At 44.1% G+C, this 71,915-nt stretch overlaps 2 protein-coding genes across 4 annotated transcripts; one reads left to right on the forward strand and one right to left on the reverse strand.

Moving 5' to 3' along the window:
* Positions 1–3,622: 3,622 nt before the first annotated feature.
* LOC112547082 (uncharacterized) lies at positions 3,623–17,915 on the reverse strand. 3 transcript variants are annotated; one of them, XR_016349131.1, is made up of 4 exons: positions 17,780–17,915; positions 12,873–12,960; positions 6,597–6,804; positions 3,623–4,146 (listed from the first exon to the last, which is right to left on the reverse strand). XR_016349131.1 is itself a non-coding variant. In XM_089777063.1 (2 exons), exons 1-2 carry the CDS (start codon positions 5,759–5,761, stop codon positions 3,644–3,646), a joined length of 1,110 nt encoding a protein of 369 aa, XP_089633189.1. In that variant the 5' UTR covers positions 5,762–6,529; the 3' UTR covers positions 3,623–3,643. The 3 variants fall into 3 exon arrangements, 1 of the variants encoding a protein (XP_089633189.1); XR_012902543.2 differs by lacking the exon at positions 6,597–6,804 and having other exon boundaries at positions 17,780–17,913; XM_089777063.1 differs by lacking the exons at positions 6,597–6,804; positions 12,873–12,960; positions 17,780–17,915 and adding an exon at positions 5,155–6,529.
* On the forward strand, positions 17,806–24,284 carry TMEM18 (transmembrane protein 18). Its single transcript, XM_006130962.4, has 5 exons — positions 17,806–17,935; positions 18,763–18,883; positions 20,933–20,987; positions 23,509–23,602; positions 23,691–24,284. The coding sequence occupies exons 1-5, from the start codon at positions 17,888–17,890 to the stop codon at positions 23,778–23,780; spliced, it is 408 nt and encodes a 135-aa protein (XP_006131024.1). The 5' UTR covers positions 17,806–17,887; the 3' UTR covers positions 23,781–24,284.
* Positions 24,285–71,915: the final 47,631 nt, after the last annotated feature.

Raw genomic sequence — 71,915 nt, forward strand, 5'->3', positions numbered from 1 at the left:
GTTGTGAAACACAAATTCAGAATGGTAAAGTTAGCCTCAGTTATTCCAGTGCTACAGCTAGGAGACTGGTACGCAACTCTCGATCTCAAGGACACGTACTTCCACGTAGCAATAAGACCCAGCCACAGGAGGTTTCTCAGGTTCACTGTTGCCCAGCACCATTTTCAGTTTACGGTGCTCCCCTTTGGCCTATCAATGGCATCCAGGGTTTTCACCAAGTGCATGGCAGTCGTTGCTGCGTTCCTCCGCAAGCAAGGGGTGCACATGTTTTCGTACCTCGACGACTGGCTAATCCATGGTCGCTCCTACGAGCAGGTAGAGGCTCATGTGTGATTCACAAGAGCCCTCTTTGTGAAGCTTGGTCTCATGCTGAACGAGGAAAAGTCATCCCTGACTCCCTCACAGCATCTTGAATTTGTGGGTGCCCTCCTGGACGCCAGGGTAGCAAGAGCTTTCCTCCCCAGAAGCAGGTTCCTCTCCATAGTGGAGTTGATTTCCGGGTTAACCCGATCCCCGATCACGACTCCTCGGGTTTGCTCGAGGCTCCTGGGTCACATGGTGGCGTGTACATACACAGTGCGCCACGCCCAAATAAGGATGAGGCCTCTACAGGCCTGGTTGGCGAAGGCCTTCAATCAGTCCCGGGGTCTTTGGGACTCAATCCTCACAGTGCCCCCAGATGTCCTAGCCTCCATACAGTGGTGGACCCAGGAGGCGGTGGTGTGCAGCGGGATCCCGTTCAACGCCCCTCCTCCCTCGCTTACACTGGTCACAGATGCCTCCGACCTGGGCTGGGGGGTACACCTGGGACAACACAGGACTCAGGGACTATGGTCCTCTGCAGAGTGGACCCTTCATATAAACGTCCGGCAACTGTGAGCGGTGAGAAGAGCCTGTGAAACCTTCCTGTCAAAGCTCTCTCACCACTCGGTCCTGGTTCGTTTAGACAACACAGCGGCTGTTTTCTACCTCAACAAGCAGGGGGGAGCCCCTTCACCTCCCCTCTGCTGAGAGGCCCTGCTCCTGTGGCACCTGTGTGTGGAACATGATATTACCCTGCAGGCGGAGTACCTGCCGGGGTGCAAGAATCTGCTGGCAGACACTCTCAGCAGATCCTTTGGAGCCCACGAGTGGTCACTCAAGGACTCAGTCCTTTGTCAGGTTTTCCGCAGGTGGGTTATCCCCTTCTAGATCTGTTTGCCTCGGCACACAATACCAAGTGTCAGAGCTACTGTTCCCTGCTGGGGCTGGGGAAACACTCCTGGGAGGATGCCATGACGGCCATGTGGCTGGAGGGCATCCTTTATGCCTTTCCCCCCTTTCCACTAATTTCCAGGGTTCTGACCAGGGCAAGGACCTTCCGATCCGCGGTCATCCTGATAGCCCCCAGGTGGCCCAGACAGTTCTGGTTCCCCATTCTGGTAGACATGCTCACCGAGGAGCCTATAACGCTCCCGCCAGTCCAAGACCTTTTGACCCAACTGTGGGACGGGGGGACCATGGTTCACCCGAATCTCAGGTCTCTTCACCTAACGGCCTGGTTTATCCATGGCTGAACCAACCGGAAAGGGAATGTTCCCAGGAGGTTCAGATGGTGCTCCTCAGTAGTAGGAAACCCTCTACCAGACAGTCGTACCCTGCCAAGTGGCAGCGCTTCTTGTCTTGGGCGTCTGAAGGGGAGTGCGCCTGTCCTGTGCCCCGGTCCCAGCCATTTTGGACTATCTTTTCGACCTTCGGTCTAATGGCCTTTCTATCTCTTCTATTAAAGTCCATGTGGCGTCTCTCTCCGCCTTCCATGTGGGTACGGCAGGAGTTTCTCTCTTCTCGGACACAGTGGTTAAAAGGTTCCTTATGGGTCTGGAGAAACTGTACTCTTCGGTTAGGCCCCCGCTTCCTGCCTGGGACTTCAACCTGGTGTTACGCAAACTTATGTCACCCCTCTTTGAGCCGTTGGCTATGTGTTCCCTGAAGCAGCTCTCCTGGAACATTGCTTTCATTGTGGCCATTACGTCGGCTGGTAGGGTTTCCGAACCAAGGGCGTTGACTATAAACCCGCCCTACCTGCTGTTTTCAGATAATAATGTGAGGCTCCGCCCTCACCCGGCCTTTCTCCCCAAGGTGGTGTCACCGTTCCACTTGTCTCAGGAAATTTACCTCCTGATTTTCTTTCCAAAACCCCATGCCTCCCCCAAGGAGCAGGTGCTCTATTCCCTGGATGCTAGATGAGCGCTAGCGTTCTACATCGATAGGACCAAGCCCTTTCACAGATCCCAACAGCTGTTCATTGCTTTCGGAGACAGGGTAAAATGGTTACCTATTTCGACCCAGAGGCTGTCAAACTGGGTCGTGGAGTGTATCAGGGAGTGTTATGTACTGGCCGGCAAGACACTGCCCCGGGTTACAGCGCACTCTACCAGGGCGCAGGTGTCCTCAGTAGTGTTTGGGGCTCAGATACCAATTACTGAGATTTGCAGGGCGGCCACATGGTCGTCCCCTCCATACCTTTATGGCGCACTATGCGCTAGCACAACAGGCCAGGGAGGACGCAGGGGTGGGCTCTGAAGTCCTCCATTCTGTGGTGTAAATATGTTTGGATATCACTGTCTCTTTGCACTTGCCTTTTCTGTGTTTATCTGGTCGAATAAATTTGTTGGGTTTATTCAACATTTGCATGAGTTTTTGTTGTCTGACTGCTCCAACCCTTCCTCCTTGATGTGGGGTTGGCTTGGAAGTCATCTACTTCGAATGGACATGAACAACCACTCGAAGAATAAAAGAACAGTTACTTACCTGTAACTGTTGTTCTTCGAGATGTGTTGCTCATGTCCATTCGACTGCCACCCTACTTCCCCTTCATCAGAGTGTCCGGCAAGAAGGAACTGAGGAGGGGCAGCGCCGGCAGGGGTACTTATGCCCTGCCATCGTGGCACCACTCCAGGGGGCACCCTGCCGGCGCTACGGGTACCACTAGGGAAAATGCTCCGGAAGATGCGGTGCACGCGGTGCACACACCTACTTCGAATGGACATGAGCAACACATCTCGAAGAACAACAGTTACAGGTAAGTAACCGTTCTTTTCTTCCCCCATCGGGAATTTACTGTTGGGGACGTGCCAATGCCCACGTGTGTTGTGGGGGACGCGGCCTACCCCAGCTAATGCGGCCCTACACGGGGCAGATGGACCACAACCGGGCACGGTTCAACGACCGCCTCAACCGGGCCCGCAACCAAGTCGAGTGTGCCTTCTGGCGTCTGAAAGCCCGGTTCCGCTGTTTGCTCACCCGTCTGGAGGTAGTGGCCGCATGCTGCGTGCTCCACAATCTCGTGGAGCGAAAGGGAGAGGCCTTCCTCCCGGCATGGATAGCAGGTAAGGGCCAGGCCTTCGAACAGCCCCTCAAAGCTGCCATCCGCCAGGTGCACAGCGATGGGGTGCGCATGCGGGAGGCCCTGATGGAGAAGTTCTCCCAGGCTCCATAGTAGGGTCGCCTCTGTCTCCCTTGATATCTCCCTCCCATCCCCAACCTCTCCCTCCTCCCCTCACCTTACCTCCCAATAAACAACCAACATAAGTTTTTTTGGAACACAACATTTCGAACTTTATATTTACAATGGATGGGGGGAATGTAGAGTGGGAGGGGGAAACTACTGCTGGGAGGGGTGGCCCCTGCGACTGCCTCTGCAGGGGCGGACCTGGACAAGGGGATCAGGCCACGTTGGGGCAAGTAGCACGGAGAGGTGGGCAGGAGAAGGAGGGGGCATTGCGGGAGCAGGAGGAGCAGGGGGCATTGCGGGAGCAGGAGGGGCAGGAGGAGGAGGAGGGGACACGGGCATTGCTATGGGAGGGATGGCGGGTGGATGGGGCACTGCCATGCTGTAGTGCACGGCATGCCCAATGTGAGAGGTGAGAGCAGTGATTGCATCTGCCACTCGCTCACATTGGGCCTGGAAGTGGCCCCAGGCCTGCTGGCACCACTCAACGTCCGCCTCCACCCGCCGGGTGATGGCCACCTCAATGCACTCGATGGTCTGCACATGCCGCTGAAGCAGTTGGTCCCACTGCCGGACTCGCCGGCTTGGGGCTTGGGTGGTTGAGGGTGCTGCCGCTGCCGCAGGACTAGAGGGTCCCCCGCTCCTGCTCGGTCCCGCTGCAGGGAACAGAGGAAAGGATGGGTCAGTCAAGTCAGGCAGCCCGGCCACGGTCCCCGCATCCTATGCCCTCCGCCCCTGAGGCCAGGTGACACTACGGGACTGTGGCTTAGGCCCACTCTCTCTCCCCCCCCCGTCCTACTCGCCCCCCTCCCCCGTGTTGCATGTTTGCATACAGCACTGCCCCCGAGAAGGGCGCTCCTCCATGTATTGTAACCACCGGTCTGGGTCCTGGCTCCTTGGGGGGTGGGAGGGTGCTTGTGTTGTGTTAACCTGTGGTACTCCCTGCCAGAGGAGGCTGTGAGGCTTTGGGCTAATCAATGGTGTTTGACAGGGAGCAAGATGAATCCCCACACAGTACCTGGGAGCACATCTGGCAGACGTGGTCTGGGCTCTCAGATCCCCATCACGTGGATGTCCCTGGACAGAACCAGGGGTGACTGGGGAGTGTACCATCCTTGGAGCAAAACTCAAGTGGCCCTAGGGCCAGCCCGAGCACTTCCCCACCTGCTAGCGCTCACACACGTAGCCCAGGGACGTGTGTGGTCGCAGTGGGGACTTCCCTTGGGGGGCCAGCCAAGGCACCGGGAGCAGATGAGGGGCTCAGTGGGGGCCACACTCACAAGGCAGTGACGCTGTGGTTTTCCCAGCAGCAGCTGGCTGTGCCTCACCGCCAGGCATGGGACAGTGTGCCGTTCTGCGTGCTGCAGCCTTGAGGAGCTGTGGGCTGTGGCCTGAGCCCCTGGGGCCCTGGCCGGATCCAGCCGGCATCCACCCTTCCCCCCTGGTCCAGACGTGAGTGAGCAGCACGGTCCCAGACATGACCTGGAGCTGCCTGCCGCGGCCACGTGCCGCTCGGTCACCAGGCTGCACGTGGCTGTACATGCTGCATATTGCTAATGCTACACAGCGTACAGCTCACACTGCCTAAGTAATGCTTCCTCCTCCTCCCCACCCTGGATGCCTGGCTTCCACCCGCCCTTGTGAGTGCAAAATGCAACACTCACCAGTGGATCCTTCCCCAGACTCTGAGAATGCACAGGAGACATCAGGGCTGCCAGAGAGGGCCTCCACCTGGAGGATCCCACTGCTCCCCTGGTCCTCCTCGTCCTCCGACCCACTGGGCAGCTGTTCTTCCTCCCCTGCCTCACTGGACCTGGTGACGGGGGGAGGGGGGAGGTGGCGCCTGCTGGTGTCCACAGGAACCGAGGGTCCCTGGGATGGTGCCTGGCCCAGGATGCCGTGGAGCCGCTGGTAGTGCGGGCAGGTGTCGGCTCCTGCCCCCTGGCCCTCGCTGGCCCAGACGTAGCCCAGGCACAGCTCTTTCACCTTAGCCCGGACCTGCTCGAGGGTCCAGGCTGGATGACCCTGGTCAGAGAGCACCTGGGCCATGCGGCGGGAAATGTCCACGTTGCGCTGACGAGAGCGGATGTCGTGGAGAGCTTCCTCATCAGCCCACAGGTCCAGGAGGGCCTCTATCTCCCCTGAGAACCAGGACGGGGCACGCCGCTTTGTGCCCCTTGGGGCCTCCTGCGCTGGGGGTACGAGTTGTTCCCCCCCGGAGCGGCCATCCTGGTGGTCTGGTGGCTGATGGGGAAGGCAGCAGAGCCACATGGCAGAGCTATGGGCAAAGGCGGCAGAAGGGCTTCTGCCTCGTGGCCTCTGCAGGCTGCGTCTGCCTTTAAGGGGGGTCGGGTTACCAGGAAGTCCGGGAGCTGCCTGCAGGTACAGAGCGGTCAAATGGCCACTAAGGCTTATTTCCGTTGAGGCTGCTTTTGCGCAAAATGTCTTGGCTGCCTGTCTACACTGGCCTCTTGCGCAAGAAGCACTGATTTCTTACATTAGAAAGTCGGTGTTCTTGCACAAGAACTCACGGCCAATGTAGACAGACAGCAAGTTTTTGCGGAAAACCATCTGCTTTTGCACAAAATCTTACTAATGTAGACACAGTCTGTATGTTCCATCATTACTAGATAGCACTAAGCTACAGTTCTATGAATATGTATGAAAGATATACATGTAGGCTGTGTCTAGATTGGCCAGTTTTTTCAGAAAATCAGCCGCTTTTCCGGAAAAACTTGCCAGCTAGCTGTCTACACTGGCCGCTTGAATTTCCGCAAAAGCACTGACGATCTCATGTAAGATTGTCAGTGTTCTTGCAGAAATACTATGATGCTCCCGTTCAGGCAAAAGTCCTTTTGCGCAAAACTTTTGCGCAAAAGGGCCAGTGTAGACAGCTCAGATTTGTATTCCACAAAAAAGCCCCAATCGCGAAAATGGTGATCGGGGCTTTTTTGCGGAAAAGCGTACATGCCAATCTAGACGCTCTGTTCCGAAAATGCTTTTAACGGAAAACTTTTCAGTTAAAAGCATTTCCAGAAAATCATGCCAGTCTAGACATAGCCGTAAGATATACATGTATCATGTAAAATAAGAAGAGGTTACTCACGTTGTGTAGTAACAATGGTTCTTCGAGATGTGTCCCCGTGGGTGCTCCACTCAAGGTGTTGGGTCCCGACCCGGCGCTGCTAGTCGGAGATTTCCAGAGCCGTAGCCGGGCTGGACCGTGCATGCCTGAGAGCAGCGCGTGGCATTCGCGCCTTTGCAATGTCTCGCGGTCCGGCCCCCCCTCGTCAGTTCCTCTCACCACTCGGTCTCTGAAAGATAAAGCAGAAAGACCCGGAGCGGGAAGGAGGGTGGGTCGTGGAGCACCAACGGGGACACATCTCGAAGAACCATCATTACTACACAACGTGAGTAACCTCTTCTTCTTCGAGTGGTCCCCGTGGGTGCTCCATTCAAGGTGACTACAAAGCAGTAACCCAGAATGCGCTCCGGGTCAGTTATTTTCTACTGTGGATAGAACCGCAGAGGCCACCACGGCATCTGAAGCCTACCTCCTAGTTATGGCATAATGATGTGCAAAAGTTACACTAGAGACCCAGGTAGCCGCGCGGAACATATCCGCAAGGGGAACTCCCCTTGCAAAAGCTGTGGAGGTTGCTACTGATCGCGTAGAGTGAGCCCAAGGTAAAGAAGGAAGAGGTTTGTTCCAAATCAAATGGCAACTTGTAATACAAAGAGTAATTAGTTTTGCAATGCGCTGAGTGGAAAATGCCTTGCCCTTGGATTTCTGTGCCGTAGATACGAACAGCCTGTCCATGCGCCCCCATTGGCGGGGTCTGTCTATATAGAAAGAAAGCGCACGTTGGACATCGAGGGTGTGGAAAACAGCGTCCATACTTGAGGAGTGAGGCTTGGGGTAAAAAGCTGAGAGGACAATAGGCGTGTTAATGTGAAAGGAAGAGCAGACTTTGGGAATAAAGTCCGGCTATAATCGTAGCATTACCGTGTCTTTGGAAAAAACCGTAAAAAGAGAGCTTGCCATCAACGCCCCCAGTTCACTCACCCTTCTCGCTGATGTAATTGCAAGTAGAAAGACCGTTTTCATGGTTAGCATATGTAAAGAAACCGACGCTAGAGGCTCAAAGGGAGGGTACATAAAATGGTATCCAACACTAAATCAAGATTCCAAGAAGGGGGAGGCGCCCTTCGTGGTGGGTATAAATTCATGAGCCCCTTTAAGAACCTCTTTGTAATTAGATGAGAGAAGAGCGAGGAACCCTCTGCTGGATGGTGGAAGGCACTAATAGCTACTAAGTGCACCTTTAAAGATGATAGTGCAAGTCCCGAATTTCGTAGATGAAGGATGTAATCAAAAACGTGATGCAGAGGAGATGAGAGAGGCTGTATGTTATTTTGAAGGCACCACTTAGAAAATCTCTGCCACTTCGCAAGGTAAGTGTTCCACGTAGACTCTTTCCTGCTATATAGAAGTATGGCTTTGACCTGTTCAGAGCACAGGTTTTCATCTCCTTTTAACCATTCAGGAGCCACACCGTCAGATGTAATGCCTGAAGTCTGGGGTGTAACAGAGAGACTTGTTCCTGAGAAAGAAGATCTTGGTGGAGAGGAAGGAGGTATGGTGGCTGAATCAACATTTTGTGTAAAAATGGATACCAAGCTTGCCTGGGCCAGGCTGGTGCTAGCAAAATGACAGTCGCCGCTTCTGCTCTGATTTTCTCCAGTGTTCTGGAGATGAGGGCCATAGGGGGAAAAGCATACAGAAGTGCCTTCTTCCATCTGACCAGAAGCGCATTGCCGAGGGAGCCCTTGCCAAGCCCTACTCTGGAGCAATATAGGCGACACTTCTTGTTGTTGGACGTTGCGAAGAGATCTACGAGGGGCATACTCCATCTGCAAAATATCGCACGAACTACATCTGCCCTTATTTCCCACTCGTGGTCCATGGGAAAACGTCTGCTGAGGGAATCTGCAATTACATTGGGGGTGCCAGGTAAGTACGATGCTATTATGGTTACGTTGTTCTGTATGCACCAATTCCAACACCGCACTGCTTCGGCGCATAGGGAGCGTGATCATGCTCCTCCCTGCCTGTTCACATAATACATCGCTGCTACACTGTCTGTCAGTATCCTTACTGAAAGACCTTCGATATGCGGGAGAAAATGTTTGCATGGATAGAAAATTGCCCGGAGCTCCAATTGATTGATGTGAAGACGCCTCTCACTGAGAGACCATTTGCCTTGGGTTCGTTCATTGCCCGTGTGGGCACCCCAGCCGATGAGTGAGGCATCTGACGTTCTCTGTACTGATGGTTGTTGTCGGTGGAATGGAACTCCCAGCAGAAGATTTTGCACCTTCGTCCACCAACGCAGAGATCTTTGAACATGTGAAGGTAGCCATACTACTTTGTGAATGTCGTGCCTCACGGGAACATAAACCGTGGACAGCCAGTGTTGGAGGTTCCTCAGGTGAAGCCGCACATGAGGAACTACAATGGTGGCAGCCACCATGTGACCCAGGAGACGAAGGCAATTGTGAACCGAGACACTCACATTCCTGTTGAGTACGGTAACGAGGTCTTTGATCGCTTGAAATCTTTCCTGAGGTAAGTATGCCCTCGCCGTGCGCAAATCGAGGTTTGCCCCTATAAACTTTATGGATTGCGTCGGAGTAAGTGTTGATTTCTGCTTGTTCAGGAGGAGACCGAGGGATTCGAATGTTTGTTCGACCGTCGCCACCATCTGCGACGCCTCTTGCTCCATGGAACCTTTTATTAAGCAATCGTCCAGGTACGGGTATATTATCACCTATAGCCGACGCAGATGAGCTGCTACGACAGCCAGGGTTATTGAGAAAGCTCTGGGTGCTGAAGCAAGACCGAATGGCAGAACCTGATACTGAAAATTATCGTGGCTTATCACAAATCACAGAAACTGTCTGTGAGTGGGATGAATTGCGATGTGAAAGTACGCATCTTGTAAATCGAGGGCAGCGAACCAATCGTTGTAATCGAGGGATGGGATTATGGAACTCAGGGTCACCATTTTGAAGCGCTGCCTGCGGAGATAACAATTTAGACGGCGTAGATCGAGAATGGGTCTCCAGCCCCCCATTTTCTTTTCTGTTAGGAAGTATCTCGAATAAAACCCTCTTCACTTGAACTGATCTGGGACCCTCTCTATCGCTCCGATGGCAAGGAGACGATGAGCTTCCTGTCACAGGAGGTTTTCGTGAGATGTGTCCCTGAAAAGGGACGGGGAAGGTGGGATGGTGGGGGGAATGGAAGTGAAGGGAATGGTAAAACCGATCTTTATGACTTCTAGTACCCATTTGTCCGATGTTATTTTGACCCATTGGTGATAGTAGGGTCGTAAGCGATGGTGGAAAATGGGACTTGTGTGCTCAACAACGATTGGTAGCATTCACTTGCCCTCAATAAAAGTGTCAAACTTGCTGTTTAGAGGTGGATGTACCCGACACTCTAGGTGGTGGTGGGCACCTTCGCTGAGGCCGCTGTCTAGGTCTGGACTGGTCGAACGGGCGATTTTGCTGTCTCCAAGGCTGGTAATCGTACCGTCTTTGATACGGGAAATAACGACGACGGCGGAACGGTGGTACATACATTCCCAGCGTACGAAGTGTTGTTCTTGAATCTTTGCCAGTATGAAGTACCTCGTCTGTCTTCTCTGCAAATAATTTTACCCTGTCAAAAGGAAGGTCCTCAACCTTGGAGTGTAGCTCCTTGGGTACCGCTGCTGTGGCGAGCCAGGACAAGCGTCTCATAGACACTGCTGTTGCTACTCCTCGAGCCGCTGTGTCCGCCACATCCATAGCTATCTGGAGATTAGCTTTTGAACACGCATAGCCTTCCTTGAGGATCGTCCGTAACAGCTCTTTATTGGCATCCGATGATCTTTGGGCCAGCTCTGTAAGCTGCGTGATATTATCGAAACTATGGTTCGCCAATAGGGCTGCATAATTCGCTATGCAAAGAAGCCAACGTGGCCAATGAGTATACTTTGCGGACAAATATATCCAATTTTTTTGCCTCCTTATCTGCCCCTACATTTTTCAGCTGTGGGTTCTTAGCCCTTTGGAGAGCTGCATCGATGACCAAGGAGTTTGGCTGAGGGTGGGTAAAGAGGAATTCTGAGTCTTTAGATGACACAAAATAACGTTTTTCCGCCGGTTTCGAAGTTGGAGCTGTCGAAGGCGGGGTATGCCAAATTTCTTCTGCTAACTGTAGGATTGCCTCATCAATAGGGAGAGCGACCTTAGATTGTTGTTTAGGATGTAAATTTCTCCAGAGTTTGAATTGTTTCGTCAGGACATCTGATAGCTGGACGTCCTGAGACTGGGTCACTCTTCTAAAAAGATCCTGAAATTCCTTTGTGTCATCAGGAGGAGAAGAATCTCCTGCAAACACAGCATCGTCTGGGGATGACGAAATATCTTCTGGAGATACAGTATGCAGGCGATGGTCTGTATCCGAAATTTGTCCTTCCTCGGGCTCCGACAGGTGAGCTGGGGCCGAGGGGGTCTCTGGCAGAGGTCTCGCACTCCGACATTCCTGGATTGGAGGTGATTGTTGTGATGAACAAGGGGCTTGACAGCAGCACAGACGGGAACGGGACTGAGATCTACCGTGTTCATAGGATGAATGGTGGCTCCTGTAATTAATGTGCTCCGGGGACGATCGTCGCGAGGAGTATCTGCTAGCATACCTCCTATGATAAGATCTTGGAGGAGAGTAGCTAGGTGAGCGAGACCGATATGATCCCCGATGATAATAGGGATACCGGTAGCAATGGCCAGAGTGACGAGACCTTGATCTCCATCGCGGAAAACACATTGCCTGACCGTGAGACGTTGAGTAATCTCTGACCCCCGCTGAATGACACGGTGAAAGCAAAGGTTCAGGTGAAAAGTTTGGTGATGGTGAAATGGAGTGTCTTGGCATTGACTTTCTAGCAGACTTCGTAGGGACCTTAGATGCAGGGGCATCTTCCCTCCCTTGTAATAGTAAAGAATGGGGGGAGAGGGGAGGGGATTGACCCTCCGTCCTGTGAACTGTGGTATCATGCCGCTGAGCCAGGCTCGCACGCGGGGCCGTGGGCAGCTCCCTGTCTGCCAAGGCTGTTGAGCGCAAACGATTTCCCGGTGCCGACTCGGTGCGCTATGGGACGCCCTGCTGTTGGGCCCGCTCATGCTCCTCCTCGGGCCCGTCACTCATTGCCGACTCCGGCGCTGGCTGCAGTGCCGGTTTGTTATGAGCCATCAGCGCTGCTTGCGGTGCCGCTGTAGATTGCGGCTGCACAGTCGGTCCCCGTTCAAGCACCTCCGGCGGTGCTGATTGCTCTCGGTAAGCCAAACGCTTAAAGGCGTTCAGAGCCGGTTCCAATGACGATCGGCTCAGAGGTGCAGGCATTGCCGACAGTGCCCAGTGTGGCGTTTCTTGGTGCCCCATCACTCCAGACGTACCCGGCTTTTGTCCCTGACTGATCCGGGACAATGAAGTGGCTGGAAGAGAGCGTGACGGAGACACTCTCTTTCTCTTTGACCCCATCACCGCGGGCGATCGCGATCTCCTTTCTGCCCTGCGGAAGGTTCTGACACCTGGTCATTAGAAGGCTGTAAGGCCTTATCGCACAGCAGGAGTTTCATTCTCATGTCTCTCTCCCTGCATGCTCTGGGTGTCAATTTCGCGCAATGGGTGCATTTCTGTGGTACGTGCGATTCTCCTAGGCATCTGATACAGGTCGCATGCCCGTCAGACGCCGGCATCGCTTCCTTACATTACGCACACCGTTTAAACCCGGGTGAGCCGGGCATGATGTTAACAACTTAACTCTATACAAGTAAACTAATAGTTTTCTTTAAAAAAAAAAGTTTAACAATTGAACTACTAACTAACTAACTAACTAACTAACTAACTAACTATAGGTACTAGAATTTAAACTGTCTATAATAAATTCCTTTTTTTTTTTTTAAGAACGGCTTTTCTCTGAGGAGATAAACGGCGCTCCGCCAGCAACCACAGGCGGTTGAGAGGAAGTGACGAGGGGGGGCCGGACTGTGAGACGTTGCAAAGGCGCGAACGCCACGCTCTGCTCTCAGGCATGTGTGGTCCGGCCCGGCTACGGCTCTGGAAATCTCTGACTAGCGGTGCCGGGTCAGGACCTGACACCTTGAGTGGAGCACCCACGGGGACCACTCGAAGAAGAACTATATTTAGTTTAAACAAAAAACTTCACCAAAGAATCAATGCCCACAAAACAGATATTAGACAGGATCACAAAGAAAAAACACTTTCTTGCCATTTCATCCAGAAAGGACATTGTCTCAATGACTTGATTACCTGCATCCTGCTTCAAAGACCTTTTCAGACCACACTTGAAAGAGAATCCTCTGAACTGTCATTCATACTTAAATTCGACACTTTACGCCTAAGTTTAAACAAAGACATTAATTATCTTACCCATTACAAAGATAGCTTCTCCAATTATCACCTCTAATATCATTAGCTCACAGACATTTACGTCGTCCCCCCCCCATTCTCCTTCTGTTCTGAAATTTGATTTGTCCTTTTCATATGTGTTCATTTTTTTTAATTGTATCCTTTGGTATAAATGGTTGTGACAATTTTCTTCCACTATTTTATCTGAGGAAGTGGGTCTGGCCCACGAAAGTTCATCACCTAATAAACCATCTTGTTAATCTTTAAAGTGCTACATAGTCCTGTTTTTTGTTTCAGCTACACCAGACTAACACGGCTACATTTCTATCACTATATTTAGTTTATGTCTCTTAATCCACTTTTGCTGTATTATTGTGCTCTTTCCAGTTGCATTGTTATACTGTCTGACATACATGCATTGGGTGTCCCATGTATATGGAAAAGGGATCAGAACATGCCAATATTATGACATACAACAAGGCTGTGTATTTCTGTATTACTTTTTGTCGTATTCTATTATACTATACTATAATTGCTCTTCTTTTTAAGAAACATAAATTCTGGTTTTGAAGAATAACTGTTTATCCTCTGTGTTCTCAAATTAGGGATTAGCAGGATTAGGCTGCTCCGGAGAGTCCTCCATGGGTCAGAGATAAACCACCTGGCGATACTCTGGAAATTCCAACAGGGTGGGCTATCCCCTTATGCACATTTGGGCCAACTAACAAAAGTGCCTTGGATCCAGAATTGTTGGGTTAACAATACTAGTAAAACCACCAGCAATGTTATGCTCTAAATATAAGATGTCTCAAATATTTAAGCTTTCCCAAAAAGAGAAAGATCTCTTCAATAGCAGAGCACAAGACTTTAGTAATATAAATTATACGTATGAAGACGTGGCCAGGCATACATGCTGCTATGGAGCAGACATGCATGAATGTTATATTATAGTAATGATTACTTCTTTTACTTTTATTTTCTTAAATATATAAGTTTAAGGTATTCATATTTATCATGCAAAAATTAGAATTTTCATCAATCTGACATAAGGGTAGCCTAAAAAAATATTACTGAAAGTTTTAAGTCTTACACTATTGAACAGAGGGAACACAGAACTGTGACATTGTGAGGCTGAAAGCAAAATTTTGGAGCTTGAGGTTCTTGCATACTGAAAGCAGTTTTCTTTACTAATTTTCTCCTCTGACACACGGTCCAAAAGGTCACTGCTGAATGAGTGATTTATTTCTTCAATTTCTTTTTACCTTTCTACTGTGCATGCTTATTGGATAACTAGAAACAACATTTCTTCAGTTTGTTCTGTGCATTAGTAGTAGCATGTGCCGTTGCTGGGTTTGGGGATAGATTTCACTCACTCCTCTCTAACAATTTCTTGTACTCTCATTAGCAGGAGGCTAAAATGATTTCTCACTCTCCCCTGTATCAGTTCCTGTCTCTTCAATCACTCAGAAAAGCTCTACCAACATCAACTGCCTGACATAGAGAGTGTGTTTACGCATCAATTTAGGTCGAGGTCTGAACTCAGGGTCAAGCAAAAATGTGCTAACCTTGCACTCAAACCCAGGATCCTGTAAGTCTGAACCTGTGTGGCAACCAGCTTGTTATGGGAGATTTTGTAAGACCAGCAAAAGTCCTATCCCGCTGTCAGTAACATGGACTATTGATTATCATGTTCATTGCCCAAAGAAGCTCTAGGCCCTTTGTAGCAACCTTAGCATAACTAAGTAAGCCAGAGGGGAGGAGGTTGAATGGCTACAAGTGAACATGACTCTTCTGCCATCCTGTTTGTTTTTAAAATTGTTGAAGCATGTGGCTTAGAAAAACAGGAAAGCCTATAGTCTACCTATGCTTGATGGCTGATATAAAGAAGTACAGCTGTACAAAAAATGACTTGAAGTTGATTTCTTAATTTTCTGATTTTTTTGACAATTTTAGATTGATATTTTGTTGTAACATTTATAGGCATAAAATGAGTAAAAGATAGTGGGGACAGGAGAAGGAACAAAGGACAAAAGTTAAGTGGACTCTTTAGTGAATCCATCAAAATATCCCCAGTGACAGACAGGGGGCTGGCCACTAGAAACCTGTGTCTGACCCAGAGACCACTCCAAACTTTGTGTTAGCTACCAATTTCCTGACATCTTCAAAAGAGAACTGTCAGGCAGTTGTCTGTAGATTCCATAGCATAACAAGCATGGACCTAACTGCTGTGGCAAACATTGCAAATATCTCACGCATTATACTACAATTTTTCCAAAGCTTAGACAGGATGCAGGAACTCTCTGAAAGGAGCAATGGGCATAAGTTGGCAGCGGTTGGGTCTGTTGACAGAGTGGAACACTGATTTTGGTCCCAGAAGATTAGAACAAACTGGTAGGATTGCATAGTTATGCAGCTATGAGACGATGACCAGGGGCTACAAAACTTTCACATGTGTAAAACCACTTTAATGGACCTTTGCAAATTGCTTTCCCTCTCCCTGAAGTGCAGCAATACCAGAATGAGTGCCACTATGACAGCTGAGGAGTGAACAATGATAGCCCTATAGAAACTTGAAACAACAGACAGTTACCAGTTAGTTGGGAACAAATTTGAGTGGACAAATCTGTAGCAGGGGCTGCTGTGATCCAAGTAGCCAGAACAATCAATACCTTTCTGCTATGAAAGATAGTGAATCTGACAAACATGCAGGACATTGCGTAGGGCTTTGCCACAATGAGGTTCCTTAACTGTGGAAAGGTAATGGATGGAATACATATTCCTATCTTGTCACTAGACCACCTTGCCAAAGAGTACATAAACCATAAAAGGTACTTGTCAATGGTGTTACAAGAGCTGGGGAAATACAAGGGGGCTACGTCTACACTGGCACCCTTTTCCGGAAATGCTTAAAATGGATCAGTTTTCTGTTATAAGTATTTCCGGAAAAAGCGTGTTTACATTGGCAGGATGCTTTTCTGGAAAAGCACTTTTTCCAGAAAAGCATCCGTGGCCAATGTAGATGCGCTTTTCCAGAAAAAAGCCCCAATCGTCATTTTCGCAATCGGGGCTTTTTTGCAGAAAAGACTACTGTGCTGTCTATACTGGCCCTTTTCTGGAACAGTTTTTCAGGAAAAGGACTTTTGTCCGAACGGGAGCAGCATAGTTTTTCCAGAAAACACTGACAATTTTACAGTAGATCCTCATTGCTTTTCCGGAAAAGCAAGCGGCCAGTGTAGACAGCTGGCAAGTTATTCCGGAAAAGCGGCCGCTTTTCCGGAATAAGTGGCCCAGTGTAGACACAGCCGGGCTGTTTCAACACCATCAGCATGGGATGGTCAAAAAAGGTGCATGCATTGTTAGGAATTTCAGTCTCTTTAGAAAACTCCAAGATATAACTTTCTTTCCAGACTGGAAAATTAACATTGGAGATATTCAAATACAATAGTTATCTTCAGAAGCCCTCCCTACCCCTTACTCCCATGCCTCATAAAACTGTACACACTCTGCTTAGACAGCAATAAGGAGTAGTTCAATTACAAGCTGAACAAGTGCTGAATGGTTATAGGTCATGCTTTTAGCTATTGAAAGGGAAAATGGTGCAGTTTGTCTAGGTCAGTTCTGTGAAAGCAAATTACCATTGGTGTTGCTGTTTGCTGTATAGTACATGTGTGTGAAAGTTTAAGAGGTTGAAGGATATCTCATGGTTAATTAAGAACAGCTGGACACCAGAGCAATAAGGTGAACACATGAAGGTCACTGCAAAGCAGAGAGGCTTTGAAAACCAGTTTAATCAGTTACATGAGTCTTGTGTTCTATATGTTCTTAACAAGTTGCCCCCTGCAGTACTGGTACTTGTACTGGTCTGTCCACTGAATTCTTTTCCACCAAACACAGGTAGCACACTGAACAAAGATCCCATTGTTCTGAAACACTATTTTTCTTTAGAAAACACAGGCAGAGACTTTAAAGGCATAAGGTCTGGTGGCAGCGCTCTCTCTCTCTCCCCTCCCCCCACCCACCAGCCAGGAAGCGGAAACTTAGAGGCTACATCTACACTGGCATGATTTTCCGGAAATGCTTTTAACGGCAAAGCACCTTCGGAAAAGCATATCTAGATTAGCAGGACGCTTTTTGCAAAAAAAAGCACTTTTTGCAGAAAAGCATCCATGGCCAATTTAGATGTGCTTTTCCGCAAAAAAGCCCCAATCGCCATTTTTGCGATCAGTGCTTTTTTTGCGGAAAACAAATCTCTGCTGTCTACACTGGTCCTTTTGCGCAAAAGTTTTTCGGAAAAAGACTTTTGCCCGAACGGGAGCAGCATTGTATTTCCGCAAAAGCACTGACAATCTTACATGAGATCCTCAGTGCTTTTGCGGATATTCAACCGGCCAGTGTAGACAGCTGGCAAGTTTTGTCTGGAAAAGCAGCTGATTTTCCAGAAAAAAAATGGCCAGTCTAGACACAGCCAGGCAGGTTTACTTCATTGTCTCTGAGCTGTAGCACAAACACCTCGAGCCCGCACATCACAAAAAACTTCAGATTCAAACCCAATGCGGACACCTAATGCTATTTCCCAAACTCTTCATGCCAAGGGCGCCCAACCAATGCAGGAACCAAACCGAGCAGCGCCCACTCCCCCAGCTTCCTTCCGCGCCAGGCAGCCAGAGACCCCGCCCGCCTCCCAGAGCAGCGCGGCTAAGCGGCATGTACGCCCCACAAGAAGGCCGCGCCCACCCTTAGGAAGCGAAGCACAGAACCACAGAACCCAACCCCACACGCTACTGCGTAAGCGGAGTGCAGTCCCTCGCCTTATATACGGAGTGAAACGCCGCGCGCCGCCGCCTCTTTGGCGTCGTGTCTCGCGAGAATGCCTCACGACCTCTCGCGAGAATGAAGGGAGGCGGCCTCTAGGGGAGATGGAGGCGCCGCAGCGCGTGCCTGCCGGGCTCCCTACTATAGTGGCGGTAACTTCCCCCTCCCACCCTGGCGAGGAGCGCGAGGGGTGGGGGCGGAGCTTCCCCGAGAACGGGAGGGGCTGTGGGTGCCCTACGGCGGGGTGGGCGGGGCAGGAGCGTTGTGGGGCCCCGCTGGTCTCTGTTACCGCGGGCACGTGGACTCGTGGGAATGCGGCTGCCGGGGGGGGCGGGATGGGCGGAGTGGTCCGGCGGCCTCAGCGCTCGGGCGGCGCAAAGCGCGATTGGGGGGCTCTGAGAGCGGGGTTGCCCCCCCTCCCCCCCCACATAAAGGCCCAGCGAGTGGCGTGTGTCCCTGCTGCCCGGGAGTGCCTGAATTCCCAATGGTGGGAGCAGCCCTATTGATATGGAGTGAGGCCACTCCCATGTGTAAGTGCCCCCAGTGTCCAGGCCAGCCTGCTTTGCTTCACTGTGTTGGCTCATTTGTTTAAGGAAGCATCGAGGGGGAGATTTCTGCCTTACTGTTCCATCGTTTTGTCAGGCTGTAATCCAAGGTTCTGCTTTTAGAACAGCACGTAAGAAAACAGGTTTGCAAGGGACACAAGTAAACAGTCTAAGATTGATACACAGTTGATAAAGAATCAGAGGGGTAGCCGTGTTAGTCTGAAGCTGCAAAAGCGGCGAGGAGTCCTGTGGCAGCTTATAGACTAACTGAAGTGCTGGAGCATAAGCTTTCGTGGGCAAAGACCCACTTCGTCAGACCCACTTTTGCCCACGAAAGCTTATGCTTCAACACTTCAGTTAGTCTATAAGGTGCCACAGGACTCCTCGCCAGTTGATATAGAAGTTTCCTAATTGATTTCATGTTTTGATTGCAGCAAACAGACTGGTCTGAACCATGGCTATTGGGACTTCTAGTTTTCCACATTCTCTGCTTCCTGCTCACTTGCATTTCATTCCAGCGCTACTACCTACAGATAGGACATTTTCTCTGCATGGGTGAGTAGAGAATTAGTAGCTTGCCTGAGTTTGTGTTGCAGTTTGAAATAGGCATCCATATCTTCACGTATTATTGTACACTTCCTTTATGCCACGCTAATGATTATAATTTTGCTTGTGTTCATTTGTTATTATATATGATCCAACTAGGGATGTTAAATATCGAGTAATTGAATAGCATGAATTCTTATAGGTTACACAACTATTTGATAATCCCAGGAAGCTGGGCTGGCACCTAGTGTGCTGTGGCCCCACTCCCAGGGAGCCCCCTGCTATCCTGTGCTGCTGCCTCTGTTCCAGAGGCAGCAGCACAGGGTGCCAAGCGGGAGCTGGTCTGCGAGGAGAGCCAGTTTATAAACCAGCTTCCTGCAGACACGCTGGCTGCTGACCCAGGATGCTACCTCGGATATAGAGGCAGCAACATGGGGTGTCACCAACTCAGCAGACAGAGACTGCTGCAGCGGGAAAGGGGGGCGGTGGGAGAGGCTGCTGCGAAGGAGCTTCTATCTGTGGTGGCCCCGGGCTGGTTGCAGAGAGAGACTGGTCTGGCAGCAGCCTCTGTCTGCTGGAGGTCTGAGCTCCCCATAGACAGAGGTTACTCCATCTCTCCCCTTGCACTGTCTCCCCCCACCACCGGTTCCTGTGCCCCCTCTTGCTGCCTCTAATATAGGGGGGATGTGTGTAGCCAGCAAGATTAACGGATAAACCTAGGCCTAAATTGCTGTTATGGAATCATTTTCTGCAAAACAGTGATCCAGGAGGTGATCCTATACATAGATACCTCTTCATTACAACAGTGTCTCCAAAAATAAGTGATTTAACTGTACTGCCTGTTGATAGTTTGGGTATATATTAGTGTTAGATCAAAGTGTGCACTCTTCACATCACTACAAGTCACAACTGGTTTTTTTTTTAAAGCCATAAATAAGCAAAAGAAAAATACAGGATTTTATATCCCTTCACAGGAAGTGAGTTCAGGACCATACCATTATCTGAAAATATACAAAGTTCCAAATGTCTTTGTATAGATGTGCAATTACAATAATTATGAAGTTTACAGCCTCTCTGGGAGCAATGTCTCAATCAGGTACAACCAGGGATGCAGGACACTTAGGTAGAAAATCAAAGTCATGTATGAAAGTTTGATTTCTCAGACACATTTTATAAATAAAGTGGATTTAAGATGTTGCTTTAAATTCCTCATATTAAAAATACCACAAAACTGTCAAGCTTTCCTCAGGATGGTCCATTTGTGAAGTACATAGGGAGGAAAGCTGGCAGAGGATAGGAAAGAGATTATTATTTTTGTGACTGCTAAGTAGATATTTCCTAATATCAGGCATTTTTGTTTTTTACTTTAACCTATCCAGGCTTTCAGGCAGTTGTGTTTTCTGAGAACTAAAATGTTTTCTTCGTGTTTTTGCTTAAGAGTAATTTAGTGGATATTGACAAACTTAATTCTAATATAATTACTTAGATTTTGGTGAAATTTTAGCTTTTGCATTAAATTATACAACTGCACTACCAGTAAGAATGACTAAAATTTGAATTTTATACTATAGAATTGATTGTTGATTTTTATTCTACAAGCTTGTACTTGTGCATTTATCACTTTATAATATTGCATTCGTACTGTGTGCTCACATAATGAGCTGGCCCGGCTCTTACTATATTTAAAATGCAGAGCTGTAGTGGAGGTAGCTCCCAGACTCCGTGCAAGCCAGACTGAGCCAGACTGGGCCGGTCCAGCAGGCCCTGTTTGCAGAGAGTCCCCACTAATAGATGCAGCAGCATTGGGGGAGGAGGGCAAGGGAGGACAGGATGGGGCAGACAGCATCATGGTGATGATGCTAGGGGGAACCGTCTTTTAAGGGAGAGCAAGGAGCAGGGGAAATGAGAGTGGTAAACTCAGTTACCTGATAAGCCCAGGCTTATCGGGTAGTCAGCTATTCGACTACTCACATTCTTAGTATACAGACTCAAACTGATCACCGGAAGTCTGTCTTTAAAAAATATTCAACCTAATGCTCATTTCCTTCTATGATGCAGTGGCTTTGGTATATTGTGCTGAATATATCAATGAACTGGCTGCTATGAATTGGAGGTAACTACATAACTTTTATTTTCATATTTAAATGTTTTTATTTGTAATGCTGTCTTTTTTTGTACAGTCCTCAAAAGCAGTTTCTAAATGTAGTATTACATCCTTCAGCCATGAAAAGCGGTATCATGAATGGTTTCATTAGTTAACAAAATATTTGAACATGAAAAGTATAATATCATATGTGATAAATATTATATATTGTTGGGTTTTGTGTACCTAATTCTGATCCTTAGGGGGGAAAAATCATTTACATCAGTTTTCATATGGGTCATTTTTATGCTTTTCTTGATTAACCATTTTTAAGAATACAGGTAGTCCCAGAGTTACGCGGATCCAACTTATGTCGGATCCGCAGTTACAAACGGGGATTTTCTCGCCCCGGAGGACTCGAGTGGCGGGACGCCTGGTCCCGCCGCCCGCTTCCTCCGGGGCGAGAAAAGCTGCTCCCCATCTCCCTGGTCTGCTGCGGGAGCCAGCAGACCAGGGAGACGGGGAGCAAAGCGGCGGAGGACCCGGGGCCGGACCCGCAGCCGTTTCCAGATCAGTTGATCTGGAAGCGCCGCAGGTCCGGCCCCAGGTCCTCCGCCGCTTTGCTCCGCGTCTCCCTGGTCTGCTGGGGGGGGACGCAGCTAGTGCCCCCCCCCAGCAGACCAGGGGGATGTGGAGCATAGCCCGGGGCCTGTGGTAGAGCAGGTAGGGCGCTGCCGGTTGGTCCCGCAGCACCGCTCCTTGGCGCTACTGGACCAACCCGGCAGCACCCCAGCTGCTCAGCCCCAGGAGTCCTGATTCAGCCGCTGCTGATCAGTTTCAGCAGTGGCTGAATCAGGACACCTGGGGCAGAGCAGCTGGGGTGCTGCTGGGTTGGTCCAGTAGCGCCGAGAAGCGGCCGCGCTACTGGACCAACCCAGCAGCACCCGAGCTGCTCTACCCCAGACGTCCCCAAGTTAGCCGCTGCTGAAACTGACCAGCGGCTGACTACAGGAAGCCCGAGGCAGAGTTGCTCTGCCCCAGGCTTCCTGGAATCAGCTGCTGATCAGTTTCAGCAGCAGCTGACTTGGGGACGCCTGGGGTTCTTAAGTTGAATCTGTATGTAAGTCAGAACTGGTGTCCAGATTCAGCAGCTGAATCTGGATGCCAGTTCCGACTTACATACAGATTCAACTTAAGAACAAACCTACTGTCCCTATCTTGTACATAACCCGGGGACTGCCTGTACGTTAAGAATAGGTTCAAATGTAGGGGCGGGAAGGCTGTTTTAGTTTTAGTTCAAATTAACTTCAAAAAATATGTGAAAATCTTTTTAAGTCACAAGTAAAATCAGGGTTATGTTTTTTTGAGAGGAGGTGGTTGTAAAATTCACCAATATTTTTATTTGTGTAAAAACATTGACATTTTTCATGATTGGTATAATCCTGAAGGCACAATGCTGGAACAGCAAAGTGTGATAATACCTGTCTGTATTTCAGGAGGCTTTCATGTGCCTAAATAACTTTAAAAATCTGGCCCTAAGTGTTTAGGCATCCAAGTTTTATGTTAAGAAGCCATATTTCACACTTCATCAATTAATAGCACATTAAGTTGCATGTACGCAGCAAGTAGGACTTTCAAAAGTATGTAAGTAGTTAATTGCCACTGAAATCAATGGGAGTTAAGCTCCTAATTGTTTTTAAAAGTCCCATTAGATGCTTATCTTCATCTTTAGATGTCTAAATGCCTTTGCAAATCTGGCTCTTAATTTGTATTTAGACACCTGAATTATGGCCTGATATTTCAGAGGTACTGAACTTCCTTACCTTCCTGTGATTTAAATGAGAGCTATAGGTATGCATCACCCTGAAAATCTGATGATTTTATTTAGTTATCTAATTGTTGAGCTATGTGCCAAACTTGAGACATAAATGCTTGAAAATTCTCGTCTTAATACATAACTGCTTTATGTATTCAAATATCAGGAATAATTGAAATTGGTGTCTACAAAAAGAGAACTGTTGCATAAATGTAAGAGTATGTTTTCTTTCGGATGCATAAGCATAACTTTGTAAAGTGAATGAAAATTGTGTGTTGACAAAGAGGACATTGTATCCATTAGTCACTTTCGGTATTTTTACAATGCAGTTACATACCCACAAGTTGGCCTGAGCCTCACTAGCCCAAGTCATCTTGCATAGGCCAGCTGCAGTTTTTTTTAATTGCAGAAGCATACCTCACTTGCAGTATAGATGTTGGGCTTCAGCCTAACCATTAGGATCCTGAAAGGCAGGATAGTCCTTGAGCATGAGCCCAACATCTACACGGCAATCAAACAACCCCTTAGCCTGAGTAAACTGGCACAGGCCAGCTGCAGGCTTTAAATTACAGTGGACACATCCTCATTTCTATCATATTAACAAAAACATTGTGCAAAAATGAAAGGGTAGAATTGGTTGAAATATGCATGCAGAGAAGAACATACATGTACACAAATTATTTTTTATTGAAGCTTTGGAAATATGCTGAGTAATACTTGTTTTATTTATTGCAGGTTGTTTTCTAAATACCAATACTTTGATTCGAGAGGGATGTTTATTTCTCTAGTATTTTCAGCTCCATTGCTGTTGAATGCTATAATAATAGTGGTATGTGTTTAGTTTAATTTTATATTTTTATAAAGCAGATTTTAAATTTAATGTGCCCACATCATATGTCAATCTACTTACTTTTCAGATTGCCTGGGTTTATAAAACATTGAATGTAATGACTGAATTGAAGACACTACAACAGAAAAGAAAAGCAGAAAAAGAAAAGAAAAAATGATTATTGATGTATTTTAATAACATTTTATGTAACCATTCCTTCCATCTTATCTTATTTTTAACTGGGAGCTGCAATATTACCATGTTGTTGTTTTTTACCACCTTCCATATTCTGAGTTTGTCAGCTGCATATCATCCATGTTTATATGTAATATTAACATAACTATGCCAGCAGAAAAATGCTCACCTTAAAAAGCCTTCATGCTCTTTACCATACACTAATTTGTTTCGAGCTGAGCCAGCGTAGCCTCTGCTAGGGCAGATTTCAGCTATTCTGTTCAATAGTCCTTTGTCCATAAATTACATACTTATTTCATAGGCTGCTCATTAAGGTTCTAATTTAATGTCTTTGTAAGTTAATTGAAGTTTTGGTACTGATATCAGTGGGTGCATGATGCGTTGAAAAAATGTTTAAAAGTATTGTATTTGTGCATCCCACCATGTATATATTAATAAGCAACTCCTACAGAATCGGTTTACAAATAAAATGTTTGTTTTTTCCCAACTGCTAGTCTTGTAAGTTTAAGTTGAGACATGGTGGTCAAGATGAGTTCTCAGAAAGATTTGATGCTCATGGGTAGACTAACATGAGCACACAGTGCAATAATGAGCAAAAGGAATATTGCAATCCTGGAGAATTTCAAGTAAGAATTGAAGGCTGTTTTACCTCTGTTTAACTCTGGCACTGGTGGAATACTGTGTCCAGTACAGGGGTCCACTGTTCAAAGGAGCTATTGATATTTTCAAAAGAGTTGCTTAAAGAATTAGAAACATGCTCTTATGTGGGAGACACAAAAGGGAATTAAACGTTTGTCATGCAGCATCACAACACTTAACTTTTTGGCAACAGGAGCAATGGGACCCATAAAGAGATAGGCACTTCCTATATGATGCATGGAAAGAGCTAGGCAGCTAAGAATGTGATCCTCAAAGCCAGCACACTAGGTAAGGAGCTTCCTAAGCTGGCAATGGCAAATGCTGACCAAAAGTTGTGTCCTAAGGCCTGTCTGTGTCATCAGAGTTCAGCGCCTATCTTTGCTTAGCGAGCTGTGACTAGGAATCCATCTGGAATCAGGCAGGTTAGGAATAGGGATGTAAAATCCCATTTCATTGGCTAACCAGTTAAATATATTGTTTAACCGGATAACCGATTTGATTGGGTTGGGTCAAGGGGCACTGTAGCCTGACTGGAGCACCGCCCCACCCACCTGCCATTGGGCTGGAAACTCTCCACCCTCTCTTCCCTGCCACTCTTCCCCAACTCCCCCCACAGGCAGGGGTTGCTCCAGTGTCCCAATCGGACCAGCCACTGCCTGTGGGATACCCAGGCCTGCTGTGGATAGAGGCTTCTCCATGGTGCACTGGAGCAGCCGCAGCCTGTGGTACACCAGGGCATCCTACAGGTAGAGGCTGCCCCGGCATCCCAGTTGAAGCAGCCCTAACAGAGAGACATGTTACACTGGTTAAACCTTTACATCCCTTCTTAGGCACCTAACGCATTACTTGCAGAAATGAGTTAGAGACCTCCCTTGTGCTATAAAAAACATAGTGATGACCACTGCACTTGAAAACTTAGTGCAGTGGAAAGCATGCTCATCTATTGGTGAAGCTCATGCAGGCCCAAAAGTCCACCCACAGATCAGTTTATAAGGCTAGGGTCTTCAGGGTCAGAGACATGCCTCACTTTGTCTTGTATAGCAAGACTACAGTGTTGGAGCCTAATAAATAATACTGCTATTCTTAACAGAGTAACATACATGCCTGATCAAAATAGCACGTAGGTAATTGGATATCACCATAATGATACAATACAATAGTTTGCATTCTTTTAAATGAATAGAAGCAGGATTTTACTTAAAAATAAATTAATATGAAGGCATAGTGCCCCCCGACTCCCTGTCGTGTGGATGATCTGTACACATTGGAAGAGAATAGGTGCCAAATCAATAAAGTAGGTGTTTTTAAAAATTGGAATCTTAGCTTTGTTCAGCTCCAGGAAACTCATAAAATATGCATTAGAATGCTAGGTATAATTGAAACAGCACATGGTTTAAACACATGGTTCAAGCACTCTTAAAGATAACTAGCAATACATTTAAAAATAATTTTGCTGTATAAATGACTACAGACAGAGAGAAATATGACTTATGTCCTATACTGATGACTTTTCCTCTGGTTAATCTTTTTGTGTAACATTTTGAAGAAAATTCCACGTTTTAGAGTGAAGGAAATAAATACATACAAGAATGTGTACAAGAATACGTATGTAAAATGGTTTTCAGATTAAAGTATATAAAAAAATTGGAATGTGTTTTAACCATAACAGTATCCCTCAGAGAATTAAGCAGAAAGCGGTGATTGTGTTGGTTATAATAGGAATGGATTTATGAAGTGATAGAACAATAAATATAACCTAAAAGCCTACTTACTGACAAACCTAAAATAATTACATCATTAATTCAGACAGTTTTTTCTGGTTTCAGTTTCCTATATGTATTAGTAACTTGGGACTAAATTTTTATTTAGGTGGAAAGCCTGAGTCAACACGTTTTGCCTGACAGATTTTCATGGAGTTTGTATAAGGAAAAATCTCCTGGTCATTGAACCTAGAGCAAAAACAGAGCCAAGGGATAGCTACTCTTACTACTGCTGACTTTGCGCTATAATGAGGAATGCTGTTACTGGATTCATGTTGCTTGCAGAGACCTGTTACACCTCCAACATGCCCAGAGCTCCTCTCAGTCTTACAGGGAGAGTCACTGTGGAACAATGCTAAAAGGTGCACAAGGAATATGTCCACCTGTCATTCTTCCTGTGCCCAACTTTCTCTTCAAAAAGTCGGGGAGGGCTAAGTCAGGATTGTTTTCTGAATTTGCTAAAGAATTGTTAATGCGATAAAATGTGAAGTTAACATAAATGCAGCATTGGTTAATGAACAGAGATAAGGTGAATTTGCTCACAGAGAGTTGATGTGGCTCTGTCCAGGAAAAGTAGAGGAGGGGGGAAAAGAAAACACACTCCTCCAGAACCAAATAGGAATCAGTTTTTAAAATTTCATCCCATATAAGAAAATATGTTCTCTGTCTTGGAACATATTTACTGACAGTAATATTTCTTCAGGTTCAGTAAGACAAAAAGTTAGTTTGCCTCCTTTTTTAAAAAAAAAAAATTTAAATCTGAGCTAAGCCCATTAGGAATTAGGACACCTACTTGTACTGACACACACCTCAATACAGCGAAGCATGTAGGACTACATTTTTGAAGGAGTTCAGATGCTGGCAGATGCATATTGGTACCTACTGGGATTTTCAAAAGGGTGTCTGCAAGCCAGGATCCTAACTCCCATTGATTTCAATAGGACTGACCATTAAGAACCTGTGTAACTTTAAAACATGACTTGTGGATGGGACTGCACACTTATGTAAACTTATGCTTAGACATACATGCTTTGCTGGATCAGCAAAGTAATTGATAATTTTCATGCATTTATCAAGTAGGAATTTCAGAAAATGTACAACATAACTTTTGCTAGAGTAATATATTATTATTTTTTTTGTAAAGTGTTATCATGAAGGAAGAAGGGTTTTATTGATTTTTTTTAAAAGTAGGTTTAGTAGTTTAAAACTTCTAGAAAAAAAATTAAGTAAAAAAACTAGAATTTTGATCAAAATCACACTGAAGTTTTGGACTCAGGACTGGTATAATCTTTTCTGATTGCTTGTTCTATAGCTATTTTTTTTAAATAAAAAGAGGTTATATGTTAGGTGTTGAGATGATGAATCACCAAGTTTCTAATTTAGTGAATATTTTATTCCTCTGTAATCATTTTGAATAGTTCCTTTATATTTAGCCTTATGCTTTTTAACATAGTTGGGGAAAATATTTGCAAACACTAACTTTAAAGTGTGAATAAAACCAATTTGGGTAAGTTAACCAAAAGCATCTCTCAGCATAGAAAACTCAGACACTAGATTGTATATACTTTTATTTATTTTAAAGATTTTAAATGTAAAACACTCACAGAATCTTGTATATACTTAAGACATTTGGGAAGTCTTGAGTATGGAAACATTGGTTTGCATCCAATACATATGTAATATAGGTAGTTAATACTACTAGTAATGAAACTAACCACTGAATGGAAATATTTCACATACAAAAATAGACTTCTTTTATTTTTCCAACAATATTTTCCATACTGTCCATCACCAGAGAAGCTAAGCAACTATTTGCAACATATAGGAATTAGCAAGAATGCTTAGACTGTAAGCACTTCAGAGGAGTTATTTTGCGTAATATATATTTTTACTATTGCAAAGCCCATTCACTCATGATTTAAATAAAATATTTCTATAGGAAAATGCTCTTAAAAAGGATAATTTATGCATCGTGCTGAAATGTAAGGTCTAAATTCAGCAGACATGTATATACTTAATGTTGATTCCCATCAAATTACTCAGTGTAATAAAGTTATGCTTGTTCATAAGTGCTTACAGGATTTGGACCTATTACTGTAAATAGATTTTAATTAAATAGCACTTTGGTAAACTGGGAAGAGGGAGAGTTTCCCTTGCTCATGTCTTTATTTTACTCTGCCCAGAACAATATTATTAAAAACTCAGTCTTCCAGACAGGCAGAAGAGCCTGTATTAGAGAAAAAGGATAACAAAATAAACAGTCAAACAAATAAGTTAATTGGCAAGAGCCTGGCTCATTACTGATCTCTCTTTAACTGTAGAAACACTGGAGTTTCGGCAGTACTCTATATCTTAGCATGATTTGCTGCAGGCTGAGATTTACCAAAGCCATCCTCTATACTACAATTCCTAGCCAGACTTGCTATCCTGTTTATGGGAGAGAGGTTGAGATTAGGCGCTAGCTTGATCCCTTCCCACTGAATAGAGTTGGGTAGTTCCAACCCACCCAGATCACAGAACACTAACCTCAGGACCTAACGCCATGGTTAATAGCACATATTTTTTTATACACCACACCTTGCATCCGTGAGACCACTTCATCCTTCTTAATAGTAAGATTCCCTGTGATATTTTTCCTGCAAAACTATAACAGGGTTATACTGACTACTATGGTGATACTCAGATGACAAGCATTCAATTGAATTAATTAAAACAAAAAAATTCATAAAATGGACAAAGTCCAGAATCAAACAAAATAAGCTACCCCTTCTCATCTGCTCATTCAGGGTTCATCTACACAGCAGTGTTATATTTCGAAATAATGTCAAGCTGAAGGACTTTATACTCTGACTCAAGGTAACCCTCATTTTACATGGAATAAAGGAAGTTGAAGGAAGAGTGTTCTTCCTTTGACTTCCTGCTGTGTAGACTGCGCCAAAAGCTGAATTAAGTTATTTTGACTTAAACTATGCAATTGATATAGCTGAAATTGCGTAGCTTAATTCAACTTTAGCCCTGCTCTGTAGATGCACCCTCAAAGGCCTGGGGAAAGATTGCATAGTGCCCTAAAGGCCATCAACATTAGTTCAATTCTGTTAGATAAATAAGAGAGAAAAATTCCAATGTTGAGAATCCTGTTGTGGGAAGCATCCTGTCAAGCTCTAGTCCTTCAGATCTCAGCACTGTAAGCATGTCAGAAACTTCAATTGTCCCAATGGCAGGAAATGTACAGAAAAGCAGCCCTTCATAATTTAGAGGAGTACAGGACGCCTGTGGGAGCTGCCCTCAACATACAATTTGGAGGGTCTACAGTAGACCCGCTAAATCGAACTCTAGAAAATCAACCTCCAGAGAGTTGCTCTCCATAGTGTAGACATGCCCAATATGAATGAAAAAAACCCAACAATTTTCTCACTAACTTCTTTCTTGATCACTGTTGACAACAACACTATTTTGCCTGTCACTCAGGTCTCTAATCTGGATGTCATTCTCAACTCTGACTTAGAAGTCCATCTAAGCTACATTTAAGACTATGTCTGTACTGCATAGTGGTGCGGACTACAGGGCTATAAATCGTAGAATGCATTAAAGTGTTTTGTTTGAAAGAGGACTACTTTAATGCAAACTACCTACCTTTTAAATTCACTCCAGCTATGTCTATGTAGAGCAGTACAATGTTTCAGTGATTTTTGCAGTTCATACTCCCATAATCCATACTGCAGAACAGCATAGACAAAATTTAAGTGTTATTTCTTTCTCCATATCATCTATTAGGCTCCGTCTACCCCATCATTTATCTCAGTCTAACTACATCACTCAGGGGTGTGGCATATCCATACTCCATATCCAAAAGTGGTGTTGTACTTATACCAATCTAGCTCCTAGTGTAGACAGTGCTATGTTGATGGGAGGCCTTCTCTCAGGCTACATCTACACTATGAGTTTTGTTGGGAAAAATATGCAAATGAGGGATCATTTGCATGAGTTGCAATCTCATTTGCATATTTTCTGCCGATCTGTTTTTGCGCAAAAATAAGCAGTGTGGACATTTTGTGTGAAAACCCCTTTTTCTGCAAGATCCTTATGCCCCAAAAAAGGAGGTATACTGATCTTGCAGAAAAAGGGGGTTTTGGCAAAAAGAAAATGTCCACATTGCTTGTTTTTGCGCAAAAACCCTACTGCAAAACAGAGTCTCTCATTTGCATATTTTTTGCTGAGAAAACTCGTAGTGTAGACATAGCCTCATAGACATAGCTACTGCCTCTCAGGGAGGTGGAGTACCTAAGCTGAAAGAAGAGCCCTACAGTTGCCATAGGTAGTCTTCCCTGATGTGCTACAGTAGCACATCTGCAACCTTTTATGTGTAGACAAGCCCTAAGTAATGTCCTTTCTTGCCCATCCACACAGCTAAAACTTTCAGCCAGGTTGTTATCATGTTGTGTCTTGATTACTCCAACAACCTCCTCTCTGGCTTTAATAAGTATAATCTTTTGCCACTCATCCATTCAGAGTGCTGTGCAAAGATAATTTTCGTAAGATGTTGCTTTGAACCTTTTACCCTGCCTTTCCATCATGTACTGGATTCCCCTTCTCTGTTGTGCCAAACAAACTGCTTGTGTTCACTTTCAAAGCCCTTCAAAGTCTAGCCTCGTGCCATCTCTCATTCAGCATCAAAATGTTGACTCCCTCCTCCAATCAGCTCATGATACCAAACTCCATCACTTGCTTGTAAATATCTAAACAAAATACGTTGTGCTTTTTTCCCTCTGTACTCAACTCCCCATAAGAAATCACAAAATTAACTCATTGTCCTGCTTCAAATTTGCCTGCTTCAGAACTTTTTTTATCATATCTTCAAAGAACTTGACAAAAGTTAGGCTGCCTATCATTCTGATCAATGATGTTTCATTGTTTCCTTATGCTCCCCCATTAGTTTTGTTTGTATCCATCTGTTGTTTCTTGTCTTGTACTTAGATTGTAAGCTCCTTGGGGCAAGGACTATCTTTTGGCTCTGCATTTGTAGATCATTTAGCACAAAGGGCCTTTGTCCATGACTGAAGCTTTCAGACACTAATAATACAAATAATAAAAAATATTAAAAATTGGTATATATTTTTAAACAAGACATGTGTTTACATTACTTGTTTCTCTTTACTTTCAATCTTCAATAATAATTTGTCATCAGTCAAGAGTTTTCCCTAAAATGTTGTGTGAAGAACTTTGCACTCCAGATTGACCCATTTTAGAACCTTTTCTATAGAGTCACATATATGAAATCTTGTTCTACGCTATGATTTGGGAATTACTAAAAATAGTCAGGTTCCTAATATTGCAGCTGAGAAAAAGACAATAAAAACAGGCATTTGAACAACCAAGTAAGTAAATGATAAAAGTAATGCCAAAGCTTTCAGGCCTCTTCAGCCAATTATTTTGCCATAGGATACAGAGTGAGGATCATAATACATGATTTCTTCAAAACATTCTACCAATTTCTATGCTGTAAAATGGGATCAATGAAAGATTCAGTGGTTGATTGTTGTGTGATAAAGGTTAATGGTTCATAATCATGCAGTTCTTTGTTTTCTCTTTTAAAATGAAGGATTTAGTAAGAAAAGCTTTTTTCTTATTTTTTTAACTCTCTTGCGTGGCACCAACAAGAGAAAATAGTCTAGTCACTGTACAATAATTACTACAAAAATACAGTACTGAGAACATCTCAAAGCTTCCACTATTTATAAAAACTCATCTGAACTAAAACATCCAGCCATTGTATGCTCAATGCAAGGCATGACTAAATAAAACAAATTTAGTCATAAGGAACATATTCCAAAAGCGGTGTCCAGTAACTAAGAAAGCCCTACAGATGGTCTGAGAACAAACAGTGAAAAGGCCTCACAGATTTTATTCATTCTGAGAGAAGAAGTTGATATTTTATATAAATTTCTTTCAAACTAGGTAGGGTTTTTAAGATAGTTAGAACTCAGGGTACGTCTAGACTACATGCCTCTGGCGACAGAGGCATGTAGATTAGGCTACCCAGTATAGGAAAATGAAGCGGCGATTTAAATAATCGCTGCTTCATTTAAATTTAAATGGCTGCCGCGCTGAGCCGATCAGCTGTTTGTCGGCTCAGCGCGGTAGTCTGGTTGCTCCATGGTCAACATCAAAGGCATTTGTCGACCTCCCAGGTATGCCTCATCCCAGCCTCCGCTTCATTTTCCTATGCCGGGTAGCCTAATCTACATGCCTCTGTCGCCAGAGGCATGTAGTCTAGACGTACCCCCAGATTGTTTCCAGAATCAAACTGCCTCCCACTAAAACAATGAGTATTTTTCAAATTCTTATAGATACGTGAATTACATAGAATGCCGTGTACTCAAAGCTCTGGTTACACTAAGGAGTTATTTCAAAATAACAAGCGGAGCATCCACACTACCAAATAAAAGGCTGGTTGTTTCAAAATAATAATTCCTGTTTTCCACGAGGAATACCACTTATTTTGAAATAGACAATCCATTGCTGCTATTTCAAAATAACTACTCCCCAAACTCATTCAAAGTAATTTCTCCCCTGTGCTTCCTGGGGCTCTTAGTGGAGGTAGCATGTCCACATTAGGGGAGCCTGCCTTGGGCTAATTTTGAGGCTTCCCAGTAGTGTGGACACACTCTGTCAAAATCATTATTTCAGGAATTATTATTTCGAAATAAGTTATTTGAAAATAATTCCCTAGTGTAGACATGCCCAAAGGTAATTACTCCACATTGCACTATAGAGACGTATCACAGGCTGCTTTAATAGAATGTATTATCCAGCCCACAGGTGACAGTGACATAAATACAGTGAAATACATTTGAGAGGAAAGTGCAATCTTCTGGAAAGGGGCATTAAGAATCACCATAACAGCAGATAATGTGTGACAGACATTTGTGATATGAGTGTGTGACAGCCTTGTCAACATATCTGTATGGCAGAAAAGAGGACACAAGTGTTTGCATTTCTTCCCAGACTCACCAAAAAAAAAAAGCCATGGAGTTCACAGTTTGAAAAATCTCCATGAATAGAGCTGCAGAGTAATCATATCAAAGAAAAGGCTAAGATAGTGATCTCTGTGTTTGAGCCTGTAGAAAGGCCCAAAAATTTAGGAGTTCAAGCCAAATCCCACTGAAATAAATAGGAGAGTTTCAGCTGAATGTTGGACTAGGTCCTAACTGCCTAAATGAAATAAAAACATATTTTTAAAAGTCAATTGTAGAAATAATGAATTGCAAGATAATTTAGTGTTGTAATATAGAAATTTTTAATTTGACCACTTATGACCACCAATAAGAAAAATAATAGGTGAAATATCAAAATAGCAAAACATCATAAATGTTACTGAAGTTTTACAATTTAACCTTCCTCTGAACAATGCCAATACCTCCACTCAATTCTTGATGGGATAGCAGACATCTTCTACTTTGCTGATTAATACACAGTGGTATTGCTGGAAACATCTGATTCTTTGTAAATTATAGACGTTTGTTTAAAATATTTAACTGGATGGATCCTTTGAATTTGAAACCTGAAAGATAGCTGTCATCCCAGTTAAAAGACATCACTGCTTAAAAAATTCCAAAAAGGACTTAAAATATAGTGATAAATAAAAAGAACAAAAATTATACTAATTACATTTATTTTATATTTTATCCTTATTTTTTTATCTTTTAATGTTTATTTGTCCACTTTTGGTTTAAAAGACTAGCGATCAGAATTTTACACCAAAGTAAGCAACACTGAACCACTTAATGCTGGCTGAATGTATCTCTTTTAAGTAGATTTATGTTAATTATATACCAATTAAGCAACAGTCATCACCATAAACTGTGATTATGTTGAAATGGCCTCCAGAGAGATGTTGTTTCAGAGTGGCCATCTCATTTAAGTTTAACCCAATTAAATACATTACTTTCTACAGTATTAACTCATTAAAAACAAGATAAAGTAGGAGATATGCATGATTGTGACAACTATGTAATTGTCAATTTTATAACTTGATATGAAATAATCAGTTTGAACTAATTACCTGTAGAGGGCTCCATTGGCATGTTGTATTGGAACAATTTAATATATTCTGGCTCTACAGTAAATTAATCTAAATTTTATAGTTACTCATTTTACATGATTTTAGCTAAGTGCAGAACATTGAAAACATACTGAATGGGGGGAGGAGGATTGAAAAGACAGATTTAGGGTAGTGGAATAAAGTACAATGCCCACAAAAACTATGTATTTATAGTTTGACTGCATTAATATAATGATGGTGGTATTACTAAGCCAAAAGTTCAAAAATCATGACTCAAACCCAAAAGAATCATAAGATTTACAAAAATAGGACATCATATTATGTCCTTCCCCACCCCTTTTTTTATGTGTGACCATTAGAGTGTTGCAAATTTATGACAAATAACAGTTTTGACCCCTCCAGCAGTAGCTTTCCCTAGGGTACTCTACTAAGATTGGCACAACTAGGCCCAGTAAAAACATTATAATTGTCTGCTCTGAACATTTTATAATTTTGTGCAAACATAGAGGTAAGTTTATAGCCTAGGAGCTGCAATTGCATCCCACTAAACTCCTCTGATGTAGGACCACTAAATGCCCATGTTATGAGGACAACTTGTAATTTACTGTGCTGGGCTGAATTCAGACTGGTTTAAATCTCTGGTGCTCAATAGAACCATCATGACCATCTAGTCTGACCTGTACATTTTAGGCTACAGAATCTTGCCTAGCCACTCCTGTAATAGACCCCTAAGCTCTGTCTGAGTTATTGAAGTCCTCAAATCATGGTTTAAACACTTCGGCTGTGACTACATTGGTAAGATTTTGCGCAAAAGCAATAGCTTTTGCGCAAAATCTTGCCACCTGTCTACACTGGCCGCGAGTACTTGCGCAAAAACACTGACATTCTAATGTATAAAATCAGTGCTTCTTGCGCAAGTACTCTGACGCTCCTGCTCAGGGATAAGCCCTCTTGTGCAACTGTTCTTGTGCAAGAGGCCAGTGTAGACAGGCAACGTTAATTTCTTGCGCAAGAAAGCCCGATGGCTAAAATGGCCATTGGAGCTTTCTTGCACAAGAGAGCGTCTACACTGGCACGGATGCTTTTGTGCAAAAGCACATCTCTTGTGCAAAGGCACATGCCAGTGTAGACGCTATCTTGTGCAAATACTTCAACGCAAAAACTCTTGTGTTAAAAGTATTTGCGCAAAATCTTGCCAATGTAGATGTAGCCTTGAAGTTACAGAGAATTTACTTATTACACTAGTTCAAGCCTGAAAGTGATACATGCTCTATGTTGTAAATGAAACCGAAAATCAAAGTGATGGTCTAAACTCCAGCTGAAGGAGACATACCCTTCTGAGCAAACATGAGTGGCAGAAAGGTCTAACCACTCCAAATACATGTATTGTATCTTGGATGGATATGTTCTTGGAACAGCTTCCTGCTGCTGTGTCTACAGTGGAGCCAACAGTTTTCTCATTTCCCTGGGCAAGGCGGAGGGTTTGGGGGTGGGAGGCTGGATCCATGCTCCTAGAAGGGGCAGAGCCTCAGGCTGAAGGGGCAGGGCTAGGAATAATTTCCCAAGGCAGCCTCAGTGCTGCTCAGAGCACACTGTACCTCTCCCAGGTAGCCCCTCACTGCTGCCTGGAGCATGCCATGCGGGGCTCCAGCAGTATTTTAAAAGGTCTGGGTTCCAGCTGCTGCTATTGTCACAGTACCAGCAGTCAGGAGCCCTAGGCCCTTTTGAATCATAGGGCAGTTGCCCCTTTTTCCCACTCCCCCATCAAAGGGCGTGTTTATCTATACACTATTTTTAGTAAACCATCTTAGACACAGATAGCACAGGTATGTTTGCCCAAACTGTACATCCCCCAGCCCTCCAAAATGTAGACATGCCCAAGGCTTGAGTCTGCTGTTTTATACACTTGGCTTCTACTATTCCCAGCTCCGTTGGAAGTAACCTTGAACACACTTTCAGAGATCTGTAGAATAGGAGAATGATCATTACCTGCTCTACAGTACATTATGAGATTAGGAAGGGTATAGAATTATGAATAACTATGATTGGACGATTTGGGATTAGAATCCATAGTATCCTAATTGGTAATTTTTTGCCTAGACCAGAGGTTTCAAACTTGGGTTGTGGCTAATAAGAGTAAGTCACTGACTGGCTATGAGGCGCTTTGTTTACTTGAGCATCCACTGGTATTTCATAGTGGCTTATGGGAGCTGCAGGAAGTGGTGGCACAGCCTACACCACTTCCCACAGATCTCCCAAATAAAAATCACACTGAGGAAGGAATTTATCAAGTTTTCACAAGAGTTCTTAGAGGAGAGGCCAAACCATGTTGCTCATGGGAGTTGGCAACATTGCTCTAAGCATTCTAAAATACATTGTGAATTTTTTTCTTCAAGAAAAAATTTACTAAATATGTCAAGTCCATTTTTTAAAGGCCATTTAACCTTTCATACACCTTTGGGTCTCTCCTGAACTTAGTCGCCTCTGACCTCAGGATGTTATTTCGTTTCCCAGTCCTTTAGGGATTATAGAGCATTTTACTCAATAGACATTGAATTGGTTAACATAGTGTCGTGTGCTGGCTAGATTCTTTCCCTCCATCTCATCTCAGGTAGGGTGGAGGGGAACCTTGCTGATAATACTATATTTTTATTTTTGTGAATTATATGCAGTGAAAGGTGCTGCAAGTTGGGCAAGCACACAGACGAGTCTCTGAAATGGTATAGGCTGCTATTCCAGCTCCACAATTTGTAGAAAAAGGCGCATAAAGCTTTTATGAATTGAGGAGTTGCTCTGAGGTAGAACCACCATCAGTAGCCACTCATTCCCCCGCTTCTTTCCTTTTTGAGAAGTCAAAGATTCAGTCCTATATTGTTCCCCATAGATGTGTCTGAGAGGTTCATCTAAAACAAATCATGCTGTAGCTGGGGACTGAGAATCAGGATAGCTTGTCACAAATAAAGGTAGTCCTCGAGTTACACGGCTCCGACTTATGTCGGATCCGCAGTTACGAACGGGGTTTGCTGCCTGTCTCCCTGGTCTGCTGAAGACAAGCAGACCAGGGAGACGGGAAGCAAAGCCTCTAAGGATGCCAGCAGCGGGACAGCCGTGGCGCGTCTGGGCTGTCTGCTGCCTGCGTGCTCCAAAGCTTTGCTCCACGTCTCCCCAGGCCAGGGAAACGGGGAGCAAAGCCGGGGAGCATGCGGGCAGCGGACAGCCCAGACGCGCCGTGGCTGTCCCGCTGCCGGCGTGTTCCGCGGCTTTGCTCCCCGTTTCCCTGGTCTGCTGGAGACCAACAGAGCAGGGAGACGGGGAGCAAAGCAGAGCAAAGCCGCGGAGCACGCGGGCAGCGGACAGCCCAGATGCACCGCGGCTGTCCCGCTGCCCCTGTGCTCTGCGGCTTTGCTCCGCTTTGCTCCCCGTCTCCCTGGTCTGCTGGAGACCAGCAGACCAGGGAGACGGGAAGCAAAGCCGCGGAGCACGCGGGCAGCAGGACAGCCCGGATGCGCCGCGGCTGTCCCGCTGCCCCCGTGCTCCGCGGCTTTGCTCCGGACGCCTGTGGTACAGCAGCTGGGGCGCTGCCAGTTGGTCCGGTAGCGCCGCTCTGGGCGCTACTGGACCAACCCGGCAGCACCCCAGCTGCTCTGCCCCAGGCGTCCTGATTCAGCCACTGCTGGTCAGTTTCAGCAGCGGCTGAATCAGGACACCTGGGACAGAGCAGCTTGGGTGCTGCTGGATTGGTCCAGTAGCGCCGAGGAGCAGCGCTACTGGATCAACCCAGCAGCACTCAAGCTGCTCTGCCCCAGGCATCCCCAAGTCAGCCGCTGCTGAAACTGACCAGCGCTGACTACAGGAAGCCCGAGGCAGAGTTGCTCTGCCCTGGGCTTCCTGGAATCAGCCGCTGATCAGTTTCAGCAGCAGCTGACTTGGAGACGCCTGGGGTTCTTAAGTTGAATCTGTATGTAAGAACTGGCGTCCAGATTCAGCCTGTTGAAACTGATCAGCGGCTGATTCCAGGAAGCCCGGGGCAGAGCAACTCTGCCTCAGGCTTCCTGTAATCAGCCGTGGTCAGTTTCAGCAGCGGCTGAATCTGGATGCCAGTTCCAACTTATATACAGATTCAACTTAAGAACAAACCTACAGTCCCTATCTTGTACGTAACCCGGGGACTGCCCGTATCACTGTTTCACAGTAGTCCTTTGAGCATGTTAAGTAACATTCCCTATTGAAAAAGAGAAAAAAACATGTTTTAAGGAGTTCTGAGTGCTTTAATAAAAGGAATTATTAAGAACTATTAACTCATTATTATTTTGTTGTAGGAGTACAGTAGTTCTTTCCCAAAAGGTAGAGGCAGTGACAAAAGGATGGATGCCTTGGCAAGATTAGATGTTTACAATAAGAGAATGAAATATTCCAGATCTTCACTTACAAGATTTTTTTCATGGGTAAATGTGTTTTCTAAAGGTAAGAAAGGAAGGGTTTAAAAGTGGAATGAATTGCTGCAGTGTGTTAGGAAGAATGCTTTAAGGTGAAAATACGAAAAGGCTATTTCATTACTGCAACAAATAAAAAAGAAAAGGAAGGGAGATTATTGCATGAATCACACTCCCCTGGGTGGCAGTGTCAGCAAAGTTGGAATCATCCCTCATACTGCAAATAAATTGTGTTGCATAGGACAAAGAGATGAGAACACTGATGAGTAACTGAAGAGAACTTTGATTTCCAAACATGAAACTAGCAAAGAGCTCACGTTATTTTTTAATGGTAAAGATATTAGATAATTTTTAACATCCTACTGAAAGTTGCAATGAAACAAAGCAGAGGGTACACTAGAATAGTTACCCCCCCAAAAACAAATAGTTTTACTAGTGTTGTAATTCAAGGTTTAGGAGTTTGCCTTGATGAGCCAATGAATAGGTTACTGGAATGGGAAGCAAGAGTCCTGAAACTGACTGCCAGTTGTAAAATGGAGAAACAAGGCAAATCATCAGTTTCTTGTTTGCTATGACATTATGCAGAAATATAACAACTTTTCTAGCAGAGGTTTTTTTATGATTATTTTCTTTACTTAAATACATTGTTGTATCTATACTCTATCTCAAAATGTTTAATTTAACAAATACATTTAACTGATCATATCAGTAAGAGACTGATGGTCCATGTCAATTAGAATTTATGTACAGATTCTATGTAAGCATTGCCCCTCAGCTTTGTTGATGGACCTCAGTCCTGAATTGCATCCTCATTGCTATTCTAGCCATAGACATTTCATAAGCCAGACTTACAATGGCATTATTGCTTCCATTCACTGATATTTATTTAATATAGACAATTAGCCCGTCATAAGACGGAATTTTCAGGGCTCTCCTCCTCAGTCTTTCTCCTGAGCCTCCCGTCTCTCTCTCCGTCTCTCTCTCTCTCCTTCTTCTATTGCCTTCCCATCTCTCTCTCTCAGCTCTCCTCTGCCTCCTGCCTCTCTCTCTTTCTCTCACTTTCTCTTCTACTCCCCTTCCTGCCTCTCACTCGGGGGACCGCGGAACCCAAACTCTGGTTTGGGCTCCGCATTCCCCGTGCTGCATGGGGAGTGTGGAGCCCAAATGGTTGCTTGCGTCACTTGCTCCCATGCGGCAGCCTGGCTGAGCAGTGCAGAAGCCAGCCGAGCACCACGGTGGGAGGCTAAGGGGGGAAGGGCGGTGACGTTCACGGCGAGGGGGCGGGGTCTGGAGTCACTGTCATGCCACACGTCACCGCCCCACTCCCCTTCGTCTTCCACCGTGGCACTCGGCTGACTTCTGCGCTGCTCAGCCGGGCCACCGCAGGGGAGCAAGCGGAGCAAGTGGCCATTTGGGCTCCCTGGCGGTGGCCTGGCTGAGCGGCACAGAAGTCAGCCGAGCACCATGGCGGGAGGCAAAGAAGGGGCGGGGTGGTGACGTACACGGCCAGGAGAGAACAGCCAGCATTTCAGCGTTACAGAGTCTCAGACACTGGGCTACTATATATATGATTATTTCATATGTAAAATATCTTAAAACACCTTACAGTGAAATATTAAATAATATGTTATAAGATTTTATTGAATCAGGTACAGCAAATTTTATACAAACAACTATACAACACAGTGGAGAGACAGACCAAAGGAAAATAAAAACTAACTTGTGAAAGGTCCTATTGAACATAAATATTGTTGCCTCCCATCCTATTATAGGATGGACACAGGGTGGGATTTAGTGAGAACCTGGTTAGTAAAGTGAAAGGAATGTTTTTAAAATGAGAATGGAATAGAAGAGATCTTTCAATGGTCTTGTGACCGGAGAATGATCTCTAGAAGTAGACAGAGAAGTCTGGAGGTAAGAGTGACCTTGAACTATGGAGAATATTTAAGAAGAATCAGTGCAAAGCAATGAAACATATTCTTAACTCCTGGCTGAGTAGTTGCAGCTCTGCCTTTCAGAAAGTAAAGGCCCAAAAATTAAATTTGAACTTGGATTTGCTGAACTAGAAGAGTGTTTCACATCTGGTGGGTTGCAACCCTTGAGAAAGGAGGGAGGGGTGTCACAGAAGGCAGTCCGTTGTGTAATGGAGTCATTGAAAATTATTACCATTCTAAAACAAAATAAAAATTCCAAAATAATATTGGGACAACCAAAATTTGAATTCAGGAGGACATGAGAAATATGAGGAACACATACAGGAGGAAGTGAAAGACATGGACACTATTATTACTGATATATTTTTACTCTTACTTTTACAATAAATGTAAGGAGGTGGTGACAGTTTTTGCCTCTGGTGCATAAGGGGTCATGATCTTGAAAATGTTGAGAAGCACTACACAGGAGCAAGATCCCAGGTAGCCTACATCTCTAATCCTGACGTTGTTTGCAATTTAAAAATATCTTCCCTCTGGAATGATACTTTACATTTATCTAGCATCTTTCACCTGAAGAGGAAGTGTGTGTACATAATAGAAATGGATAATTAGTGACTATTTTACTTTCTAAATACATTATATCTGTTACATCAATATAATGAAGTCTAAGATCCTCTCTGAGGATATAACTATTAAACAGAATCTACCTCAATATTTTACTAAAACCATTATGATATTTTTAATATATTTTATTTAATGAAATTCCTGTCTCAACTGATCCTTCTTTACCCACAGCTTATATATATGGAGAGACAGAGAGACAGAGATGTAGATCTATATACTGAGAACTATCAAATTTAATTTACCTTCACTGATATGTCTGACAAAATTATTTATTGCAGCAAGGCAAAAAAAATGAGTCTAAGCAATCTATTAGCATACATGTCCGTTAACCCAAATTTGAGGGCTAAGAGGTAAATATCAAAAGGGAAATTCTGCCTCCATCCATGGTATGGAGGACAGCATCTGCATTGGAAAAAGAGTTGTTCCATTGGGTAAAAGAAAGAAGAAATTGGAAAAGTTCTGATAATCCTTGTGAAATTACAGAAACAGCAAACCCTGGTATCATCCTCTATTTTAAATATTACTTATGCTTGAAAAGAAATCTGAACAACACTCCACCTGTTGTCTTCACATTATACAGGTGAAGAAATCCTACAACATTCTCTGTGGTATCCCTGTTGTAATTTACAGGCTGATTACACTGAAATCATCTCATGATGCTGTTTTGAAATAGCTGTTGTGCTTTTTGCACTGGTTGCACTGCATTGTGGCCCCATTTGTTGCATGTTCTGTAAAGCTTGTCCTTGATCCAACAGTCATTTGTAATGTGAGACTGTTCTCCCACAGTCTTTGGGTGTAGTCCACATTGTGATTTCTGCTTGAACCCGTGTTTACTTGCTGAAGCTCCCTGGCATCTTTAATTAGCTGTCTCCATTGATACAGCAATCTCTAGTGTATGTTCGAGAGTCAAATCGGCATTGGTCAATAACCATTTTTGTACTACCTCATTTTGCACACGACACACTAATTGGTCCCTTAATGCATCATTTAAACTCTCTTCCAGCTGACAATGCTATTAATTTCCTTACTTCAGCCACATGTTCAGAAAGTGTTTCATTGTCATTTGGTATTTTGTTTATAAAAACAAAATGCTCTGTAAATCCAGTGGTTTTGGGGATAAGTGGCTGTGTAAGAAATGTCCACTGTACTCCCCAAGTTGGGGGCTTCAGGGAACTGTTTACTGTCTTGGTTTGGGACAGGCAACAATGCCGAATGGTCAGAACAGTGGGGGTCAGAGCAAGAGTCAGAAGTCAAGAACCAGAACAAGGTGTCAGAGTGGGAGACAGAGTCAAGCCAAGGATTGGAGCCAGAGTTAGTAACGTAAGAACATAAGAATGGCTGTACTGGGCAGACCAAAGGTTCATCTAGCCCAGTAGCCTATCTGCCAACAGTGGCCAGTACCAGGTGCCCCAGAAAGGGTGGACCAAAGACAATGATCAAGCGATTTGTCTCCTGCCATCCTTCTCCAACTGCTGACAAACAGAGGCCAGGGACACCATTTCTATGCCCTGGCTAATAGCCTTTTATGGACCTAACCTCCATGAAATTATCTAGCTTCTCTTTAAACTCTGTTAGGGTATGTCTACACTACAAAGTTAATTCGAACTAACAGACGTTGATAGGCGCTACACATGCAAACCGCTAGTTCGAACTTAATTTGAACTAGCGGAGCGCTTAATTCGAACTAGGTAAACCTCATTCTACGAGGACTAACACCTAGTTCGAATTAATTAGTTTGAATTAAGGGCTGTGTAGCCACTTAATTCGAACTAGTGGGAGGCTAGCCCTCCCCAGCTTTCCCTGGTGGCCACGCTGGGCACCACCAGGGAAACTCGTCTGCCCCCTTCCCGGCCCCGGAGCCCTTAAAGGGGCACGGGCTGGCTAAGGTACCTGTGCCAGGTGCAAGCCTGCCAGCACCCAGCCAGCAGACCCTGCACCTGGCACGGGATGACCCAGCCACCCGCTGCCACCCAGCCCTCCGCCTCTTCCCGGGACCAGGCTGGCAGCTCCCGGGAGCCTGCCCAGGTCCGTAAGAGGCGGGCGCCTGCCTGGTCTAGTGCAGACATTGTGGACCTCATCCACGACCACTGCACTAGGCACAGGAAAGTGGCCGTCTAGGACAGGACAGCTGCCAACTTGGTCACCCAGGAGCAGGTTTGCATGAAAATCAAGGTGGTCCACTGAGACCACCAACCCTGAGCTTAGAATGGCCGTACTGGTTCAGACCAAAGGTCCATCTAGCCCAGTAGCCTGTCTGTCAACAGCGGCCAACACTAGGTACCCTGGAGGGGATGGACTGAAGACAATGACCAAGCCATTTGTCTCGTGCCATCCATCTCCAGCCTTCCACAAACAGAGGCCAGGGACACCATTTCTGCCCCCTAGCTAATAGCACTCCATGGACCCAACCTCCATGACTTTATCTCACTTCTCTTTAAACTCTGTTCTAGTTCTAGCCTTCACAGCCTCCTGCAGCAAGGAGTTCCACAGGTTGACTATTTGCTTTGTGAAGAAGAACTTTCTTTTATTAGTTTGAAGCCTGCTACCCATTCATTTCATTTGGTGTCCTCTAGTCCTTATATTATGGGAACTAATGAAGAACTTTTCTTTATGCATCCTCTCTACACTACTCATGCTTTTATAGACCTCTATCATATCCCCCCTCAGTCTCCTCTTTTTTAAGCTGAAAAGTCCCAGTCTCTTTAGCCTCTCTTCATATGGGACCTGTTCCAAACCCCTGATCATTTTAGTTGCCCTCCCCTCTCCCACCCTCTCTCTTCCCCTCTCCCACCTCCTTTTCCCAGTCTCCCCGAGTTTTGTTCAATAAAGAGAGTTTCTATTTTTGAACACAGGTGTCCTTTATTTTGTACATCAGGAAGGGGGGCTAGGGAGGGGTAAGTGGAAGGAGGTGAAGGAGGAATGGGGTACGAGCCCCCGATGGGGAGGACTGGGCTGGCTCTGCAGGCTCCTCAGGGTGGAAGCTCTCCTGAAGCCCCTTGATTGACCCTCCCCCTCCAGATGGCAGCCTGCGGCAAGTGCAGCCGGGCTGATGGCCAAGTGCTGTGATGTGCCGAGTGTGGGCACTCAGGGCACTCCAAGCCAGGACTTCTTTGCAAGTGGGGCACCCCTGAGAACTGTCTGTCCAGGGTGGGGGGTCAGGATCCTTTAACCACAGCCCTCGGCTAGCCTGAGACCACAGCTCCACGCTCTAAATCCTAATCTGATGCCCTGCCGGCACTGCTTCCGGCCAGCCTTAACCTCTGTTCAGGGTCCACTTAGTGTGGACATGCTAGTTCGAATTAGCAAAATGCTAATTCGAACTACTTTTTAAGTCTAGATGCGCTAATTCGAATTAGCTTAGTTCGAATTAACTAATTCGAACTAAGTTAGTTCGAATTAGTGCTGTAGTGTAGACATACCCTTATAGTCCTAGCCTTCACAGCCTCCTCTGGCACCTATCTAAGGTGAGGTGTAGAAGCAGAGAGCTGGAACAAGGCAGTGTCCAGTGTAACAGCCAGCCAGTGACCCACCTAGTTTCTCAGACCAATTCCTGTGCCTCCTTCTGGTTTAAATAGTGAGCCTGTGCTAACAGAGAGGCTAGACATCCCCTCTCCCCCATCAAGAGCTTTATGGGTGGAGCAACTGGTGAGTTCAGTTCAACCAGTCTACATTCCCTACTGGCACCAGAAAGCTACTGGGTGGAAGCTGCAGTCTGGTTTTGCATATCTGGCTGTGAAGGCTAGGACTTTCCCTCACACTCACCAATTTCCACAGAAAGCAACAGAGAGACTGGACCCAAAAGTGAGTCTGCCTGCCTAACCTGAGCTGGAGGGAAATACAGAAACTGTTAGGTCTGGACCAAGAACCTATATCATCCCATAATGCACTCATCTCCTCTCTTCCCCCTGCTTGAAAGCAATGGCAAACAATCTTCTTGCTCTCTTTTTCCCCCTGGCTGTCCATGCAGATGCCATAGCATGATAAGTATGGAACCTGTTCAGCAGCAAAGTACTATGGCAATTATAATAATCATCTTGTGCTTTATACTGCAGTTAATCCAGAGAATATCCAGGGCCTGCGGGAATGAAGAAGAATCTTGGGAGCCCATGGACATACTCTTTTCTGAAGCACTTGTGTTGAGTGATAATGGCAGCATTCAATCCTATTGACACAGTGGAATGCCGGTTCTGGTACTGTGAGACAAGCACAGACAGGTAGAACCACATAGTTATACAGCTATGGGACAATCAGCATTGGCTGCAAAACTTTCACGTGTGTAAGGTAACTTTCATGTGAATTACTTTCCCCCACCCTGAAGCCCAGCAATACCCATTCTGACAGTTGAGAAATGAGTGGCAGTAGCCCTGTGGAAGCATGCAAAAGCAGACAGCTACCAGTCTGTAGGCTATCGATGTGGAGTGGGGAAATCTATAATGGAGGTTATTGTTATCCAAGTAGCCATGGCACCAGAACAAGGGTCAAAGCAGAAAACAGAGTCAAGCCAAAGGTTGGAGCCAGAGTCTGTGTCCTAGGTGGATAGAGACTCTTGGAAACATGCAGGTCATAGTGGAGGATTTTGCCATAATGGGGTTCCTTAATTGTGGTGAGGCAGTAGATAGAACACCTATTCCTATATTGACACCACCTTGCAAAAGTGTACATACACTGCCAGGGATACTTCTCAATGGTGCAACAGGTGCTGGTGGATCACAAGGGCCATTTCACCAACATCAAACTGGGATGGTCAGGAAAGGTTCATGATACACACATCTTTACAAACTCCTATCTCTTCAGAAGGCTGCAGGTGTTCCCAGAAAATTCACATTGAAGGCATTGAAATGTCAATTGTAATCCTTGGACATACAGCCTACCACTTGCTCCTATGGCTCACAAAGCCATACACAGGCAACCTGGACTGCAGTCAGGAATAGTTCAACTACAAGCTGAACAAGTGTAGAATGATGGTAGAATGTGCTTTTGAGTGTTTAAATGGAAGGTTTCACAGTTTATTGACTAGGGTAGATCTTGGTGAAAGCAACATTCCCATTGTTGTGGCAGCCTGCTGTGTGCTCCATAATATCTGTGAAAGTAGGAGGGAAAGCTTTATGCCAGAGTGGGGGGTCAAGGCAGAGAGCCTAGCCACTAATTATGAGCAGCCAGACACCACAGCAATAAGGAGGGACACTGCAAATTGAGAGGTTTTGAAAAACAGCTTTGTGAATGGCCAGACAGCAATATGACTGTCATGCATGTTGCTCTTTAACAAGGTATTAAGTGTGCTTGCCTGTAAACCTGTAGCCCCTCCCCATGTGACACCAGCAATAAAAACAATATTGTTGAGAAATCGTGATTTTATTGAGGGAACACAAGGAAGCAGTGACAGACAAGGAGTTCAAGATGGAAGCTTCAGATGGAGGGGGGTAGAAAGAAGCGGAAGTGGCATATTACAATCCCCCTGTGCAGCAATCATAGGCGTGAAGATGACAGCCTTTCGCTTTGAGACACATCCATGGGACTGAGTGTGACGCTGCCCTGGACCTACCCACCCCATCATTCTAGGGCCCCTGCGAAAGGAACTTATGGAACTTGGTGAGGAGGGAATGTGGGACCACATGGGCTAGAGAGGGTGTCCTAGAAATCCACTATGTGCATCATCACCTCTACTAACTGTCAAGACTTTCTCCTGTGTCTTCATTTCAGATTCTCTGGATGCTCTCCTGTCCTCACACATCTCCTGCAGCAGTGTTTTCCTCCACGCACTTAATTGCTCCCTGTCCAAGAGGGCAGATGGCATTTGCTCCTTGAACATGTGATTCCTAGAATATTTTTGCCTCTGGACTTGTGCCAGCCAGATAGCTGGAGGAGCTGGGGGAGTGTGCAGCAAGCTCATTGATGCATCCTCTGTAATGAAAAGTGAAGGGAAGACTTCCCCGAAAAAAAGATGTGAAGCATAAAATCTAAAATCTTAATATAGATTGAGATCTTCCCAAAGACAATATGGACGTATTATGTACAAGGCCACAGGTATGCTATTAAGCATTCACTATGCAGCAGGTACACCACAAATATCTGAAGGGAGCAGCTGGACTTGTTTGGCGGCAGCCCTGGTAAAGGTCAGGCTGGAAATTGAGCCTGTGAAGCAGAAGTGGCCTGGGCATGGTGGCAGGGCAGGGGTTCACGCAATGACCACGTATTTGGCACCCCCCATTTGCCAAGAGAGTGCAACTTTCGCTTCTCTCAGGAGCCTGGGGATGGGAGAGGAGCGGTGGTCAGGGCAGGGTAGGAGCTCACTTACTGTTGACTTGGCATGGAAAGGTGTCCGGTGGAAAATGGAATAAGGCAGGCCTCCCCAGAAATCTTGTGAGATGGATGAAAGTGTTCCTTTATGAGAGCTTTTTGAAGACGTGCAGGGAGGATTCCTGCTGTGTTTTCAGACACATTAATAAGCTAATCTGGGGAGCCCCTGCTGTGTAGGCAGAGTGGCCACCACAAAGCACACCCAATTGCCTTAACCAGCTTGGAGCATGATTAAAAATGTGAACTCACAAGAAGTCCCATCCTTGCCATCACGACCCAGCAGCGCGATGTCCTGGGAGGAGGAGATTATCTCTAAAGTTATAAAATGGTCCTGGCTGTTGGTGAGATCAGATGCTCTATTCACCTGCTAAGCATTTTCCTCCTCCTCTTCCTCTTTCTCAACCACACTGTCCTCCACGCCACTGCCTAAGGCTACCTGAAGAGTATCTTGGAAGGAATCCACAGACTGGCTTAGAAAATTGGTTAGGTCCCTCCCTAAAATCCCATGAGGTGGCATGTTTGTGGCGATAACCCAAATCATCCGTTTGCCTCCTTTTGTCTTATGTTATTCCTGCCTTATCTCCTTTATTTTAATGTGGCACTGCTGGGCATCTGTCATGGATTTGAGGGATGGCTAGCAGCGTGGGGACTGAGGGGTTTACTATGTCCCTGTACCTAGCCAGGTATCTGCTCAGCCAAACTGAGACAAAGGAATTTGGGGATTTTCCCTCCTTTGTCTCTGAGCCAGTGTTTACTCTCTTGATACTGAGGGAGACAGAAGACAAGTCACTCTCCAAGAAAAAGACTCTTCATAATGTGTAAGTAGGATAAAGTCTGGATAAATCTGTCAGGTTTTATTGTTTTTTTGGTTAGGAAATCTAGATTTGATGTCTGTGCTGTTAGAAATGGTTTTTCCTCTCTTTTGCAACTAAGTCCTGAGCCCATGGGGGAATCCTCCATGAGTATATTAATTGGTGGCTCTTACCATCTAGCCATTCTAACTATGCTTGTAACTGGGGTATTGGTTTAATAATAGAAGTTCTTTCTTTTCTTTTTTTAAAATTAACCTGGTATTGGTTCATTTCGGTGTCCTGGAAAATCTGTCTGTGGGATCTGCATGCCTCTGATGAGAGGACAGTAATCAGAGACGGCAGCTTGGATTTTCTCTTTTTCTTTTCATGCTCTTTGGAGAAGAGAGCTAGGGGTGCCCTGGGGTTGGTTTCAAGTGTCCACCGCTGTTTGTGGGTTCAAAAGCACTTGATGGTGACAATAGATTCCCCAAAATCTGGGTATTAGGATTTTGGAGGGAGTTTTTGTACCAAAGTCTGTAGAGATCAGGTTTTGGGGTTGCTGTTGCAGGCCCCCACTTCTGCATTCATTGTGCCAGAGTGGGGAATCAGCCTTGACAGCTTCCCTGATTAATCTTTTCTGTGCCGTGCCCTTTCTGATCTTGGCATAAATATCAGCATTTCTTTAGCTGCTTCATAGTTCTGCCTGAACTGATTCCTCTCCCCACACAGCAATAAGGTCCAGGATCCCTTGTATGCTCCATTCTGGTGCTCATTTGTGACCCTGGGCATTGATAGTCAAGTGTACTGCTGAAGTGTGTTGTCTGCTCTGAGTCTCTTACCATGCTGGTCACACAGGAAATTAAATTCCAGTTTTCCCTGGGCTTTTCCTGTGCACCTGGAGAGCAGCAGAGTTGAGAGTCCTAGCTAGAGTGGTCACAGTGGGCCACACCTCTTGGAGGCCAAGAAAGTTGAATTTCCCAGTGCTGCATCTGCACTATCCTAAAGTCAAGCATGCATGGTCGAATTTACCGTTACTCCTCATGAAAAGCAGGAATACTGACATTGACTTTAACAGCCCTTAAAGGTGATGGAATGGGGTTGGTGGTATGAACTCATTGTTTAGAAATCAACTTAATACAATTAAGTTTGACCTAAACTCCCAGTGCACATCCATACTATGAAATCAGGTCAAATCTAAAATGGAATGATGCACCATGGGCAGCTTTGCATTCTGGGCTATGTTCACAGTGCCAGCTGAGACCAAAACTGTGCAGCAGGTGGTTATGGGTTCATGTAATCAGCGTCCCATATGCACTGGTCTAGTCCCTCCCCCTTTGTGTGAGATCAATGGAAGGCAGTGTGCTTGTGCCTTTTTGTGCTCTTGTTGCCCAGGCAGACATCATAGCAGCATGAGCGTGGAGCCCAGTTTGCAGCATATCATTGTGATGCTGATGTGTGTCCTGGTGCAGTACTTTGAGACTGTCCGCATGTTATCTGATATAGTATTCTGGTAACTAGATTGAATGACTCTTCCCTTGTGTTCATAAGTGTCAGCAGAGGCCATTCTGACTTATTTTCTTATTGTATACTTTCACCAGTTCAATCAGAAAAAAATAACATCTCTGCTTTCATATTCCTGAGCTTTGCAGCTTCCTTAGCAATTGTTTGAAAACAGTTGACATGGGATTTTATCTATACTCCAGAATCCAGACAGCAGCCAGGAGCAGCTCTGATTTTCTTCCTACTGCATTGTGGAGAATTCCATCACACATATGCAGGGAGGCTGGAGCAATTTTTATAGTCGGAGTGCTGTGACCCAACAAGGAATCAAACTGTAAATCCTGTATATAACGGGACCCACTTCAAACTAGTTCCAGCATCTGTGCACCTATGTCTTTCCATTTTTGCTTAATGCAAATCTTGCAGAAATACTGGAATTTGAAATGTTCTTAGAAACTAAAATAAGAGGGTTAAAATGAAAATCTACAAGAAAGAAAAGAATTAGCATAGAGGAAGAGTTTTCAGATAGTTTGCTTAACTAATATTATTGGTACAATTAAAAATAATAAAACATGAGTATATTTTTGAAAAATTTTGACACTTGTAAATATATTAACTTATTTTTTTCTGTCCTATTCCAGAAAATGTAATAAATTTTGTGTTTTCTAATATCTAAAAGAAATTGTTAGAGAAATTTTATTATAATATATAAAAAAGTAAATGGTATCCTTTATTGCAATATTAACAACAGGTGGATTAATAACAAGAAATATTTTTAAAAGTAAGATCTAAAGAGACATAGTGGTTCCTATATGCCATCTATGCTAACTAATTATTGTTAAAGCCGCATTAACTATAAAATAACTGTTACCAATTCAGAACTCTACGTTTATAGTAAAGAATGTTATTAAAGTGATAAAAAAAACTTACTAAATAGGTCCCCAATGATGCAAATATGCATGTGAGTAATTTTGCTATTCCCATACATAAAATTATTTATGTATGACTGTTTGCAGGATCATGTAGAATTGCATTAACTGTTAATCACATACACATGTCACAGCTGTGCTGTTGCTAATCAGTTTGTTACAGTTTAAATGACTATTAGTCTTTCTGTTGTTGACAGCTTTTTCCTGTTTAAACACAGAACATTTTAGTGGTATATAATGGTTTTTCTGCAGCTTTCCCCCTTTTCCCCCAATCCCACAAATTGTCCTCAAGTTGTAATAGGGAAAACAACTTCACACATGATATTTGACATTTATATTACAACTAGAATTGATCAATTTCATGCACCAGGGAAACTACTGCCTTGAAATATACAGAACATGAAATATTAATGCCACCATTCTCTAGTGCATTTTTTACTTTGCATGTTAAAACATTTTAATTGCTGGAAATTTTTGAAATTCAATGTTGTATGAAGATTTTTGCTATATGCTTACAGATAGTTCTTACTTTCTTTCCATCACAATGTTTGTTCCATTGTTTAGACTTGAATACACTGCTAATAGTCTATAATCACTATTATGACATTATTGGATTTAAAAAATGGGTGAACTTCCCTTTCAGATTCTTAAACTTTGGGTCGAGTGCTTCACATATCTCACATTTTAAAAAAGCAGTCATGTAGCACTTTAAATACTAACAAGATGGTTTATTAGGTGATGAGCTTTCGTGGGACAGACCCACTTCTTCAGATTCTGAAAGTGAATTGGCATGACCATTATATAACAGAGTGATACAGTGAAGAAGTAAACAAATTATATGGTAACGAATCAGCTACAGGAGGTAGGGGCAAGGAAGAGACAAGGAAGGAGGAGATTGCTTATTGGAAGAATCAACTAAGTGGCTAATCTAGAGTTACTACAGATATCAAAAGGTGGGGAGGCTGTCTTTGTAATGTGTAAGGTAATTATCATCTAAATTAAGGCCCATTTGCACCGTGTCGAATTTTAGCATAAATAAAAGTTCTGAAGTCTCCCTCTGTAATCTGGTGTTAAAGTCTCTTTGAAGTAAGATGCATGTTATAAGGTCTTTAAGGGAATGGCCAGTTTGATTAAAATGTTGGCTAACAGGTTTCTCTGTGTGAAGATGTCTGATATCTGATTTGTAAGCATTAATTCTCGGGCAAAATGACTGACCAGTTTGTCCAATATACATGGCAGAGGGACATTGCTGGTACATGATGGTATATTTCACATTGCTGGATGTACGTGAATATGAGCCCTTGATCGTTTAACTGACATGATTAGGTCCAGTGATGGTGTCTCCAGAGTAAATATGTGGACAAAGCTGGCAATGGGGTTTGTTGCAAGGGAAATCTCCATGGTTAGAGTATTGGTCTGTCACCCAGAGCCTCTCGGAGTGTAGCATCCTGTTCCAGTATAGGTTGTAGGTTATTGATAATGCACTCGAAGTGTTTGAGTTGAGGGCTATAGGTAAAAACAAGTGATGTCCTATTGTTGATTTTCTTGGTCCTGTCTAGAAGTAGCTGCTTCTGGGTATTCGTCTGGCTTTCAATCTGTTTTTTTACTTCCCCCTTTGGGTAATTGAGTTTTACGAATGCTTGGTAGAGATCTTGAAGTTTTTGGTCTCTGTCAGTGGGATTGGGGCAGATGCAGCTGTATCTAAGGGCTTGACTATAGACGATGGATCGGATGGTATGTCCTGGATGGAAGCTGGAGGCATGTAAGTAAGTGTAGCAGTCAGTGGGCTTCCTGTAGAGAGTGATATTGATTTTGCCATCAGTGAGTCGTACTGTGGTGTTCAGGAAATGGATCTCTCGTGTCAAATGGTCTAGGATGAGATTGATGGTGGGGTGTAGGTTATTAAAACCTCTGTGGAATGCTTTTTGACCCTGCATCCAAATGATAAAGATGTCATCGATAAAGTGTAAGTAAAGGAGGGTAATATGTGATGGGAGTTGAGGAAACATTGTTCTTAATCAGCCATGAAGATGTTAGCGTGCTGTGGGGCCATGCAAGTGACTATGGCTGTGCCACTGATCTGGAGGTATAAGTTGTCACCAAATTGGAAATAATTGTGGATAAGAACAAAGTTATATAGATCTGCTACCAGATTTGCTGTGGTAACCTCTGAGATAGTGTTTCTAATCACTTGTAGTCCATCTTCATGTGGAATATCGGTGTAGGGAGCTTCTACATCCATGGTGGCCAGGATTGTGTTATCAGGAAGGTTATTGATGTTTTGTAATTTCCTCAGGAAGTCAGTGGTATCTCAGAGATAGCTAGGAGTGTTGGTAACATAGGTTTGGAGGAGGGAGTCTACATAGCTGGATAATCCAGTAGTGAGTGTGCCAATATCTGAAATGATGGGACATCCAGTGTTTCCAGGTTTTTAGATTTTGGGAAGCAAATACAATAATCCTGGTCGGGGTTCAGAAGGCATGTCTGTTTGAATTTGGTCCCGAGCATTAGAGGCAGGGAGTTCCTTAAGAAGATGGTATAGTTTCTTTTGGTATTCTGAAGTGAGATCAGAAGAGAGAGGTCTGTAAAATGTGGTGTTGGAGAGTTGTCTAGCTGTCTTGTGTTCATAGTCCAACTTATTCATAATGACCATAGCACCCCCTTTGTCAGGTGGCTTGATTATAATGTCAGAGTTGTTTTGAGACTCTGGATAGCATAGCGTTCAGCGTGGCTGAGATTATATGTCACTTGTTGTTGTTTGCGCATAATGTCAATCTGTGCACGGTTGCAGAAGCATTGAATATAGAAATCCAGACTGTCATAACAACTGTTGGGGGGAGTTCACATAGAATTTTTTTTTATATTGATAGGGGGGATCTAGCCGGTCAGCTTGATGTTCATTGGTGACTTGGAAATATTCCCATAAACGGAGGCGGCGAAAGAAGGCTTCAAGGTCACCACAGAGTTGAACCTAGTTCGTGGGGAAGGTGGGGCAGAAAGAAAGACCCTGGGATAAGACAGACTATTCTGCTGGGCTAAGTCTGTAGCTAGAAAGGTTAACAATATTATCCGGTGGGCTGAGGTAGTTGCCGTTGTAGTATCCTGTGGCATAGAGTAGTTTGAAAAGTTTATTGTCTTTTCTTTTTTGTAGGGAGTAGAAGTGTGTTTTATAGCACTACATGACTGCTTTATATCTCACATTGGCACCTTCTTTGCATTTTGTCAAATCTGCAGTGAAAGTGTTCTTAAAATGAACATGTGCTGTGCCATCATCTGAGACTGTTATAATATGAAATATATATGGCAGAATGTGGATACAAGAGAACTGGAGACACAGCAGCGTTATTTCAGAATAACGTCAGTTATTCCAAAATAACGTATTGCACATCTACACATCAAGCCTGTTATTTCAAAATAAAGAAATACATTTAAAAAACGGGCTACTTACAATGACTTCTGTGTACCTCACTGTATGAGAAGTAAGTGAGGTCGGAGGATTATTTCAAAATATGTGCTGTGTAGATGTTCCCAAATTCAGAATAAGCTATATCAACTTAAGCCACGCAATTAGCATAGCTCAAGTTGTGTAGCTTATTTTGAGTTTAGCCCTGCTGTGTAGATATGCCCTCACTATTCTATAATAGGAAAAATAATTAGTTGACTTTTTCTTACAACATTGCAAATAAAATCCAAGTAGTGTTTGATTTCTTCTCCAGGATCAGCTCTAGCAACAGTAACTCTAATTTTTCTTCTGGACCTAAAAGGGCTCTTAATATAATGCATGTTTGTGGAAGATGATAACAAGAAAATCAGAAAAACAGGCTGCCAAAAACAGTCAGTTGAAAATGCTTCAGAAGGGATTGCATGGAGACTTCCTTTGTTATAAACCTGTAATAATACTTCTCTTTAATATCCCATTTTTCTTCCAGAGACTCTAAAGAATTTTACAAACATGGGTAGGCATTAACCCCATTTTATAGTCGGTGGATTGAAGTACAAAAACATTAAGTGAGATGCCTAATTTCACAGAAAGTCACTGGCAGAATCAGGAACAGAACCTCACTCTCACAGTGCCCAAAGAATCCCTATCTGTTTTCCAGTTCCGTTTTTGGGATAACTGACTTAAATTATTTCCTTTGGCCTGCTAATACAACTATGCCTGGCCCTGGCATGTTGATGTGGGAGATCCAACTCTCTGCCCACTTCTTGTCACCCCACTAGAGGAAGAGGAGTGATTCCATAGAGGCTGCTTCCCATCCCCGTGTTCCTACCTATGATGCATCTAGTTAGTGCCAGAGAGCAGAGGCATTTAGCCCTGAATGAGAGCACTAATTGGCATTTACCTTTTTTGGACTAGAAGAGGATTAAAAATGTAGGTCATTACACAGGTTTGTATGAAGATGTCAATTATTGATGCAGGGAAAATGTTTCTGGATTATTTTCTCCTTAGCCAGTTATGCTTTTACTTATAATTGTAAATGTACATGTTTAAAATACATATCATATTCCTTATTTTCTTTTAATCTAAAACTATACAAAGCAATTAAAAGATGCAGTTTAGTTTAGAATTTCCAACTTATTCTGTAAAATAAAGGATTAGCATTATAATGCAATAGTTTTTCATTTGATCTAATTTAAATCATTCTGTTATTAAATAATGACTTTATCACAGTTATTTAATTGTATGGACACACCCCAATTACAGTGTTGTGAGAAGTATCTTATGTTCAATGTTTCCAGTATTTTTTCTGCCAAAATCAAACTTAACTGCTAAAGAAGAAGACTCCCTGGGTTACCAATGGTTTGTAGTCTAAACACTGTTGTTGTCCCAGCTAACAGTTTTAAATCATGTAAAGCTTACTGTTTCTGTGTTATGCAAGTTTTTTGACATAGGGTCCATGGGTTTTCTAGGTATACTAAAAATTAACAACTAGCTAAAAGTTAAGAATAATAAATCTTATTTTCTCCAAAGGGGGTCTAGCTGTTCTCACTCTACTAATAAATGGAGAGAAAAAAACAAATATGTCTGGAAGTGACTGATACATATTTTAAGAGTACAAAAGTTATGAGCACACTTCTTCTTTCATCTATGTTCTCTATTAAACTCAATAAAATGTATTAGCTTGTTCCATTGTTGTGTGATCTTTAAAAAGCTGCCATCCATGCTACATTTTGAAAAACATACCAGTGCTGATAACGTCACTATGTCATATCCTTTTAGAAATATATCTAGGTAAAGTAATAAGAGCTAAGTGTCATATGGCATTCATTACAATTGCTCTATACGTAACCTTTTTATTACTTAGGGGATCATTCAGGTTATGTTGTGCCATATTTAGGAATCATTTGATTCGTTTTTAAACATTTTATTTTGATTACAAGGTCCCTATTACAATTCTGCCAATATATGGTTTTGTTTACATAATGGAACTGAATTTTTGATTGCATTGTATTTACATAGGAGGGTGATGATCTGGCATATGAGACATGTTCTAGATTTCTGGGGCACACAATGGAAAATGAAAAGTGGACTAATTAAAAATAGTAAGAAAGCCTTATTGAAAAGTAGAGCTGGTCAAATAATAAAATTATATGTTTGTGAATAATTCATAAATACAAAAGTTCCAAATTGATATGACTGTAATAGAGCTTAATAAGTATTGTTAAATGCACACAAGTTTTGAGGTTGTTTGAATTATTTAGCTAAAGACATATTCAGGTTCAAATCTGTATCTATTTGATAGTGATTTTGCAGCCTTTACTCTGAATATTCTGACTCTCTTTTAAAGCAAATTCTGCATTAGTAGTAGTAGTATTTAAATCTATGATCCCTAATAGACGTGCAGAAGTTCCATAACAGACCATAATTAAGGCTATGATTATGTCATTGAGGCTGCAGAAGTCATGGAATCAGGAACTTCCAGAGACCCCCATGACATTGGAGCCCCTGCAGCTGAGCAGCTGCTGCCAGTAGTGGGGGATGCCTCCACCCCCAGGCTGCCCAGTCTCTATGGGTAGCAGAGGTCCCTATTGCCACTGCCCAGCTGCTACCATTGGCTGAGTCCCTCCTGCTGCTCAGCCGTGGTTAGCAACTAGTGCCCCATCCCACCCTCAACAGCTCCTGGAGGCAAGCAGAGTGATCCTAGAGCTACCCAGCTGCTGATGTTAGCAACGGTCCCCTGCAGATCCCAGATGCAGATCCCTAGCTGGGGACCCTGCAGCTGAACAATTGATATAGGTGGCAGCCCACCCTGAGCTTACAGCCACTCCCCAGCTCCCAGCCCTTCCCAGCTCCCAGCCACTGGGCAATGGGGTCCCTGCAGCTCCCAGCCACTGTTGGCAGGGAGAGGCAGGATGTTGGACCCTCCTCCCTCCCCATTTTGTCAGGGATGTTGCATGAGTTTCCATTAATTTTTATTTATTGCCAGTGACCAGTCTGTAATTTTTACTAAAAATATATATGACACCCCTCATCGCCTTAACCATTGAATCAAAAAGTATAAACTAGTCACAAATGGAAGAGAAAATCAATGCCCCTACAAACAAACCTCGCATTTCCTTTCTATAGCCCAAACAGATGTAGCGGGCAGATCCTTCTCCTACTAAGCACACATCTCACAGCTTATGTGGTCAGTCAACTCACCTGCTTTTCTTTCTGCACCAAGTCACAGATCTATACTGAATAGCTTGACGGAATCATAAAAAGGAGTAAATTGTACAGCAGCTGTACTACAGCCAATGTGAATGAGAAACAGATTAAAACGAGCTAAATCTAGCTACAGACATAAAGGCTACGTCTACACTGGCCCCTTTTCCGGAAGGGGCATGTAAATTTCACTAGTCGTCGTAGGGAAATCCGCGGGGGATTTAAATATCCCCCGCGGCATTTAAATAAAAATGTCCGCCGCTTTTTTCCGGCTTTTAAAAAAGCCGGAAAAGAGCGTCTAGACTGGCCCCGATCCTCCGGAAAAAGTGCCTTTTTCCAGAGGCTCTTATTCTTACTTCAAAGTAAGAATAAGAGCCTCCGGAAAAGGGCACTTTTTCCGGAGGATCGGGGCCAGTCTAGACGCTCTTTTCCGGCTTTTTTAAAAGCCGGAAAAAAGCGGCGGACATTTTTATTTAAATGCCGCGGGGGATATTTAAATCCCCCGCGGATTTCCCTACGACGACTAGTGAAATTTACATGCCCCTTCCGGAAAAGGGGCCAGTGTAGACGTAGCCAAAGGGAAACAAGAAGACATTCTACAAATATATTAGAAGCAAGAGGAAGACCAAGGACAGGGTAGGGCCAATGCTCAGTGAGGAGGGAGAAACAGTAACAGGAAACTTGGAAATAGCAGAGATGCTTCATGACTTCTTTGTTTCAGTCTTCACTGAGAAGTCTGATGAAGGAATGTCTAACATAGTGAATCCTAGTGGGAAGTGGGTAGGTTTAGAAGATAAAATTAAAAAAGAACAACTTAAAAATCACTTAGAAAAGTTAGATGTCTGCAAGTCACCATAACCTGATGAAATGTATCCTAGAATACTCAAGGAGCTGATAGGGAGGTATCTGAGCCTTTAGCTATCATCTTTGGAAAATCATGGAAGACAGGAGATATTCCAGAAGACTGGAAAAGGGCATATATCGTGACCATGTATAAAAAGGGAAATAAGAACAACCAGGAAAGATAATGGAGCAAGTAATTAAGGAATTTATCTGCAAACATCTGGAAGATAATAAGGTGATAGGGAACAGACAGCATGGATTTGTAAAGAACACATCATGTAAAACCAATCTGATAGTTTTCTTTGATAGGATAATGAGTCTTGTGGATAAGGGAGAAGTGGTGGACGTGGTATACCTAGACTTTAGAAAGGCATTTGATATGGTCTTGCATGATATTCGTATCTATAAACTAGGCAAATATAACTTAGTTGGGGTTACTATAAGGTGGGCGCAAAACTGACTGGATAACCGTAGTCAGAGAGTTGTTGTTAACGGTTCTAAATCCTGCTGGAAAGGTATAACAAGTGGGGCTCTGCAGGGGTCTGTTTTGGGACTGGTTCTATGCAATATCTTCATCAGCGATTTAGATATTGGCATAGAGAGTTCATTTATTAAGTTTGCAGATGATACCACGCTGGAAGGGGTTGCTTTGGAGGATAGGTCATAATTCAAAATGATCTGGACAAATTAGAGAAATGGTCTGAGATAAACAAGATGAAGTTTAATGAGGATAAATGCAAAGTACTCCACTTAGGAAGGAACAATCAGTCTCACACATACAGCATATCTGTCTAGGACGGAGTATTGCAGAAAGGGATCTAGGGGTCATAGTGGACCACAAGCTAAATATGAGTCAACAGTGCGACGCTGTTGCAAAAAAATGCAAACATGATTCTGGGATGCACTAACAGGTGTGTTGTGAGCAAAACATGAAAAGTCATTGTTCCGCTCTACTCTGTGCTGATTAGGCCTCAGTTGGAGTATTGTGTCCAGTTCTGGGCACCACATTTCAAGAAAGATGTGGAGAAATTGGAGAAGGTCCAGAGAAGAGCAACAAGAACAATTAAAGGTCTAAACAATATGACCTATGAAGGAAGACTGAAAGAACTGGGCTTGTTTAGTTTGGAAAAGAGAATACTGAGAGGGAACATGATAGCAGTTTTCAGGTATCTAAAAGGGTGTCATAAGGAGGAGGGAGAAAAATTGTTATTGTTGGCCTCTGAGGATAGAACAAGAGGCAATGGGCTTAAACTGCAGCAAGGGATGTTTAGGTTGGACATTAGGAAAAAGTTCCTAACTATCAGGGTGGTTAAACACTGGAATAAATTGCCTAGGGAGGTTGTGGAATCTCAATCTCCATCTCTGGAGATATTTAAGAGCAGCTTAGATAAATGTCTATTAGAGATGGTCTAGATAATACTGGGTCCTGCCATGAGGGCAGGGGACTGGACTCAATGACCTCTCTAAATTCTCTGATTTAGAAGATAAATATCAAAACTAGACTTTACCTACTTACTTCTGTCTTCTTTTAATGAAACCTTAGTTTTGCATTGCATTGGTAATACCACTTGCTAATTATAATGCATTCTGTGCATTCAGTTAAAGATGTTCACTCCTTTTGTTATGTTTCCTATCCATGTAATTTGATCAGTCAACTCCTGATTGTGTCTACTAAAAGGTTATGATTCTGTTTCTATTTCCCTGTCAAGCATTGCCTGCTATTCCAGTAATCTTCCTCTCCTGACCTTTTAAAGAAGCTATTACTGTACCATAATTATAACCAGCATATTATTACTTCTCATATATAGTATTCTAATCAGGAAGCATATATAGTTGAGAGCTGCAGCTACAGTGATCTTGTAAGAAAGCAAAAATTGCTCACTAACCTCAGAATAAATTCAAAATAAAAATCTTGTGATGTAGTCTCATGACTCTGTCTTCTATATACCTATGTTTTTGACCATTCTGATGCATTGTCCTTTTTCCTTGTTCTTCACTTGTTCTATTTTTTAAAAAATGTTATGGTGATGGGCAGGTGGTGATGTGGACAGGCAGAGAATAATGCTGGGAGTCCCTATTCACATATTTGCACACAAGTGGTGTGAGAATAGTGGCCTCAGCATTGAGTTAGAGTGATATCAACATTCATAACCTTCTTGTGCCACAGAGCAATGTTCTTCAGGGTCAGCACTGCTCTCCCCAGTCCACAGAAGGATAAGAAAACGTTTTCTTAACATTGTTCATGCCATGATTGATTTGCTAGTGTCCTGCAACTACCTGGGAATTGAATTGTGTGGTTAAAAATCAACATCCCCCAGAAAGAACAGTGAACTCTACATCCTGGAATGTCACATTTCCTGAAGATGCTAGGTGCGTGCACTCATCAGACTCAGTCTTGCCAAATACACTGATATACTTGCATTGAATGAAACATGTCTCTCAAGCAAGACCCATCTTGACGAGGTTGATGCTAGATACATGTTCTACTAAATAGATAGTCCTCAGAAGAGAGGCATCACTGTGGAGTCAGCTTTGTTAGTTGGACCTCTATCTCACCTGCTTGAAAAGACAGATTTATGAAGACAATTCTTTGCAAATTACTGTTCAATGATTGTGCTTTATTGGCCCATAAACTCAGGGACATTCGCTTTAGTGACAGACAAAAAATGCTACTAAGGACACTTTCAAGTGCAGCTCCAATCTTGCAATATGGACTTCAGTACCTGAGAACAATTTAGCCCATGACAATATCAGAGGCATTAGCTCTGGAAACTTAGATGGAAAGATTTCAGGAACCTGCAGATTGCTGCAATCAAGGAGAGATGTGTGAGACATAAAACTAAAAGCAGCACACATTTGTTTAACATTGTCTTTACCAATGGTACTTGCAGACAGGGCTGCATGTCCAAAATTGGTCTTTGGTTTTATCTCGGGAACCACATAAATTACTGTAGCTTACCCGTTGAATGAAATTGCGACATCATAATCTTCAATATAAATAAATGTAACGACATTCTGCTTATACCAAAATTAATTTATATTTTCTTACGACTATGTGCTTATTTCTTCATGGACATTGAACCACGTATTTACATGGTATAAAGCCAAACACCACAGCTCTGACATTTGGTTTTAGAATGGCACTTGCAATTTTGTATATATATCCCACACCATCCCCTACTCATTTACTACCCTGGCAAAAGTATTTTGTTCCCTTCCTACATCTACCAGCGACTGTCTAGGAAGGAAGCAACTGTCCAGGAAGGAGTATGGCAGAAACAGATCTAGGGGTTATAGTGGACCACAGGTTGAATATGAGTCAACAGTGCAACGCTGTTGCAAAAAAAGCAAACATGATTCTGGGATGCATTAACAGGTGTGTTGTGAGCAAGACACGAGAAGTCATTCTCAACTCTACTCTGCACTGGTTAGGCCTCAGTTGGAGTATTATGTCCAGTTCTGGGCACCATATTTCAAGAAAGATGTGGAGAAATTGGAGAAGGTCCAGAGAAGAGCAACAAGAATGATTAAAGGTCTAGAGAACATGACCTATGAAGGAAGGCTGAAAGAATTGTGTTTGTTTAGTTTAGAAAAGAGAAGATTGAGGGGGGACATGATAGCAGTTTTCAGATATCTAAAAGGGTGTCATAAGGAGGAGGGAGAAAACTTGTTCATCTTGGCCTCTGGGCATAGAAAAAGAAGCAACGGGCTTAAACTGCAGCAAGGGAGGTTTAGGTTGGACATTAGGAAAAAGTTCCTAACTGTCAGGGTGGTTGAACACTGGAATAATTGCCCAGGAAGGTTGTGGAATCTCCATCTGTGGAGATATTTAAGAGTAGGTTAGATAAATGTCTGTCAGGGATGGTCTGCACAGTACTGGGTCCTGCCATGAGGGCAGGAGACTGGACTCGATGACCTTTCGAGGTGCCTTCCAGTCCTAGTATTCTATGATTCTATGATTCCACCAAGTCTCACTTATGAAAAGCAAACAAAGGGATTGCCCTTTCTTTGGATAGCTGGTCTCTTCTTCACTGAATGGCTCAATGATTTGCTAATCATGAAATGGCAGCTCCTTTTACAAGATTATCACAGGTCACATGAAAGAAGGGGAAATTTTGTTAATTCTGTGATTTTTTTGTAATCTCTAGGATGAAATTATTAATTTGTAATAATTAATTACCAGGGTGGGATCCCGGCCTCACTGAAGGCAATGGCAAAACTGTTGATTTTGATAGTGCCAAGTTTTCACTTTTTGTATTTATATAGAGCCCGTAAGTGTGCAGAGTGCTTTAAATAAATATCATATGGGGACAACTTCCTGAATGCTTGAAAACCATATTAAATACTACAGCAAAGCTCAGTGGAGTCCAGGGGCTTGGAAGAAAAGAATGGCTGTCCTGAGAGGTCTGTCAAGGACCTATGCTGATTGAGCATTCCTCGTTGCTATCAAGGTCAGGTAGCAAGTAGGATTTGAGAATACAGCTAGCATTTGCAGCACCTGAAGGAATATGATAGGTGGTTTCTGAAAAGGTTCAGAAAAGGGCAACAAAAATGATTAGGGGTTTAGAACGGGTCCCATATGAAGAGAGATTAAAAAGACTTGGACTTTTCAGCTTAGAAAAGAGGAGACTAAGGGGGGATATGATAGAGGTCTATAAAATCATGACAGGTATGGAAAAAGTGAATAAGGGAAAGTTATTTACTTATTCCCACAATGTAAGAACTAGTGGTAACCAAATTAAAGTCATAGGCCGCAGGTTTAAAACTAACAGAAGGAAGTTTTTCTTCACTCAGCGCTTAGTCAACCTATGGAACTCCTTGCCAGAGGATGCGGTGAAGGCTAGAACTTTAACAGGGTTCAAAAAAGAGTTAGATCCATCAATGGCTATTAGCCAGGATGGGTAGGAATGGTGTCCCTAGCCTCTGCTTGTCTGGATATGGGTTACAGGAGAGCGATCACATGAGGATTACCTGTTGTGTTCCCTCCCTCTGGGGCATCTGGTATTGGCCACTGTTGGCAGACAGGATACTAGGCTAGATGGATCATTGTTTTGACCCAGTATGGCCATTCTTATGCTAAATACTTTATATAAATAATATGCAAACTATACTTGTCTTACTGAAATTGAAATTGCACTCTCAGCATTTATTTAGAGATTATCCTTCCTACCTAGTGGGAAAAAAACTCCAGATAAAATATGCTCAAGATGATTTTTGATTATAAGGCTTTTCTGACTTTGGCTTGTTTCTCACTGGCTATTGCCTTCATGCTGAAATAGGAGGCAGCTCAGAAGTTTTTATGTTACAGACCCAGCACTCCAAAGTTTCATTTTCTGGAATTGATATTTCTCCTAAATTTGATCTAAATTAATTACAAGAGATTCTTAGAATGAGCCATTCCCAGAAAACACACTATCGTCTTGCAATGATGATTATGCAGGCAAGACTTGAAAATAAGAATGTTTTCTTTATCTTCTTGCTCTGAACACATTACAAGAATAGATAGGAGTTATTGTTTGAGCCATTTCTAAATTAAAAGCCAACAAGGGAAAAATTTTTCAATGCATATGATTTAAAATTTAGTAGCTATGTAGCTGAAAACTTACTGGGTCTGATTCTCTATGGCCTTGGGCTATGTATTTAATTATATCTGTGTAAAGTGTGCCGGTAGGCACATCAATAACAAAGACTGAAGATAAGCTATCCAAATGTGAAATCTGCAATTAAAACAGGAAATAGAACCAAAGGAATGACTGAGCCAGTTGCCATTGGCTTTGGCTGAAGGTTTGTGCAGTTCAACTTTGTTTAAAGGAGAAGGGCTGTTACTCATTAATGAACAGCTATTCCCTGTGCCCTAGTCTACACTATTGAGTTATTTCGAAATAACTCCCCTTATTTTGAAATAAAGTAGCCCAATGTCTGTGTCTCTGTAATGCTGTAGCATTACGAGTCACCTCTGGGTGGCGCTGTTGCCTCATGCCGTGGCACACGGCTGAGTTCTGCGCCGCTCAGCCGGCCACTACAGGGGAGCAAGCGGCGCAAGTGGCCATTTGGGCCCCACGGTCCCCATGCAGCACTCCCATGCTGTTCATGACTGTTCATGTCATAATCTACTTGATCTGTTTATCTTATTTTGGTGTATGTATCATTCTTGTGTGTAAAATTAGACGTCTGGAATGTTTTATGGTTTTAAATGTGCAAAGGAAAACCATCAAGGGTGTTTCCAATAGTGGGATGCCTTAATGTCTGGGCAGTTATATGTAGATTGACTTTTGTCTTTAAGTCTTAGCAATGGTTGGTCTTAGCAATGGTCTGTCTATCAGGGATGGTCTAGACAGTATTTGGTCCTGCCATGAAGGCAGGGGACTGGACTCGATGACCTCTTGAGGTCCCTTCCAGTCCTAGTATTCTATGATTCTATGAAAGTCACATAACCTCCTTAGCTGGAAGGGACTGGCCAGGTAACTTCTCATGCAAAAGTGGGAATCTTTAAAACAATAGGAAACTAGCAGGTCTTTGTTTGTGGCTGGGGTACTTCTAAGAAAGGAATCCAAAGACCCCAGGGTGAGGAGCTGCCCTGGCCTGAAGGATTAGCTGGAAAGGGAAAGTTTTAGAGTGAGTTTGTAATGAGTTTGTAATAATTTTGTACTGAGGTTTTAGTGTTAGAATTAGCTAAGCATTTTCTGTTATTTTAAATGTTTAATCTACTTTGCTCTGCCTGGTCTCATTTATTACCACTGAAATCCCACTGCTTGTACTTAAAATCACTTTTATTTACTATTAAGCCCAGTGTAAATAATTGTTATCGGGGGAGCAACCAGTGTGCACATTCCCCCTTTCATTGTTAAAGGGGGCCTACCTAAATAATTCATTTGGGGTTCTGATCCCATTTGAGGAGTGGTATCCTGGGAAGCTGGGCCCAAAACTGCATTTTCCTTGGACCTGAAGGGTTTCAGTCTCTGTACTGCTTTTTGGGAGGGTGGGGGTCAGTGATCTCAGCTCTGTGTTTTGGCTGGGGAAGACCAGGGAGCTGGCCTAGCAGGACAGAGTGGTGAGAAGCCCCAGAGATCAGGAAGGTGAATGTCAGTGTTCTTGTCAGCACTCCAAGGGGTCTTCTGTGACCCCACCCCATCATATTCCCCTTTAAGCAGCTGAAGGCACACTCGACCACCATGCGGCACCTGCTGAGCCTGGCATTGAAGTTATTTTTGGTGGGGTCCAGGCTGCCCGTGTAGGGATTTATCAGCCAGGGGAGCATGGGGTAGGCTGCATCACCGAGGATGCACAAGGGTATGTCAACATCCCTGACCCTGATGAAGCGGTCAGGGAAAAAAGTGCCAGCATGCATCTTGTGGAACAGGCTTCAGTTCTGGAATATGCGGGTGTCATGCACCTTCCCCAACCACCTGATGTAAATGTCCATGAACCAGCCCTTATGATCCATGAGGGCCTGCAGCACCATTGAAAAGTACCCTTTTCTATTGATGTAGTCAGAGGCACAGTGGAAGGACACCAGGATGGAGGTGTGGGTGCCATCAGTGGTCCCCCCACAATTGGGAAAGCCTATGGCAGCAAAGCCATCAACGATGGTGTTGATGTTCCCCAGTGTCATGGCCCTCTGCAGAAAGATATGTTATTGGCTACCTACAGAAACATAGAGTTTGAAGGGAGCTTGCAAGGTCACCAAGTCCAACCTCCTGCCCAAAGCAGGATTAACCCTAACTAAATCATCCCAGCCAGGGATTTGTCAAGCAGGGACTGAAAAACCTCTAGGGATGGAGGTTCCACCACCTCCCTAGATAACCCATTCCAGTACTTTACCACCGTCCTAGTGAACTAGTCAAACCTGCACGAGTATGGCTCCAACCATGGATTTCCTCACACCCAACTGGTTCCTCTCTGAGCGGCAGCTGTCCAGCGTGGTGAGTTTCCAGAAGGTGATAGTGAAGCATTTCTGCAGGGGTATGGCGGGTCGCAGTCAGGTGTCCTGTCACCTGTGGGCAGGGACGATCCATTTGCAGAGTTCTAGGAAGGTGGCATTCCACATGCAGAAGTTCTGGAGCCACTGCTGGTTGTCCCATCACTGCAAGATGATGCAATCCCACCAGTGGGAACTGGTCTCCCTCCGCCAGAAGTGGCATTCCATGGCGTGCAAGGGAGTTGGATGGGAATTTGGTGTATCAGGAGTGAAGAAGTCCCCCAGTTCAGTCTGTTCATCGTGGTCTTGAAGCATCATGTGGGCAGTATGGATAAACTGCACCATGAGGTGCAAAGCACGAGGCCAAAGAGCCTGGCCCTGCTTTGCAGCAGCTCTGGCTCCATGTTGGAAGTGCTATGGCATCCACAGCACGTGGTTTGAGTTTGGTGTCTTGCAAGGGGGTAAGCAATGAAGAAGTGGCATGTGATGTGCAGCTGTACAGAACAGCCCCTTTAAGCACAAGTCTCAGCTAGCCTCAGGAAACAGCTACAGGAAGTGACTACTGTCCTGCCCTCCCTGGAGTGCTCCTGGGGGCTGTAAATGCGATACAGCCTCCAATGAGTGTGGACACACTATTCTGATATAACTTTGCACTATTTTGATGGTGCTTTGTACTGTAGACTCACTATTTGAAAATAGTTATTTCAGGAGTTATTATTTTGAAATAACTTATTTCAAAATAATTCCCCAGTGTAGACATGCCCTATTTTAACAAAACGGACCAATGTACAACACACTTAGGAACAACTTGTCAATAGGAGGGCTGGTGGTAATGCATCACTTATTTTGGTTATATGTCAGTAAGAGTCAATACTACAGAAGGAACTCAACACATCTAGACAAAATCAAGAACACTACAATTCTGATTTATTTTAAACACTCTGCTCATAACAATTCACACATACCCAGTTTGCTGACAATGAAAAACTGCAGGTGGTGATTTCAACTCAGTGGCAATGTATTGCTTTGAATCCAAGAAGTTGCCATGTTATGTCATCAGAGAGTCTCTGAGTTCAGAAATAGAAGTTGTTCAGAGTTTTCCAGCAAGAAACAAAATAATCTCAGTTTTTAGGCACTTCAAGTCAGGTATTCTGACCGTCCTCAACTAATATGTCTCTATTTGGTGTTTTCTTTAATTAGCTGCATCAACTTGTCACTATTACTTTTAGTTGGCATTATGTTTCCATGTAATTTTAAAAAACAACAAAAAACACTATAAGAACACTTAGCTATGGGCACTAGAGTCAAATACTTGAAATACTTCTTCCTAAAAAAAAATGAGGTTTACATGATTCTTTCGAAAAAGGGTTTTTTCTCCAAAGAACTGTGTCTAGACTACTTTCTTTTTCAAAAGAACCTCTTTTGAAAAAGTGATCGGAAGAAGATATGCAAATTTGTGCCAAATTTGTCTATCTTCTTTCGAAAGTGAAAGCAAGTCTCGATGTGCCCTAACAACTGCTACGTGACCAACATATTAACATTTTGCAATCCTAATCTACCTAATCTAAGATTAGGGCCAGGAAAAAAAAGGCTTCTCTTGTTAGCACTCCATTATATTACACACTATTTACAGTAGGTATAGTCACCAAATGATTGTATATACTTCCTGGAATAATTGATTCAAACCTTTTGATCTCTCCTTATAAACACTTATTGATTACAGCATATCATTTGAAAAATTCAAATTTATTATATCAAATTTTTATAAGATTAAGAACATCTAATTCTCCTCTCTATCCCCAAGTATCATTATTTGGTGAACTGTCCTAGGACCAGGACAAATTTGTCTTAATAATTTTGAAGTACCCAGAAATATACTTAGTATACTGGACAGTTCAAAACAATTACAGCTAAAATAATGAGAAACAGCTAGTCCATGAATTTCAAATGCATTTCCTGATGACTGGCATGATCTAATAGCTTCAATAGGTCCATGCCCTACCTTTTACCTTATATTTTCTATTGTGTATTTTATTGTATAATGAAATATTTGATAGGGTTTTCCCTTTTTTGGAAGTGATGCCAATGGGTTGGGACATGTTGGCTATCAGCAGCAATAGTTTGGTCTTCTGATTGCTGCTTATAGAAGTTGGTTCAGATGCCTCCGTATTTTAGTTTCTGAGATAAAATAATATCCTGAATACTTTGAGCTTTTTAGGTTAAATACATTGGATAGACATGTCTTGTCAGTTCTGGGAGGATTTTGGACTTTATTTGTTTCACTAAACTTTCTTGTGTCTCGTAACATTATTATCTCCTTTGACCCAAAGGGGAGGAACTACTCTCTGTGACCAAGAGCCAGATCTGCCTCATCTCTTCTACCAGAAGTGGCTAAGTGGAACAGAAGTATAAAGGGCAGAGTCTCGAATTCAGCTGGCCCTGAGATGCTTGCTCCATGCTGCTGACCCTGCTACCAATCCCAGATATATCGTGATCACCAGGGGGCTGTGTCTGCAGCAGACCTACTGAGACTGCCACAGGTCACTTACCCCAAAGAGAATGAGGATGCTCCATTGTTTCTGGTACACACTGACCATAGAATAGCTAACTTCAGTATGCAATATTATAAGTGACAATATTATTACAAGGCAATTTCAAACACCAGCTAGAGAGAGAAGCTGCAGAACTGGATTTCATTTACAAGTTTGACACCTGCAATAGAGGTTTAAACAAAGACCTTAACTGGATGGCCCGCTACATTCCACACCCTAATGACAAAAGCTAAGCACTGGAGTGCTTAGAATACTTAGGGTATGTCTACACTACCCCGCTAGTTCGAACTAGCAGGGGTAATGCAGTCATCCGCAGTTGCAAATGAAGCCCGGGATTTGAATTTCCCTGGCTTAATTTGCATGAAGCCAGCCGGTGCCATTTTTAAATGCCGGCTAGTACGGACGCCATGCCGCGCGGCTACACGCGGCACGGACTAGCTAGTTTGGATTAGGCTTCTAATCCGAACTAGCTAGTCCATGTCGCGTGTAGCCGCGCGGCACGGGGTCCAAACTAGCCGGCATTTAAAAATGGCGCCGGCCAGCTTCATGCAAATGAAGCCCAGGAAATTCAAATCCCGGGCTTCATTTGCAACTGCGGATGACTACATTACCCCCGCTAGTTCGAACTAGCGGGGTAGTGTAGACATATCCTTAGAGTAGGTTCTATCAGCCTCACTTACCATGAACACTCTAATTGACAAGATATTTTTTCCTTCTGTTTCCCTCCTCATCCCCTGGTTTTCTCTGCTATTTATTTGTCTCCTGTACCTCTTAACTCCATTCATCTGAAGAAGTGGGTTGTGCCCACAAAAGCTCACAATACCACCTAGAGTTTCTGTTAGTCTCGAAAGTGCTGCAAGACTATTTGTTGTTTTTTAGGTTTATTCAGTATGGCTGTAATCTTGCCTGAAGCACAGTCAGGGCACATTTACACTGCACTCATTTTTCGGAATAAGCTATTTCAGAGGAAATATTCTGAAAAGGCTTATTTCAAAACATCATGTCTACACAGCAAATGCCAATTGAAATAGTGCTGAGCAATTGCGAAATAGAGTGTCTGCACTCATTGGCACTGAATCGCATTTAGGCCACCCAGAAGCATTTCAGGAAGGACATCTGGATGGCACTCTCTTCCTGGAACTGTTGCCTGGGGCTATCTGAGGCTCAAGCTTAAAGGGACCTCAGGCTTTTCTCCTTTGCCTACCTCCTCAAGGGACAGCAAAGCCTTTTCATTGCCTGCAGTACTTGCCTCAGCACTCCTGCCATGGAGCCAGACCTGACTCCAAGCAGTCAACGGCTCTTCTACGTCTTGGTGCACTTTCTGCTGCAGTTTCTGCGGGCTGCCTTCCTGGCCCCACAGGAACAGGACCCCCAACTCATTCTGGGGCAATTCCTCATCTCTCTCTGGGTGCTGCTTATCCAGTTCAACCCCACCTGCCCTGCTCTGCACATTGTGCACCACCACTACTGGTGGCTGGACACCAGCTCTGACTGGTAGGACCGGATCGTCCTGGAGCGGTGGAATGACCAACAGTGACTCCAGAATTTTCCTATGCAGAGGACACCTTTCTGCAGCTGTGTGAGTGGCTTGTCCCAATCCTCCGGTGACAAGACACCCATATGAGACCCGCCATTGCCATCTGGAAGCTCACTACGCTGGACAGCTACCAATCCATCGGGAACTAGTTCGGTGCTGGGAGATCGACCGGTGGGGTTGTGGTCATGCAAGTATGGTGCTCTCATGCTATTATCCCAGGAGGGTGCTGAACTGAACTGAACTGTTGGAATGTGGCTCCCTAGTCAAGGGGTTGTGGTGGTGAGGTGGGGGTGATGGAAGCCCCCTCCCCAGCAGGTTTTTCAGTCCCACCTTCACAAAGACCTGACGGGGGATGGGCAAGTCAGGGTTGCTACTGGTGTGTGGGTGGAAGGGGAGGGGTGTGCTTGGGGGCCTCCCAAGTGCCCTGGCAATCCTGCGATTCTCTGTTTTGTTTGTCTCTTGCACCACCACTCTTGCACTTGCAGGTGGTGAGGGCCATCAACACTGTCCTGCTGCGCAGAGTCATTAACCTGGGCAGCGTGGACCCCATTATCACCAGTTTTGCTGCCACGGGCTTCCCCAACTTCAGGGGGGCTATTGATGGCACCCTCATCCCCATCCAGGCATCTGAATACATTAACCGCTAGGGGTACATTTTGATGGTCCTGCAGTTCCCTCATCGACCACCGCAGCCAGTTCACAGACATCTACATTGCGTGGTCAGGGAAAGTGCATGACGCATGTCTCTTTCAAAACTCCAGACTCTTCCAATAGATGCACGCTGCCACATTTTTCCCTATTGCACCATCAGGGTTGAGGATATGGACATGCCGATCTGTATTGTAGGGGATGCAGCCTACCCTCTACTCTTCCAGCTAGTGAAGCCCTACCCTGGACACCTGGACCAAAGCAAGGGACGCCTCAATAGCAGGCTTAACAGGGCCCTTATTGTTGTTGAGGGTGTCTTTGGGTATCTGAATGGGAGGTTCGATATTATTTTGAAATAACGAGCTTGCTGTATAGACGTTTGCATAGTTATTTTGGAATAATGTCTGTTATTCTGGAATAATGCTGCTGTGTAGACATGTCCTCAGTGTGTTGCAGCTAGATTCTCTACTGACCTAGTAGCAGATGATTCTGCCACTTTTAGGACACTGGCTTTGCCTCCCCCATCATTCCACCACAGCCTTCCCTGTCCAGATCCAAAGGTCTGTGTTTGTTGGCTGTCTGCTGCAACTAGGATGCAACTAGGTTTGCTCTGTTCCTGCCTAGAAGAACCAGAGCCTACCAATTGTCCCTGCCTAAGGGCCAAGGATTGATAGGCTCATGTGTTTACTTGTCTTACGCTTAAAGGGACCAGAGACTATGGATTACTGTGTTTGCTTGGACCCTGCTTAAAGGACCCACATACTATAGGCTGTTGGCTGCTCTGCCCCAGTTTAGGAGCCAGAGCATATGGACTCCTGGGAGGCTCTTTTCCTGCATAAGAACTGGATCCTCTTGACTATTTTGGATTCAGTCTTATTAGATTGGTTAAAACACTAATGTTTGTTTTCTCATTGCCCCAGACACCAGGCGGTGATCCTGACAATGTAGTAAGATGGGATAGATGGCGGCATGACTGCCATACAACTACACTGCTTAAGTGCATTG

The sequence above is a fragment of the Pelodiscus sinensis genome, chromosome 3 (assembly GCF_052426305.1).
Source record: "Pelodiscus sinensis isolate ZL-2025 chromosome 3, ASM5242630v1, whole genome shotgun sequence".
In the NCBI taxonomy this organism is placed as follows: domain Eukaryota; kingdom Metazoa; phylum Chordata; order Testudines; family Trionychidae; genus Pelodiscus; species Pelodiscus sinensis.

Coding starts and splice junctions, on each gene's coding strand:
- LOC112547082 (XM_089777063.1), bottom strand. CDS start 5,761: ATGTGGCTCTGCTGCCTTCCCCATCAGCCACCAGACCACCAGGATGGC. Junction 4,147..5,154: donor GTCTGGGGAAGGATCCACTG/GTGAGTGTTGCA, acceptor TGTTCCCTGCAG/CGGGACCGAGCAGGAGCGGG.
- TMEM18 (XM_006130962.4), top strand. CDS start 17,888: ATGGAGGCGCCGCAGCGCGTGCCTGCCGGGCTCCCTACTATAGTGGCG. Junction 18,884..20,932: donor AGGACATTTTCTCTGCATGG/GTGAGTAGAGAA, acceptor TCTATGATGCAG/TGGCTTTGGTATATTGTGCT. Junction 23,603..23,690: donor TGAATGCTATAATAATAGTG/GTATGTGTTTAG, acceptor CTTACTTTTCAG/ATTGCCTGGGTTTATAAAAC.